Raw genomic sequence first — 70,460 nt, forward strand, 5'->3', positions numbered from 1 at the left:
CACCAGGCCTGCTTATAGCCCCACACTACCCTCCCTGGCTGGCCAGCCCCACCCGCTATATATAACACAAATTACAGCCTCAGCCTGCCAAGTAGGGTGGCCCGCCCTTGCACCCCAGCATCCCCCACCCCTCTCAAAAGACCCCATCAAAGAAGGCCACTGCGCCACATGGGCCATGGCTGCAGACCACCCACCAGAGCTTCTCCCCCCCCCAGTCTTGACTATCCACAGAAGGCTGCTCCAGGTCACTAGCTGCAAACAATTCCATGGTGGATCCTGGTGGACATGAGGCTGCCTTAGTTTCAGGGAGCAGGCAGAGCTCCCTCCTCAGGACCAGAGCTGCATATACCCCATGGGCCTCCATCTCCAGAACTCAGAACCCAGAATCCAGGCTTTGACCATGTCACCCTCTGCTGACATGCACAAATGGGAGAGCAGACATGTACTTACTAGAAATGAGTGCTGAGAAGAAAAGAGCAGGCAGAAAGGAATAAGGAAGGAGACTGGCCCTTCCCACCACAAACTGTAGGAAGCCCCTCCCCACTCCCTGTGATAGGCGTTATTCCCGCCAGCTCCTCTTCAGTCTCCTGGACCTGTTAGTGCTCCCTTCCCAATGCTAACAAATAGTAAAGGGGACCTCAGTGTCTTCTCAGCTCGAATCCTTAGCAAGAGCTAGACCCTCCATCACACCTCCACTGCCCAGCCGTCCTCAGCTGCTCAGGTCAAAAGCCTTGGTTACTCCTGCCATTAGGATCTCTAGACACCTACCAAGCAAGCAGTGTTGGGGCCTCCAGGATAGTCGGAGTGTGTGACGGGGAAAGAGGGGCCCCAACCTGAAGCAGGGAGACTGCAGTGGGTAGGAAAGATGGCAGGGACCTAATCACAGCATCTGGCTCTCAGATGACTTTCTCCAAGGTCCCTTGTCATGTGGGCCCCTCCAGTCTGGAGACAGGAAATGATGGGTGATATTACTGATCCCAGGCCTATACCTCCACAGCCAAATACCTGTACATCAGTGCCCTGGCCTTTACCGTCCTTGTCGCTGTCTTTATGGGTATTATTTCAACCCTTGTTTCTGCAAGTTCTGTTAATCTCAGAGACCTCTTTCAAAATATTTATTTTTATTCTTTTTAATTATATATATATGAGCATTGGGTATGTGAATATGAGGGCAGGTGCCCGTGAAGGCCAGTAGTGTCAAATTTCCAGAGCTGGTCGTTGTGAGCAGCCCCATGTGGGTACTAGGAATCGACCTCACAGACATATTTACAGAACATTGGATTTTGCCTTCTAGTCCTGCTATGTCCTCCCGGTGAGATTAGCTGGATAAGGGACAGGAAAACCTAGGCAGACCCCATGCTGGGCAGACAAAAACAACGTGTGACTACTCAGAAAAAACAAGACCATCCCAAGCAGACCAAAGGACCACTACCTAGCCTTTTCTTCATCATAATAACATCTTCCTATCATCAGAATTGTCAAATCTGCTCCCATCAGCATAAGGACAAAAGACAAGAGGATTCTAGTAGAGAAGAAATCCTGACCTCCCAGGAGTTCCCCTCCACTCAACCCCACCTTACCTTGTGAATAAATAATCATCGACTTCCCCCCTAAAAGTTTAACCATAGGCCAGGAATGTTAATCTCAGCACTGAGAGGCAGAGCAGGTGGATTTCTGTGAGTTCCTGGCCAGCCTAGTCTACATAGTTCTAGGCCAGCCAGAGCCTCTATCTTAAGAAAAAAAAATTTTTTTAAGAGCCATAATTAATTTCATCCAAAGCAGGCAATGGTGACTCATTCCTTTAATCTCAGCACTTGGGAAGCAGAGGTAGGCAGATCTCTGTAAGTTCAAGGCCAGACTGGTCTACAGAGTTCCAGGACAGCTAGAGCTTCACACAGAAACTCTTGTCTCAAGGGGGAAAAAAAAAGAAACTATCCAAAATCCCAGTGGTGAAACCATCCGGAAACACTCTCCCGACCTTTGCGTATGTCCACTGGGTCTCCTCTCTGAGTTCTGACAGTGCCAAGGATCCAGAAACACTGAGCTCTCAGCAATCTGTCTTTGAGAACCCCCCCCCCTCTCCAGTCTTCAATCACCAGCAACATCCGCTCCATAGCTGCTGCATACATACCCTGAGGCCTAGACCTGGACTTCATCACAGATGTTACACTCACACATCTGTCCAGCGGAGCTTCATAAAATGCAGCTGGCTGTGAGTGTGCTATGATACCTCTTCTGTTATCCCCAGGCCGGTCCTGAGCAGAGCCCACCCTCACCCTGTAAAGGGAGCAGGACCCACCCTTTCCACTCCTCTCTGAGGGGAGGAGGGAGGGTTCATCCTTAGGATTCAGGTTTCTGACCTGCTCTGGGCAGACAGACCACAGTGAAATTTCCTGGAGCACTGGGCTAATTTAAGACACTATATCTAAAATCACTTGACTCTGGACAACCTTGACTCTTGGGGAACGAGAACAGTACTGGTCCTGAGAGATGGGTGGGTCCTGGCACCTGTAGAAACAGCTGACGAAGTCCTGGTCCTTGCCCATCCACCTCTAGTTCCATCTTCGTGATGGTTTCTGCCCACTCTTCTACGGGACTGGTTGGATAGATATCCAGTAACAGGTTGGCAGGGTGGAGTCCTCCACTTTGGTTCCACTGCAGAAGCCAAATATCAGACTTGTGACCCCTTGGTGATAGATAGGACAGACCTGAGATCTCATGAACAAATCCCTGAACCTGAGCAGTTGCTCTCCATCATGGTGGAGGAAGTGCACTGGGCCCAGGAATGTTCCTAGCCCTTTGGGGACCCAGGGTATTGGTACGATTTGTTTTCCCAAGTGGCTGTGCAATAAGCACATGGTTCTCAGGTTCTATTTGACTCCTTTCCACAGACGGTAACCCTCAGTCACAGCCTGTCCTAAGTCTTCTGGTTGAACCACCACCCAACTCCCATGGCCCCTTTCTGCCATGTATCCATGGGAAGGAAAGACGTCCCTCACCCTGGAAGACTCTCACCAGCTTTGAGTCTAGAATTCCAACCTAACATTTTATGAAGACTTCTCTCCTTTTCCAACTGTATTTTTTTAGTTTTAGTTTTTCATGACAGGGTTTCTTTCTATAGCCTTGGCTGTCCTGGAACTGGCTCTGTAGACCAGGCTGGCCTCAAACTCACAGAGATCTGCCTGCCTCTGCCTCCTGAGTGCTGGGATTGCAGGTGTGTGCCAACACTGCCCAGCTACTGGGTCTCTTTTAAGGACTAAAATCACAAGTAGTTGCAAAGCGGTTTACAGAAGAGAGACAGTGGGGGCAATAAGTAAATGCAGAAAAATCTCAAAAAACTTCATGTGGTCACCATGTGATTTCGGGGTTAGTCAGGGAGGGTCAGGGTAGTCTCAAAAACAAGTCAAGGTCATGGGTTGGGGAAGGTTAGTCTCCAGGAAACAGACTTAAAAACAGCAACTGGCTCTTAAAGCAAATATACTTATTTTTAACAATGCAGCATAATGGCTCCTGCCTTCAAAACGGAGTCAGGCGTGTTTTTCAGGATGTTTGTCTTTTTGTCAAGGAAAAGTGGGTGTGGGTTCTTCTTTATATTTTGTGTCTTCTTTTATTTATTTTTCTTTTGATTTATTTATTTATTTATTGTTTTGTTTTTGTTTTGTTTTGTTTTTGAGACAGCGTATGTAGCTTTGGAGCCTTTCCTGAAACTCACTCTGTAGCCCAGGCTGGCTTCAAACTCACAAGAGATCTGCCTGGCTCTGCCTCCCCAGTGCTGGGATTAAATGAATGCACCACTACCACCCGGCTATTCATTTAATTTACATATAGATAGGGTCTCACTGTGTAGCCCTGGCCTTAAACTCATGGAGATTCACTTACTTCTGCCTCCTGAGTGCTGGTGTTATGCCCAGATCTAGGGGTTCCCCAAAAGACCATTACGGAGACCGAATCCCATATGTAAAAGCAAAGAATCTTTATTTTCAAGCTCAGAGCTTGGGCTCTCATTCTGATGCAGCAATGAGGGCAGAGAGCTCAGAGCCTAGGCAGGGTAGGGTTTTTATCATAGCAAAGGTTGGGTTTAGGGATGTCTAGAGTTCAGGACCCTAATGGCTGACATTTGTCTAGGGATATAGGGAATGTTTGGAACGTCAGGTATTTCTTTTTCCAGGGTTCAAATGTTACCTACCAGAAGCTGTGTCTGGGCCTCAGGTATTTCCCTTAAATGCTTCATCAGTTTCCCTCTGTGTCTCCAATAATATATTTACATTTCTAATTAACTACTCTGCTAACTGTTACAGGACCACCATCAGCTGTAGAGCCAGAGGCCCAAGGACCATCAAATATACCCACAAGAAACAGTAACACTCTAGAGGTATTCACACCCTCAGACTCAAAGGGTCTGGACTCTGCAGAAACAAACTTTAATATAACAGCTTATTACTGTTCAATGCCCTCAGCAATCAATCCCCTGTGTCTCCTGGATGCTGAAGTGACCCTGCAGTGATGGAAGAAAGCAGGGGCCTTAAAGTTTGAAGAGAGGAAGACCCTCTCCCTCTCTCTCTCTCTCTCTCTCTCTCTCTCTCTCTCTCTCTCTCTCTCTCTCTCTCTCGCTATATGACTCCATACCTTTAACACTAACCAATAAAATTCTGATAGCAGAGTACTAAGCACTATAGTACCATAGCTACCAGCTCAGGATTTTAAATTCCCTTTAGTTGCTTCTTAATATGTCTAAAATTTGTGTCCTTTGTAAACTTAAAAATTCTTCTGAGCTCCAGGGAGTCAGCTTGGACCCACCAGGACAGGTCAGATCCACTTCAGCTGTCAGGTCCAAGCTGTCAGATCTAAGCAGTGCTGGACAATTCCACAGGGCTCAAAACAACAGCAAAGACAATCAGCTACTCAAGAAAAGCCCCTCCCCACACTCTAAATAAATGAACTGATTCCCACCAAGTCAGCTGGAAGCAGTTTTGAGAGACACAGAGCCCCCATTCCCGTACACTTGCCACCCCAGCCCCTTACTTTTTATAATAACAAAAAGGGTGAAATGTTATTATTCCTAGCCACTTCTGGACTCACAGGACTGTGCATGCACTGTCAGCAGTCAGGCAAAATGCTTAGTCACTCCAGGGCCTTAAGACCTACATAATCCTATGTGAACTGTGCACAGCATGTTCACATAATCTATGCACATGGGTGGCATAGCTACATAAACCCATTTATGCATGCTTGAGGTGACCTATAAAAGCACGTTCTACCTGCTCCCCGCTCTCTCCCTCTCACCAGAGATAGTGTGCACCTCTCTCTCTCTCTCTCTCCCCCCCCTCCCCACCTTTCTTTTCCATAGGCCTACCCACCTTCACCCTTTCCTTTCCCTAATAAAAACTATCATAGTGGGTTCCATTGTACCCCGTGTTTTCTCTTGCCCAGTAAATAATGCCAACAAATAAATAACAGCAGGCCTCCCTGGGTGGGGTCAGCTTATGGCTTTTCCTGGGTCAAGTGTTGCCTGACAGAAACTGTGTTTGGGCCTCTAAGCCTGTCATGGCAGTTGTGTGGTCAAGCTGTTTTGGCTCCCCTGACACACTGGGTTTAAAGTCATGCACTCCATTCCCAGCTAGCTTATTTTTTTTATTTTATTTATTTTTTAAGATTTGTTGATTTTTATTTTCTGTGTATGAGTATTTTGCCTGAGGCCAGAGGAAAGTGGTTGGTTAAGCAGCAGTGCTCATGGCTGGCCACCGACAGCAATGGAGGAGAGTGCTGGATGTATCAGTGATGGAAGAGTCACAAGTCATGGTTACCTTTCTAGAGCTTTATTGGGAGAGAAAGGGAGGGAGAGAGGGAGGGAAGGAGAGAGGGAGAGAGAGAGAGAGAGAGAGAGAGAGACCCTGTGCAGAGGGGAGAGAATACAGGAGAGAGTGCAAAAAGAGAGAACACATAGAGAGCGCGCCCGCTTTTTAGGCTGGGACGCCTAAAAAGGCTGGTGACGGTAATTAAGGGCATAATCCTTACAAGAGTGCCAGATTTCCTGGAACCAGAGTTACAGATGACTCTGACCTGGTATGTGGGTGCTGGGGATTAAACCTGGTCCTTCTCAAGAGCAGCAAGGGCTCTTAATCTGTGAGCCATCTCTCCAGCCCCTAGCCTGTTTATTTTAATGCTCATCAGATGTGTGGCCTTTCAGGGCAGCCTGGCTGTCAGTAGTTGTCTACTCTAAACTAGATGGTGTATATGGTTTAACTTAGTGGAGTTTGGAGATTTTGGGAGAGAATAGTTAAATAGCAAGCATTAGCTAGTGTGTTTTTGTAGCTGGGCCTAAGATGGCTTGAGGCACCTTTGGAAATGAACCATCAGATTCATTAGTTAGTCCTCTCTAGCTTTCAAGAAGATTGAGGAGTTTAGTAGCCTGGAGGTAAAGCTTAATTTTGAGGCAGGTGGTGGTGGCAAACGCCTTTAATCCCAGAATTTAGGAGGCAGAGATAGGAGCCTTGTTGGTGCTGGAAATTGAACCCAGGTCCTCTGGAAGAGTAGCCAGTGCTCTTAAACGCCGACTCTTTTCTCCAGCCCCATAAAATCTTGAATTTATAGAAGTTTATAGATTTATTTATTTAAAGTTGGCCCTTGCTCTTTTTTTTTTTTTTTAAGACTTGTTTTTATTCTATTTATTTATGTTTGTGTATTGAAGGCAACAGGCAAAAGCACCTTGACCTGAGTACTGCCATTTTGACTTCAGACTCCATTTTACCTGCAGGGTGAAATAAAGTTCAGGTTCCCAAGCCATAGGGGAGCTGAAACTTTCCACTTGCTAACCAACCCTAAACCCTAAACCATAGAAATAGTAGTTATGTATCTTTAGTTCTCTAGAAACATTATGGCTGTTTCTAACCACAGAAGTAAGAAACCTTGGACTGAAGGTTTGCATTGGTATACCGGTTGACAATGATGGAACATTCAAGGAAGCCCCTACTTTCTAAATCCTGATTGATGAAAATTCTAACTGTAACTTGGCAACAAATGTTTATGAATTTTATGTCCCTGCTCAGGGCTGTCCAGAGAAACAAGGCTCCTGAGTCCCTGTCCTGCAGCCCTGGTCCATCAGTGACCTGCTTTTGTGGTGAATTATTAAAATCTTTGGGAAGCCATAAGTGTTGTCTCTATCCTTCCTCATGGCACATAATGGTTAGGTTTAACAGTATATCTGTGTGAACATATGTACATATATGTGTAGGGGTGTGTGCAATGGGCATCTTCCTCCATAGCTCTGCCTGTTCCTTGGAAAAAGGGTTTCTCTTGATTGTTGAGCTTATGTATCAGCTAGGTTGGAAACCAGAAAGCCACAGCAATCCTCTTGCCTCAATGCTGAGGTTACAAGCATTTGTAGGGAAAGCCCAGCTTGTTTAATGGGTGCTGGGATCCCAACTGGGACCTCATGGCTGCACAAGAAGACTCATTGTTATTTATTTACCAGGTGTGAGAAAGCACAAGGTACAATGGAACCCACCATAAAAGTTTGTATTAAGGAAGGGAAAGGGTGGAGGTGGGTAGGCCTATGGAAAAGAAAGGTGTGGGGAGAGAAAGAGAGAGAGAGAGGGGTGCACACTACCTCTGGTGAGAGGGAGAAAGAGGGGAACAGGTAGAGCGTGCTTTTATAGGTCACCTCAAGCATGCATAAATGGGTTTATGTAGCTATGCCACCCATGTGCATAGATTATGTGACCATGCTGTGCACAGTTCACATAGGATTATGTAGGTCTTAAGGCCCTGGAGTGACTAAGCATTTTGCCTGACTGGTGACAGCGCATGCACAAGTCTTATGAGTCCAGAAGTAGCTAGGAATAATAACATTTCACACTTTTTGTTATTATAAAAAAAAATAAGGGGTTGGGGTGGTAGGTGAGTGGGAAAGGGGGTACCATGTCTCTTGGAACTGCTTCCAGCTGACTTGGTGGGGGTCAGGGAGGTGCTTTTCTTGAGTAGCTGATTGTCTTTGCTGTTGGTTTTTTGTTTTGTTTTGTTTTTGTTTGTTTTGTTTTTAAGATTTAGCTATTTATGTATACAATGTTCATTATGGATGGTTGTGAGCCACCATGAGGTTGCTGGGAATTGAACTCAGGACCTTTGGAAGAGCAGTCAGTACTCTTAACCACTGAGCCATCTCTCCAGCCCTTTGCTGTTGTTTTGAGCCCTGTGGAATCGTCCAGCACTGCTTGGATCTGACAACTTGGACCTGACAGCTGAAGTGGATCTGACCTGTTCAGGTGTGCACAAGATGACTTCCTGGAGGATGGCCTTGGCCAGCATTTGGTATTCCTGTTTACTGGCTTTCTCATCTCTTCGATGGTACACCTTGATGGCAGCCCTTAAATTCTTGTCTATGGGGTCAGGGGCCCTCTCTCCAGATGCTTAAGTTTGGCCCCAATGTTGAGGAAGCTCTGCAAAAAGAAATGAGTCATAAGGAGCTGTCTGCCCTCTAGGCTCTAGGTCTAGATTAGTATACTGTAAGAGGGCCTTTGTAAGTCGCTCTAGAAATTGAGATGTCTGTTATCTGTCCTGAACTATGTCTTGAAGCTTTTCATAGTTTACTGGTTTGAGGGCAGCATTATGAAGACCTGCTAGGAGGCAGGTTGTAAACTGATCCCCAGCTTGGGAGCCACCTGGGGTATTATAATCCCACCATGGATTCTGATCGATCAATCGATCGGGCACCGCCTCATCTCTGGGAGGATGTGCTGCATTAGTCTGATGGACCACATCTGCATGCATCCTCACTTGTTCTCAGACTGGCCTGCACTCCTCAGGAAGTAGGTTGTTAGTGAGGATTGTGTATATATCATGAAAGATGAGACTATAGGATTGAGTGATATATGGAATTGTTTAATAAAAGAGGTGAAGTTGGACATATAAGAACTCAGAATCTTTTCTATCTGAGAGAGTTCTGCCAGTGAGAAAGGGACATGAACCTTAACCAGTCCATCCACCCTGGCTACCTCTTGCAAAGGGAGGATGGCCGCCCGGTTGGTTTGACTAGGGTGGGGTTCCTTAGCATCTCTAGAATGCGTCACAAGAGGAGTAAAGGTGGGAGCCAGAACCAGGCAGTTGGAGTGGCTCAGTACTGGAGAGGAGGAAGGGGCTGGGGGAGCCAAAGGAACAGTCCCTGGAGGAGAAGGAGCTCGAGGTCGGAAAGGCGGGGGTTCATTAGCAGAGTCTACAGTGGTAATGAGAGGTTCCTCTGGTTCTGCTTGTATAGCTAGGAGTGTGTGGGCAGGTGAACAGCAATCTAGGAGAGAGAGTTTGGAGCGGAGAGAGAAGAAAGCTTGGATAGAACGAGTAACTCTTTCCATTTGCCCGTTTGCTGACAGAAGTTAGATAACTCCTGTAAAATATCTGGGTCCAAAGAGTCATTGAGTGGCCAATTTTTATTGTTATCTAAGTGATATTTAGGCCATTTTTTTAGTTCAGAGGCAGATAAGCTTAGAAGTCTTTAAGTAGGGCATTAAGCTGAGAGGTTTGAGCATTTCTAAAAGGCATCCCAGAGGAGATGTGGGGCTTATGGGATTGGAGGCCTTATTTCCCATGGCTGCAGCAGAGAGAAAAAAATTAAAAAATAAACAAGATCCAATGGCTATAATATCTCAGGCGTACCAGAGATTAAGCAAGTGTCCATAATGGCACAAGTCGCTCAGTGTTCTGTCAAGAGCTGGGGCAGTAGCCCAAGACCGAGGGTCTGGGAGACAAAACAAAACGAGATCTGATGGCTATATCTCAGGCAGGGAACTGTTTACGCTGTCTAGTTAAGGGAAAACTCACCAGTCGAAGTAGCCAGTGTTGTGGGAAGTGATCCGTCAGCCGGGCAGATGGAAAGTGGTTCAGGAGCCAGGAGGGGCTGTCACAGCACCAATGTTGTTTATTTGTCTGTGTTATTTACCAGGTTCGAGAAAACGGAAGGTACAACCTATTATAAGAGTTTTTATTAAGGAAGGGAAAGAGTGTGAAAGGACCAAGCAGACGTCATAACAGGCTGCTCAGTCTTCTCTCAGAGATCAGGCCTCAATTTCAGTTTCCTGAGACTTGAGCAACCAGTTTCTGGGAGGGCCTTGAACAAAAAGACATAGTCCTTGCAGTAGCCCCCTTCTGCATGTACTCTGACTGTCCAAGTTTCGGTCAATTGTTTACTGTCTGGGACCCCTCACCAACTTAGAGCTATGTGCATGAGTCATGGACAGAGCCTGGCCACTGAGTCAGCCCCCATAGTAAGTATGTGAAAGGCCAGCCAGTCTCAATGGCAGCTCAAGGACAAAGCCTGGGACTTGTCCAGGCCTGCCCCAAAATGGTAACTGTAACCCCCAACTAACATTAGCCAATTAAAAGATACTAACTTGATTGCCACTCACATAAACCAACCCTGAATCTGTTCCTATGAAGTCTGTAGACCCCCAAACCCCCTTGATTTAAAAACCCTGCCCCATTGCTACTCGGGGTCTCTCCTGCTCTGCTTCTGTGTCTGATGGATGGAGAGTCCCAAGTTAACTTGTAGTAAAAAGATTCTTTGCTTTTGCACTGGAGTTGGTCTCTTGGTAGTCTTGGGGGACTCTGGGTAAAACAGGTGGAGATGGGTAGGCCTACGAAAAGAAAGGTGTATGGTGGGGAAAGGGGGAAAGAGGTGCTTTCTACTTCTGAAGAAAGGGAGAGAGAGTGGAGAGCAGGTAGAGCCTGCTTTTATAGGTCACCTCATGCATGTGTATATGGGCTTACATAGCTACGCCACGCATGCACATAGATTATGTGCAGATTATGTGACTCCAGGGTGGCTAGGTATAACAACACTCATAACTACCAAGCTGTTTCTCCAGTCTTGATGTCCTTTTGGAAAAGAAATGCTCAGTTCTCCATTGGTTTGCTGTTTCTGAGGGCTGTCTGGCCTTTTACTTAGAATGCTCCTTGGAAAATAGGATTTTATCCCAATAGGTGAGTGAGTACATTTAGTAATTCCCTACAGTTTAACAGTATTTGGAGCACTTTATAAGACCTGAAAACTGCTCAGATTGGCTAACGATGTTCATTTGAATGCATGTCTATGGCAGGTCATTAAGAATACCAGGTTCCCTATCTAAACAAGTTCATCTTGAGACATCTAGGCAGTGTCTGGTAACTATTGGGTTCTGGAATTGTACAAATAACAGGGAGCAGAATACTTAAGTCTAAAACCAGAAGCAACGTTTATTCAATCCACCACGGGAAAGAAATTCTAATTAGTTAATGCTACAGAGAATAATTTGACTCTGTAGCCCCAAGAAAGGGCAACAAGTTTATTTTTATAGTTAGAGGTTGTTATACATAAGGCAGAAAGTACATTTTGAGATATAAGGCATCTTGGTGCCATAGTGTCTTGGGAATGAGGACTTGATCAAGCTGAAGCTAAAAGATTTATGGTATATCAGGAATGTTGACTGAGCCTGAACTAGAGGATTTACGATATTCTAGGTGTCTCCTTGTCTCAACACTTAGCACTCTCCAGGGACCTGGGGTCACAGGGGAATCCGGATTTATGACTTTTGATTACAAGGTGTTAGTTCAAAATGTTTACATCTTGTGGGTTAGTTTGAAGTTGCTTTTTCCCTGCCTGGGAGAACACAGGGCAAATGGTCAAAGCAGCTACCAGTCCTCAGAAGTATAAGCTATAAAGCCGGGTGGTAGTGGCACATGCCTTTAATCCCAGCACTCAGGAGGCAGAGCTAGGTGGACCTCTGTGAGTTCAAAGCCAGCCTGGGCTACAGAGTGAGTTCCAGGAAAGGCACCAAAGCTACACAGAGAAACCCTGTCTCGGGGAAAAAAAGAAGCATAAGCTATAAGTACATAATTTTCTCATTTTCTTGGGCTCTTCAATAACTTTTATGTAATACTATCATTTTTTTTATACTTCCTATCTAGGTGTTTAAAAGGCAAGTAGGGGCTGGGAGTAGTGACACACACCTTTAATCCCAACACTCAGGAGGCAAATCTCTGAGTTCGAGGTCGGCCAGGTCCAGGACAGCCAGGACTGCACAGAGCAGCAATTCTCACCCTTCCCAATGCTACCATCCTCATGTTGTAGTGACTCCCAACCATAAAATTATTTTGTTGCTACTTCATACTATAATTTGGCTACTGTGATGAATTGTAATACTGACATGCAGATGGTCTGAGAAGACCCCTGTGAAAGGGTAGTTTGGCCCCTAAGGGGGTCACAACCCACAAGCTGAGAATTACTGACATAGAGAGACCCTGTTTCAAAAAAATAATAAAGTCAGGCGGGCAGTGGTGGCGCACGCCTTTAATCCCAGCACTCGGGAGGCAGAGCCAGGCGGATCTCTGTGAGTTCGAGGCCAGTCTGGGCTACCAAGTGAGTTCCAGGAAAGGTTCAAAGCCACACAGAGAAACCCTGTCTTGAAAAACCAAAACAAACAAACAAACAAACAAACAAATAATAAAGTCAAGTAGGTGGCCAAAAATCACCTTTCTCTCTCTTGTAGGCGGTTGAGACTCTGTGGAGTTACCGCTAGGACCCTCCATTTTTCCTCTCCAAATGCTCCCTCTCTAGTGATGGGCCAGGGTCTTGCTCGCTGTGAATTTCCTTCAATATATAGGAGGCCCTTCCCCCTCAGGTGACTCTGCAGCATGGGCAAGGGTTATAATATAATCCCCAGGGGTTCCCGTGGCCTTTCCAGTGGAGAGACAGATTACTCAAGAGTTCTAGGGCCCCTTTACAGGGGTCCCATTATCCCTTTGGTCCTCATTGGCTTTGACCTATATGTTTTTTGTTGGATGAACACTCAGAAGGAAAGTTGTACCAGTCATAAGGAGGAAGTAATAAATTTAATTTAATTTAAAATTTTAGTTTTAACTTTTGTGCAAGCTTAAATAGAAACACAGTTTTGTTGTGTTGTTTTTTAAGTAAGTTCTGGTGTGGTTATTACTCAGTTCCACAAGTACTTCAACTTCTGACAGGGTTGCTCTGTGTAGCCCTGGCTGTCTTGGAACTCCCTCTGTAGATGAGGCTGGCCTTGAACTCAGAGAGCTGCCTGCCTCTGTCATTGTACTGGGATTAAAGGTGTGCACCACCATCGCGCATTAGAAATCAAAATCCTAAAGAACCGCATCATTTTAAACTGAGAAGATTTTTAGTTTTAACCAGTGCACTGAGTTTTAGCCTTGGTAACAGTAAATTAAAAAAAAATCTGATTGTTTTACTTAGGACAAACTCTTATTTTATCATATAAAAATTCATCTTATCACGAGACAGCAGCATAATAGGCAAATTTACAATTTACTAAAAGAATCGAACCTAAGTCACACCCATAGCACTCATTTTGTGATGGGCACCCAACTCACTACCTACTAACCATTTGTCTCTGACTCAAGTTTCTGCAAAATAGGTTCCCAGCAACCCTGATTCTGTGATTCCCACCCGGAAATGTGCAGCCGTGACCATCTACTTTGTTAAGATATGACTAACTGCTGGTTTGGCTTCTGTAATCAGCTCATGCAGATCTTCAAGGTCCATGTTAGGGTCACCTGACTGCCGAATCTTGGCAGAGCAGACTGGCTCTTTGGCTCCTGTAGCTTGCTAATGCAGATCTTCAAGGACTTCTTGCGGTCCTCACCTTTACAAGCTCTTCCTTCACTAGCTCCAGGCAGTGCATCTCTGATTTGGTTAGAGACTGCAACCCTGCTAGCAGCTTTAATCAATTTGGATAATTAAAGTCTGAATTGAGTCTGAGGGTCTTTCTTTTCCCTGTGGTCTCGAACTCTATAACAATGTAATAATTACCTGTCCACCTGTTGTGGAACTGTAAAGTTATTGTCTGTCATTGGTTCTAAGCAGGCTTTACAGCTGCTTAGATTTTACATTTTTCCCTCTTTGGTCCCCCAAGAGTCTAACAGTTACACTCCATCAAGAGGGAGTCAAGATGATAAAGTTTACAATTACCTTGGATAGTGAACTTAGAACTTAGTGATAAAGGCAGAAGGGAAGACCCAGTGTGCCCGAAAATCTTACATGTTAACTCTGTAATTACAACATGTTAATTCTGTAACTACAACTTAGAATACAGAAGACATCTGCTCCCCTGAAGAACTGGGATACAATGAACAGCTGCTTTACCTAGGTGGCAGAAGGGTAAGAAAAGAGAAAGAGATGATGTTCAATAGTACAACATGGACAGGAGACTTGCACCTGGGTCCAGTGATGGCAGGCAGGAGCATGACATTCCGGAGAGGTGAGATGGGGGAAGGGGTGTGTACCTGGGGGACACAAAGGTCTGCATTCGCCACCTCAGGAAGGGAAGAAGGCATGTCCTCTGAGAAAAGGGGGATGCTTTTACTTGTTCCTTGAATTAGCTAATAGGAACGTCGCAAGCAAATATGTGTGAGAGAGTGGGTGTCTGTGGACAAGGAGGGAGAGCAGCTGGGAAGAGTTCTGCAGGTGGGGAGGAGGGAGACCGGGAAGAGGGAAAAGTCAAAGATGGGGAAGAAGGAGCAAGGTTTCCAGGTAGGAGGGGCTGGTATCATGTTAGGGACCAAGATGTCAGGAACCAAACATGAACCATAGAAAGTACTAGCTAAACCAAAGAACAACTCATAAGCCCCTTCCCAGAGCAGTAACCAGAGGCCTCCCAAGATAAGAGAACATCCCACAGTCAGGGGCCATTACAACCGAACGTAAAGAGCATTCCAGGGTCAGGCAGCCTAGCAACAGAATATACTGCCCCTGACCAGTGACCTTAGCCGATATCTCGCAGGTGCACTATCTGCCTCACACGTCTTGCACCCCTTCCATGTTCTACATGGCCCTGTTCCCTTTCCCTCCTTCCTGCCCCTTCCCCCCTATGCTATATAAGCCATGTGGAGAACAATAAAGATTGGCGGCTTGATCAGAACACTGTCTTGCTGCTGTCTCTTTGTGTCGCCCTGTCCTTTCATTCTCTCCCACAGGTGGGTGGCCCCGTTGACACCCCGCTGGCCGGGGCATCTGGCGCCCAACGTGCGGCTCGACCCTTGCCTCGTCGGGAGTTGAACGTCCTTCTCCAGGAAAGTCCAGACGTCTGGTGGAGATTTAAATCGATCACCCGTCGAGACCACCCTACTCGGCGTCCTGGTGTTCCGGGGGAAAGCGGGAAGGACGAAGTGAGTCTGAGCTATAGACTTCACCATGGGACAGGGAACTTCTCAGGACTTGTTCATAAAGGGCATTAAAGATGCCCTCCAGACACAAGGGATAAGGGTTCGTAATAAAAAGACCTCATAAAATTCTTTAGTCACTTTAGAGGATTGTTGTAACTGTTTTCCCCAAGAAGGGACGATTAATGAAAAATGCTAAAAAAGAGAGAGAGTGAAAAGGCAGCCAGCAGCTCTGGCAGGGTGTGAGTTGTGCACTGTGTGGGATGTTTGTTTGTTTATGTGTGTATATATGTATATATGTATGTGCTGTGTACTGTTTGTGTGTGTCTGTATTCGCGCGCGGTAAAAGGCGGAGGGGGAAAGGGAGCTGGGAGGACAGAGGAATGAGAGCTCGCGGCGCCTCTCCACGGCTCCTTCGCCTGGGCGGAAAGAGCCGAGCCAGCCTGAGTACTCCGGAAAGAGCCGAGCCAGCCCGAGCACTCCGTTAAAACGGCGCGATGGCAGCGGTGGCAGCCAGGTCCGCAGTGTCTGGTCGGTGGTGAAGTGACCTTGCTGCTTCTTTCCCCACAGCTCCTTTTACCCTTGCATTGCTTGAAAACCAGAGCGAGGCTTGGTTTCTGAGGCTTGGTTTCCTTTGTGCAGGAGTTGGCTCCGCCCACGCCATCGGTCTGGCTATTAGTGCAGCACGGCTGCAGTGCCCCAGCTCGGCGTCACCACTCGGCCACTACCAACCACCCCATGTCCTAGATGTGGCCATGGTTTTCATTGGGCGAGGGAATGTAAATCTAAAACCAATGTTCATGGTCGCCCGCTCCCTCCCCACCCACTCCCTCTCCGCCTGTCGGGAAACTTTCCCTCTGCTCCAGGTAGTCCTCCATGGGGCTTCGCAGGCCACTCCCAAACTGTCTGCTCCCTCCAACGGGCAACTCCAGACAGTGCAGGACTGGACCTCTGTGCCGCCACCAACACAATACTAGATCCATTACAGGGCCCCCAGGTCATCCCTACTGGGATTTGGGGCCCCCTGGCCCCAGACACTCATGCCCTTATCTTTGGCCGTGCCTCGGACACCTTAAAAGGTGTCCAGATCTACCCCGGAATTATTGATAATGACTATACAGGAGAGATTAAGATTTTGGCCTCAACACTCCAGGGTCTTGTTGCCCTCTCCCGTGGCACCTGCCTTGCCCGCCTGGTTACTTTCCCTGAGCTTTCCTCTGACAACCCCATTCAGTCCACCCAGCCCCGAGGAGCTGCTCAGATTGGCTCATCAGAGGCTTATTGGGTTCAGCCTATTTCTCACTCTCAACCCACACTTACCCTTAAACTAGATGGTTAAAAATATGTCCAAGCTTTCCTTTGTCTCCCCCCCCGGGACCCCCTGAGCCATGCTCTCTTTGTCCTTAACTTCCTCATCCTGGATGGTGAAGGTCGATCAGCGGCTGACCATCATTGACACCCCTCAGCAGACGCCAGTCACCCTTTGGCCATGTGGCGAGACCCCCTTACATGCGTTTGGAATGGTCCAGATCCTGTACTTATCTGGGGCCATGACTCTGCTTGCATCCTTGATCAGGCACATGATGCCCCATGCTGTCTCCCTGAGCACCTGGTCCAATCTGCAAATTCACCTTAACATTCCCAGGGGACAGGCTGCTCCGCCTGAGGACTCTCCTTCTTCTCTTTCAGATGCTAAAGCTACCATCAAAGACTGAGACCTCAAAGAGATGGAGATCACCCACGAAGCTGCCCATTGTGAGTCAGCTGGCTGCCTGGGGTCTCATACTCCTCCTCTGAGCCACAGCCTTTCTGGCCCATCACAAAATACCAATCGCCACCAGCCTCTAAACCATACCTGGCAGGTGTTGATGGAGCGACAGGATGTCATCTGGCAAACCTCCCTAGTCACCCCTGGCCCTTGGTGGCCAGACCTGTTTCCAGACCTCTGTAAGCTCGCATCAGGCTCTACGGCCCCTTGGGGTCTACAAAACGACTCCCCGCCTCCCCACACACCACCTAACCGCCCCCTATAGGCCCATGCCCCGCCTGGATGTAGCAACGCCTTCCGTCGCTCCCGCCTCACTAGGCCCACCCTCTATGTCTGCCCTGGTTACCATTGTCCCCGCTCAAGTCATTACACCTGTGGTGGTCTCCCTGAGCGCCATTGCAAGGCCTGGGGCTGTGAAACCACCGGTGATACATATTGGGGCCCTTCCTTGTCCTGGGACTTTATAACTGTTAGGGCCAATTACTCCCGCCCTAAGAATCCCTGGACTATTAGACCTGAGTGCGTTAATTCATGGTGTCATCCTCTTAGGATCCGATTTACTGACCCCGGAAAGAAGGCTACCAATTGGGAGCGGGGCTATGAATGGGGCCTCTTACTCTACCAAGATGGCCATAATTCAGGTGTCATCTTCTTCATCAAACTTTTAAAACAGCCTGTTAATTCCCCTAATGCTGTTGCCATAGGTCCCAACTCTTTTCTTGGCAACAATGATTTTCCTACAACCAATATATCTCAGACATCCATGGGTTTTTCTCCCACGTTCCCACCTCCCCCACCAACTACCAAAGATATGATTACTACCCTTATCGCAAAAACCTACCAGGTACTTAATACCTCCAAGCCTGATTTGGTTGACTCCTGCTGGCTTTGCTATCATTCTGCCCCACCATTTTATGAAGGAGTGGCTGTTGATTTAGATTTCTCCCTAACCACTGACCCACATGATTGTCGCTGGCAACAGCCACCCCACATCTCGCCTTATACTCTCCCAAGTTATGGGCTCAGGCCGCTGCCTTGTCACCCAAGGCGCTATCATTCCCCCTGTTTATCAACCACTTTGCAATGTCACAGACAACCTAAGTACTTCCCTTAAGTCTGGATATCTTCTCCCTGCCAATGATACTTGGTGGGCCTGTACTGATGGCCTAACACCATGCATTTCTCTTCATTTAAATAATCCCTCTGCCCCTTATTTTGCATATTGGTTCAGCTTATCCCTAGGCTAACCTATTATTCTCCAGATCAATTCTCCAGAAGATGGGAAGAGACGACTCTGGCAGAGACAGCTGCCCTCGCACCCCCCCATCGCTTGAAAAGGGAGCCTGTAACTGCAGTCACTTTAGCCATGCTCCTGGGGGTGGGGACTGCAGGGGCTGGTACGGGCATAGCCTCCCTGGTCTTATCTAATCAACATTATTCAGAGCTTAGAATTTCCATAGATGAAGATATAGCACAGCTTGAGCGAGGCATTTCCGCCCTTTAATCCTCCCTCACCTCCCTTTCAGAGGTGGTCCTTCAAAACCGCCAACGGCTTGACCTCCTCTTTTTACAGCAAGGAGGCCTCTGTGCCGCTCTTAAGGAAGAGTGTTGCTTCTATACTGATCACACAGGAGTAGCAAGAGATAGCATGGCTAAGGTCCGTGAAGGCTTAGAGAAGCACAAAAAAGAAAGGGACCAAGAGTTAGGCTGGTTCCAAAATTGGTTCTCTGCATCTCCCTGGCTAAGCACCCTCCTGCTGTCCCTCCTGGGACCCTTGGTTGGCCTCATTCTTGTCTTGACATTCGGCCCTTGGGCTTTGTCTCCACTAACTCAATTTGTGCGCAGTCAGCTGGCTGAACTTCAGGCAAAACAAATTCAGGTTCATTACCATCACCTTGACCTCCGTGAACGAGGTCTCAATGAACCAGATACAGACTCCATATCAGCACAGACCCCTCTGCCCAGGGGAGGATGCACCTGTGCCTGGGAGCTGGAGCCCACTGCTTAGGGGATTGAAGGTGCAGCTGGGACTGCAGAAGGCAGGGAGACTAAAGTGCTCCACCATCCTGGGTGCCTTGGATGGCATGCTCCATTGCAAGGCGGTTGTGCAGACCCTATACTCTTCCCTCCCGGATTAAAACCCGCCCCTGTAAAAAACTGCATTGTTCCAGCTTCCTTCGGGACATGTGGGGACGCCTACATGAACCTATTGATTAACAAAAGAACTCAAACTCAACAGGGATGGAGCCTCTGTCACCCCTCCCCCATCATGGCAAAAGATTTGGGCCTCCTTTCTTTGTTTTGCTATATGTATAGAAAGGGGAGATGTTAGGGACCAAGATGTCAGGAACCAAACATGAACCATAGAAAGTACTAGCTAAACCAAAGAACAACTCATAAGCCCCTTCCCAGAGCAGTAACCAGAGGCCTCCCAAGATAAGAGAACATCCCACAGTCGGGTGCCATGACAACCGAAGATAAAGAGCATTCCAGGGTCAGGCAGCCTAGCAACAGAATATACTGCCCCTAACCAGTGACCTTAGCCGACGTCTCGCAGGTGCACTATCTGCCTCACACGTCTTGCACCCCTTCCATGTTCTACACGCCCCTTTTCCCTTTCCCTCCTTCCTGCCCCTTCCCCCCTTATGCTATATAAGCCATGTGGAGAACAATAAAGATTGGCGGCTTGATCAGAATACTGTCTTGCTGCTGTCTCTTGTGTCGCCCTGTCCTTTCATTCGCTCCCACAGGTGGGTGTCCCCGTTGACACCCCGCTGGCCGGGGCAGTATCAGACAAGGTGGAACATATCCAAAGGAAGAGTCATCATGGATGTCATATTGGGCTGAATTTGAGAAGGATGGGTGAGTACCAGAGAGGCTAGTAAGGCATAAATGGCATCCTTATCAAAGATGAGGGTCTGAAGATCAAATTTAGATCAGTTATTGAGAATGCATCCCAGAGGTGAGCTGAAATGGAGAGTGGGATCCAGGTAAGAGGCTTTCAGTGGTAAAATATGGTCCTAACACATCGACTTGGCTGAGATGTGCTTTAAACTAGGGTGTCTTCTGAAAATAAGTACTCTCTCAGCTCACAGAGGTAAAACAATTTTATTCCAGAGCCATAGTAGTCCTGTTGGGCATCATCCCTCAAAGGGATAGTCATAAATCCAAAGTACCACTCTCAGTTGTGAGGGAGAAAGTAAACAGCTGGTTACCCATAGTTCTCTCACATCAGGGAGTCTGATGGGGATGAGGGAACATGGCAGGCATAACTATCTGTCACATGCTCGGTTTCCTTTCCCTCTGGAGAGCAGCAGCAGCAAATGCCAGAGAATGGAAGGTGATGGGGAGGCAAGAAGGAAGCTGACAGGAGTCCCCAGTGTCAGTAGAGTCACCCGGACAAACTGTCACTGCCCCACCCTATGTCTTTTCACCAACTGTTATAAATGTATCCCTGTTGCTTCTTGGGGCTAGCCTCTGGGAGTTTATCTGCCGGGTTTTGTCATTTTTGCAGTGTGTTTTCTTTAAAAAATTACTTATTTTTTAGAGCTGGGTTACAGTGGCACACACCTTTAATCCCAGTACTTGGGAACAGAGCCAGGCGGATCTCTGTGAGTTTGAGGTCAGCCTGGTCTACAGAGCGAGATCCAGGACAGGCACCAAAACTACACAGAGAAACCCTGTCTTGGAAAAAAAATTATTTATTTTTAAAATTTTTGTTCTTTAATCTTTGCATATTATCGCATTTTATGAAAATGGGTCTATTATCTGCACATATGTCTGTAAACCACACACATGCCTGGAGCCTACAGAGGCCAGAAGGGGTGTCAGATCTCATTGAACTGAAATTATGAACAGTTACCATGTGGGTACTTGAAACAAGGTTTCCCTGGAAGAACAGCCAGTGCTCTTAACCCCTGAGCCATCTCTCCAGCCCTGATTTTCTGTTTTTAATTATGTGTAATGTGTGTTTGTGTGTGGTGTGTGCACCTGAGTGCAAAACCTAGGGGAGTCAGAAAAGGGCATCGGATTCTCTGAAACTGGACTTACAGAGAATTGTTGTGAGCTTCCTAAGGGGTGCTGGGAACCAAACTCAAGTCCACCGCAAGAAGAGACAGGAATCTTAACTGCCGAGCCTTTTCTCCAGTCCCAGCACCTTTTCTTTATTGAGTCTTTATCTAGATTCCAGTCTGTGTGTGGCGGTTTGAAAGAAGATGGCCTCCAAAGGGAATGGCACTACTGGAAGATGTAGCCTTGTTGGAAGAAGTGTGTCATTGTGGGGGTGGGCTTTTGAGTTCTCCTATGCTCAATCTACTCCCAATGTCACTGACCACTTCCTGTTGCCTACAAGATGTAGGACTCTCAGCTACTTCTCCAGAACCATCTCTACCTGCATACCACCATGTATGATATGATTATGATAATGGACTGAACCTCTGAACTGTAAGCGAGCCACCCCAATTAAATGTTCTCCTTTGTAAGAGTTGCCGTAGTCACGGTGTCTCTTCACAGCAATACACGCCTAACTAAGACACTGCCTTTGGCTCCCCATTCTTGGTATGTGATCAAACACAAACAAAGGTGGTAGCATTGCCTGGGAAGGGCCAATCAGCATAAGGCAGCTGCTGGAGAGCTGCCCACAGCTTTGCCTCCTTGTACCCCTCCCTCCTCCGGCCTGACCTGAAGGCTCTGTGGTCTTCCACAATGGATTTCACCACCGAAAGATTTGAAGCTCTTCTCTTAGACCTCTGCTGGCCTACATTACAGGTTTTATGTAGCTGGGTTTCCCCAGAAAGTAGTATTAAATGCTAGTCACCCCTTACATCTGAAATGCCAATTGTAAGTAAAAATTAAGTGCTAATGGCTTTGCAAAGTTTAAATTAGGTTGCTGCAGGCTCCAGGGTCTTCAGAGGTAGAAATGAACGGAGAGGTAGAAGGCAGTTCCCAGACAAGGTTTTTATTAGGGGCTTTTACTTCAGAGGGAAAAGGGAAACAGCATGGAGGTTGGGGGCATGAGGGAGAGGGGTGACTCTGTTGCTTCCTACCTTCTACATTAAGGAGGTAAGGCGATGCCACTTAGCATGAAGTGAGGACTTGAGGAGGTGGTGTGGTCTTGATGATGCCAATGTATTCAAGAAGGTTCATATATGCTGTGATGACTAACGTTACTTATCAACCTGACTACATCTAGAATTAACCAATATGCAAGCAGGAGGGACTTTTTTTGGGAGGGGTACTATTTGAGATCATAAGACCCACCCTAAATCTAGGCCACACCTTCTGTGGCAGCCCACATAAAAGGACATAGAAGAAGGAAGCTTTTGTTTTTTGCCTTCTCACGCTCATTCTCACTGGCAAGTTCATCTCTCCTGCTCCTGGGGCATCCCTTTGCTGGTATTAGAACCTACGTCTTCAGGATTCCGACGTAGCTCTCTAGGACTTCCCTGGGACTCTAGCACCAAATTGAGGCAACTGACACATTTGGTCTGTGGACAACTACTGGATCTTTGGCCTTTCCATCAGGACACAGTCACTGTTGGACTACGTGGACCACAGCCTGTAAGTCATTCTAACACATACACCCCACCCCTGTCTTTTTTGTTTTTGTTTTTTTGAGCTGAGGATCGAACCCAGGGCCTTGTGCTTGTTAGGCAAGTGCTCTACCACTGAGCTAAATCCCCAACCCAGGCCCCCCCCCCCTTTTTAACCACATGCAGCTGCTTTGGCCAGGATGTGGGTACAGTTATCTGAATTCCAGTCCTAGAGGCCATTGTTTTTCTTCCAACTTCAGCTTCTGGAATGAGTGCCCAAAGGCAAAAGCAGATTAGCTAAAAATATGGAATCGTGAGCTCTCGGCCCTGTTAGTACAGAAGGTCAACGTTAGAATCTCTGGCAATTTGTACCTCATTGCCTATTTCAACATTCGGGAGTTAGATTAAAACTAACCAACCAAACATACAAAAAGTCATCATTCAGTCAGGCAGCAGTGGCCCACGCCTGTAATCCCAGCCTTCTGGAGGCAGAGGCAGGTGGATCTCTGTGAGTTTGAGGCCAGCCTGGTCTACAGAGCAAGTTCCAGGACAGCCAGGTCTGTTGCAGAAACCCTGTCTTGAGAAACAAAACAAAAAGCCATCCCTCAAAGCACGCTACAGGGTGGCCATGCTGCTCCCTCCTACTTACTGTAACCCACACACTTGGGATTACTGATGTCAATTTCTTCTCCCCAGTGGAGGGTGGGCATCTTCCCTCCAGCCTCTGGGGATTTCTTCCAAGGGCTTGAAAAGGCCTAGGAGTGGCCCTCCCTGCATACAGCCCTGGTGGTAAGTTGAAACCATTATTTGTTCTTACTCCCAGGCCCTAGAAAACACACCAACTTACAAAAATAAGGAAGCAGTTTTCCAAGAAATAGACCCTTGGGGAAAAGGCAGGGCCTCTGTGCAGCAGCTTCCAGACTTCTCAGTGTGAGCCACATTTCCCATTCCTTCTTTATTCACAGCTCTTACTGCCTCAAAAGCCAAGAGATGCCTAAGGAGCACCCAGAGATGGTTGCGCTGAGGGTACCCCACGTCTCAGCCACCACTATCAACATGCCTGGTGAGATCTCCAAGTCCGATCATGTGATCTGGTCCATGTTCAATGCACTCTTCCTGAACTTCTGCTGCCTGGGTTTTATTGCCTATGCCTACTCTGTGAAGGTATGGTATTTGAACCTCAAGCTTGTCTTGTTCCAATGGTACCTGGGGTATTGGGGTGCGGGGATCTTGTGTCAATGTATGAGTTTATATGCATCATCTTTGTGTGTGTGTGTGTGTGTGTGTGTGTGTGTGTGTGTGTGTGTGCGCGCGCGCGCGCGTGTGTGTTGGGGAATACCCAGGTAGTCACAGGGAGGTGCCTGGGGATCCCTGGGTCAGGGTATCTCCATACTATCCTATAGCCTAGAAGAATTTTCCTTACTTGCTGGTCCCTGGAATGTCCCTTCACCCTGGAGAGTAAGACTCCAGGCTGGGTAGAAAGTGCACAGGGACTCACAGGAGACAGTGGGGCGAATGGTTAGTGCTAGATCTCTCTCGATAGTCTTGAGTGTGTGAAAGTAGAAGAAGGTCCCTGGCCGGAAGTAAAGGGGAATGCTGGGAAGATAATGGGAGAACTGAGTCAGAACACTTGTCTCTCAGTTGACTGGCTCCAGGGCCACTGACCATCTGGTTTCCTCCAGTCAAGGGACAGGAAGATGGTGGGTGATGTGACTGGGGCCAAGAACTATGCCAACACTGCCAAGTGCCTCAACATCTGTGCCACGGTCTTCAGCATCATTATGATCATTTTCTTCATCGTTATTTACTTCCACATATTAGCCACCTTGCAGAATTCTGGCAGACGATAATAGGTTCCAGAGTCCTCTAGTCCTGCCTTGTGTTCCACTGTCTACAATTGCCCCACGCCCAGTCTTAGCCCTGACCTTTACCTACCCCCCTATGCAATCGTTACACTTACACGTCTGTCCACAGTGGATTCAATAAAGTGCATGTGCTGGCAAATGTGCTGTGACTCTCTGTCCCTGAACTAATCTTGAACTGAGCTCACCGTGCATCTTCCCAGTCTGATGCCAGCAAGGCACACTCAACTTGACAGGTTTCTGGCCACCTGCAATGGGCAGTAACAGAGACCAGAGTTCTCAGTGGGTTGGGGGTGGGAGGTATGAGCTTTGCTGACTTCTGACTCCTGTCCCCCAAATGCCCAGAAATGATCCAGAGCAATGATCCAGGGAGTGTCCAATCTACTGAGGTGTCACCGGCTGAGGTTCCTATGCACTTTCTGTCCAGACAAGCTGCATCTCAGTTCTATGAGCACCTCTGAGTTGAGGCTCTGGGCTCCTGGAATGAGCTCAGACATAATACACTGGGTTCTGTGAAGGAAGTTCACCTTTTGCCCTTCTCTTACCTTCTGGCTCTCAGCAGCAACACGTGTGTTTATTTCAGACTCTAGGGTGAGAAGTTCAGGATGAGGCCACACAATGCCCTTGTTACTTGCTTTGGTGAGTCCAACAAGCAGCAAACCCAAAGGAAGTCCTGCAAGCTTCTGGGGAGTCTGGACATCCTAGCTCCCTGTAACCTTGGCTGTGCAGCAGCATCCTTGTGCAGAGGGGCCACTCACCCTCTCCTAGTAGATCTTGCCACAGACCAGACCCGGTTGTGGTGGCGGCCACATCCATGCTTGCACCTCTAAGTTAGCATGTCTCTTGGGGTCCCCAGAGCAATGCTGACAGTTCATCTCAGTGGTCCCTTCTCAGGAGTACTTGCTTTCGGTTCCCAAGGTCAGTCCTTCAGAGGCCACCCAGCCTTTCCTCGTGTCTGTAGAACTTGCTCCCATGCCCTGCAATTCTTTTCCTCTTAAACCGCCATAGTGGATTCGAATGTACCCAGAATTCCTAGGGTCTGGGGATCCCCTTGGCGCCAGTCTGGGAAGTGCTGCAATGGAGCAGGCCAGCTGTTAACAGGAAGGAGTGGGGATACTTGGTGCAGAGTGACAGAGGCCCTTACTTGTTCAGGACCCAAACTTGTCTTGACTCGGGACTGTGTAGAGAGGAGTGCCCCAGCAGAGGAGTCTAATCACCCGTGAGGGATCTAGTTATTCAGCATTCCTGAGGCCCAGCAGAGTGAGAAGAAAAGCAGAAGCCAGGCTTCAGAAGTGTGCTAAGCATTTAGGAGCTCTGTTTCCTAGGCCAGCCATCCCCCAGGACTTTTTATGTCCCAGAAACTTCCTGGAAGGCAGATGATTTCCTGGCAGCTGTGAAACAACCATTATTAAAGTAAAGCCTGCATGAGATGGCAAGATGGGGAACTTCAAGTCTATCCATGGAACAAGAGAGAGAGCTGTCATCAAAACTGAGGTAAGGGGCTAGAGAGATGACTCTGTGGTTAAGAGCATTTGTTGCTCTTCCAAAATACCTGAGTTCAGTTCCTAGCCCTACATGGCAGCTCACAGCTGCCCAGACCCTGCCCGCTGAGGCTGCCCTGCTGCTCTCCATCCTGCCTTGGCTCTGGCTACAGGACCAAGAGAGAATCAACCAATGTGAAGTAAACAGAGGGTGGAAAGGACTTTTTGGGTAAGGCTCACCTTACTCACCCTCAGCAGGAGTAGAAAGGAAGCTGGCTTTTCCCACCCCTGCCAACTTAAAGCATGACAATGTTAGGGTCAGCGTACAAAACAGAGAGCTTCACTCCGATATCGGGTCACAAATGAAGCTTTATTTTTTTAGGCACGAGCTCGTGGGACACCAGCGGGAGGAGTAGCTGGTGACCCCGAGTTTAAGGCTCACAGGCCTTTTATGAGTCAGTTCTACCAGGGCAGGGGAGTGGGGTCACCCAGAGTGTAGACACCTCGACGCCAGATGTCTCCACGGTCTTTTCTCAGAGTCTGGGTAGGTAAACGAATTCCAAGCTTATCTAGCAAGGGGTTATTTGGCAAGCATTCTTTTTAAGCAATTTATCTTGCAAACACAACCCCAGGGGTTATTTGGCAAGCATCCTGTTAGCACAGCATGGTGGGCTAACTTTTCTGATATGGGGCGTGGGGGCAGAGTGCAGTATTTCCCGCTGAATCTGCAATTAGCAGAGCTAGTGGGCGGGGGGGGGGGGGGGGGGGGGGCTTGTTTCCCTTACAATGGCCTTTCATTCCTCCCTTTCTCTTGTGCCGGCCTTTAATCCTAAAGGACACTGCCAGATACCGGCTGGTACCATTGCCTCAGGACCATCATCTTAACCCCATTTACCTGGGATCGTACGAAACCCGAGATTCGATTGAGGATACATGGTCCAATCATGAGGATAAGAATTAATACAACAAGTGGTCCTGTGAGGGCTGACAATAATGTAGTTAGCCATGGGGATTGATTATACCATCCCTCAAGCCAGCTTTGAGAGCCTCGTAAGTTCTTTTCTCTGGCATCTAATCTTTCTCTAAGTTTGGTCATCGATTCCCTTACCACACCTGTATGATCCGTGTAGAAGCAACAGTTTTCCTTCAGGGCAGCGCACAGACCACCTTCCTTTAAGAACAGTAAGTCCAGTCCTCGTCTATTTTGCAGGACCACTTCCGATAGCGAAGTTACAGACCTTTCTAAGGCAGTAACGGAGGTCTCGATTGTTCTCAGGTCTTGTTGGACTGCCGCTTCTAGGATCCCCAACTGCCTAGGGCCTTCAATTAATGCTGCTGCTCTGGTTCCTACCCTGGCTAGCGCTCCTGCTCCTAGCAACACGGCTAGGGTGACACTGACAGGTTCTCTGGGGAACCGAGTCCTGCCCGCAAAATGCTCCTCGAACTCTTCAGCTGGGTAATAGACTAGCCTTGGATAGACTCGGACAAGGACGCAAAAGTCTCGGGACTGGTTGAAATTAGCAACCGAGACACATGGGGTGAGTCCTGTGTTGCATGCCCAGTAAAGACCAGGGGCTGGGACAAGGAAAAGAGACTCATCTGTGGAGGTGATGCTTTCTGTTTGGGCGCAGAGATTTCTCTCCAAAGCAGTGGGGTGTCCCAGACAAGTTCCCAAGCCAGTCTCTTCAGGTAAAGTTAACATGTGTTTTGTCCCCCAATTACAGCTAGTCGAGGTATTGTAAGTGAATTTTGCACCTATAGCCATTCCCTCATAGTAAGGGGGGCTAGCTTGAAGACAGAGCCAACAGAACTTAGTGAGATTGGGGTAGGTCGAATTTAAAGCCTGGTTTCCTCCTCTTATTAAGTCCACGAGTCTCTCTCCTGACCCCGGGGGTGAGAGATTCACCGGAGGGTCTGGGATATCCTGTGGTGAGGGGTGGACCTCTGGTTGGAGGGTCTGGGACGTAGGGGTGTGAGGTCGGACTGTTTGTTGATAGACTTTAGGTGGGAATCCCTTTTGGTCCATAAGGACTGTGTTTGGGCCGAGGGCTGTGCGCGTTAGCATACTATCCTTATTTAACCTTATCTTAAAGAGGAGCCCGAAATCATCTCCATGGGCATAGAATCTCAGACCCCAGGTTCGGCCCCTATACCAGTCGGCTAAGGATGTGGACTTTTTCCCTTCAGCGGTGAAAGTTATGTTTAGCACATTGCATAAAGGGGTGCTCTGGCATCCAGTGACATGTCTACCCTGCGATTCAAGGTTCCCAGGGGGGCAGGGATTGTGGGGGCCAAAAGGGCTGCTAGCTAGTTCAGGATGAGTGACATTTCGGCTTACCCGGATCCAATCCCAACTAGAGCTAGGTTTCCAGTATGTGGTTCCAGTGGTTTCGCACCCCCAAGCCTTACAGTATAGGGATTCTGGTCCCCCGCACCTATGAATCCACCCTCTTTTTCTACCATCTCGGGGGCATACATAGAAAGGTAAATAGTTAAGGAGACACCTCCTCAGGGGGGTGGCACATCCCTGAATCCTTCCCCTGGTCAGCAAATCATTAAACATTCCCCCTCTAACTGTTAGGGGAAGGACGCTACCAGGTTCCTGTTCCGGTAGGTCCCAGGTATCTAGTCCGGCTGCCAATTGGTAAATGTCAGGTTGGAGAGTTGGCCACCAAGCTCCCAACAGGTGGCTTGAGCTAGACACTGTCCATACCACATTTCCCGTCCCAGATATCACTTGCCAAGTTTGTGGTTGTGGCCAGTGGGGGTTTGTCTGGCCGGCTTCTGCGCCTAATGCAGAGCTTGAGGGGATGCTCAGTCCGCTCCACAGTCCAGTCCAGATCAGCCTCCAGGTCAGGGACAGGGGCAGGTTTGAGATGGGAGCCATGAATCCAGGCAGCAATCCCGTCCACCTTGACTGCCGTCGGGGTGGTCAGCAGGACTTGGTATGGTCCCTTCCACCGGGGTTCCAAAGTCTGCTGCTGGTGTCTGTGGACGTATACGAAGTCCCCCACGTGGAACTGATGGGCAGTGCTGTCCCCACCGGGTTGGTACGCCGCGGACAGCTGCTTCCACAGTGTATGCTGGACAGATGCTAAGGCTTGCAGCCTGTCAGACAGAGGGGAAGGCATGATTTCTCCTTGCTGGATGGTTAGGTTCTTAACTGGGGGTGCACACCCAAAGAGCAGTTCAAAGGGGGTAAGACCCATGAAGGCAGGGGTATTTCTAGCTCTAAAGAGGGCATACGGTAGGAGCATTGTCCAATCTCTAGAGCCAGTCTCCATGGTCAATTTGGTTAAGGTCTCCTTAATGGTTCTGTTGGTTCTTTCTACCTGTCCAGAACTTTGGGGTCTGTATGCACAATGCAGCTTCCAGTCCATCCCCAGTATTTTTGTCAGTCCCTGCCTTACCTGGGCCACGAACGCTGGGCCATTATCTGACCCAATTACCTGAGGCAGTCCAAATCTTGGGAAGATTTCTTCCAGGATTTTCTTAGCGACTATTGCTGCAGTCTCTTTTTTGGTGGGGTAGGCTTCTACCCATCCTGTAAAGGTATCTACAAACATTAGCAGGTACTTTAGGCCACACTTAGCTGGCTTTACCTCGGTGAAGTCTACTTCCCAATGCTGGCCAGGGCGGGTTCCTCGTAGTCTTTTTCCGGGGGCCAGTTTCCCAGGATATGCATTTACCTGCTGGCAGGCCCGGCAAGCAGCTACCACCTTCTCTGCCATTTGTTTCTTCTCAGATGGGGAGAGAGTCTTATCTTCTGCAGTCAGCTGGATCAATTTTTTGCTGCCCAGATGGGTTAATTTGTGGATCCTTTCCAGAGTGTCTTTCAGAAGTTCCGGGGGTGGAGCCTCTTCAGGAGCTGAATCCTCCGGAGTTGAGGCGTGAATGGTCAGGCTCCTTGGATCCCGGAGGACAGCCTCCTTTGTCTCTTGATCGGCCTTTCTGTTTCCCGCGGCCACTGGGGAGTCCCCTTTTTGGTGCCCAGGGCAGTGTACGATAGCCAGCTCTCGGGGCAACATTACAGCCTCTAATAGGGCCTCATTTTTTTTTCTTTTTAATTTTTTTTCCGGCTGAAGTTAACAGTCCCCTCTCCCTGTATATGGCCCCATGCACATGTGCGGTTGCAAATGCATACCGGCTGTCTGTGTAGATGGTAGCCGGTTTACCGGCTGCCATGGTAAGTGCTTGGGTGAGCGCAATCAATTCGGCTTTTTGAGCTGAGGTTCCCTCTGGGAGGCTGCTAGACCAGATGACCTTATTTTTGTCCACTACTGCCGCTCCCGCTCTCCGCTGGCCCTCATTTAGGAAACTGCTGCCATCTGTATACCATATCAGGTCAGGGTTGGCCAGCGGTTGGTCTGTTAAATCTGTCCGGACCTCGGTTTCTTCTGCCAGAATGGCACCACAGTCGTGAACCGGCACCCCCTCCTCTCCTTGTTCAGCAATTGGGAGGAGGGTGGCCGGGTTTAGGACAGCTGGGGGCCCAAAGGTGATGCAGTCCCAGTCCAGAAGAGTCGTCTGATAATATGTGGCCCGAGCATTGCTAAGCCATCGGTCAGGCGGCTGGCGGACAATGCTCTCCAATGCATGGGGAGCTATAACAGTCAGATGCTGTCCCAAAGTTAATTTGTCCACGTCCCGCACCAGCATGGCTGCCGCGGCCACCGCACTTAAACAGATTGGCCATCCCCTGGCCACAGGATCTAGCCGCTTGGATAGGTAAGCGGTTGGTCTTTTCCACGGACCGAGGGCTTGTACTAGGACGCCGACCGCCACCCCACCCTTTTCATGCAAGTACAAAGTGAATGGCTTCCTCACATCCGGGAGAGCAAGTGCCGGAGCGGATAAGAGTGCCCTCTTTAACTTTTCGAATGCAGCCTGGTGTTCTTCCTGCCAGACAAAGGGGGTCTTTTCTTTTAACAAGGGAGAGAAGGGCTCTGTGATGGCAGCAAACCCTGGAATCCAAAGCCGGCAGAACCCAGCTGCGCCCAGGAATTCATGTAACTGCCAGTGGTCCATTGGAGCAGGTATGCTGGCCACAGTTCACTTACGAGCGTCGGTGAGCCACCTCCTTCCTCCCTCCAAGGAGTAACCGAGGAAGATGACTTTGTTTTGGCAGATCTGTGCCTTCTTGGCAGACGCCCTATACCCCAGGCTGGCCAGGGTATCCAGAAGTTTCTCAGTCCCTTGTTTGCAGGCGTCCCGAGTCTCAGCTGCCAGGAGTAGATCATCTACATACTGGAGGAGGGTGACCTCAGGGGTGTTTTCTCGATACTCCCGAAGGTCTCGGTGTAGGGCCTCATCGAAGATAGTTGGAGAGTTCTTAAATCCTTGCGGAAGTCTGGTCCATGTCAGTTGCCCTGTCCCCCCTCCTTCAGGGTCTGACCATTCAAAGGCAAAGAGCTTTTGAGAATCGGGGTGGAGGGGGAGGCAAAAAAAGGCATCCTTTAAATCCAGTACAGTATACCAGTTGCGCTCTGGAGGTAAGGTACTCAAGAGGTTGTAAGGGTTGGGCACTGTAGGGTGAATGTCTATTACCCGGGAGTTTACTTCTCTCAGGTCCTGGACTGGTCTGTAGTCATCTGTTCCTGGCTTCCTTACCGGCAGGAGCGGAGTATTCCACTCTGATTGACATGGTTTCAGTATGCCCAGTTCCAGAAACCTCTTGATGTGGGGTTTTATGCCTTCTCGGGCTTCTCGACTAAGCGGGTATTGTCTTACTCGCATGGGTACCACGGTGGGTTTGAGGGTGACCACCACCGGGGGTTGCTCCTTAGCCAGTCCGAGGCCCCCTATCTCTGCCCACGCGTTAGGGAACCTATGAATCCACTCCTCGTTGTATGGTGAAACAGTGGCTACAGAGGCTTTTGCTACCGCTCCATACAACCGGTATTCCTCAGCAGCTGGGAGTTCTAGCGTGAGGAGATGGAGGTCCCCTACTTTCGAGTGGGCAAATTTTAATTCTGGGCCCCGAGAGGTAAAGGAGATCTGAGCTCCCAGTTTTGTAAAGAGGTCTCTACCTAATAGGGGTGCCAGACAGTCAGGTAAGACCAGAAAAGAATGTTGCACAGTACCTTTTCCCAAGTTAACTGTTCTCTGGGTGGTCCAGGGTCTCTCTCTGCTTCCATTTGCTCCTTGGACCAGTGACTTTCGGGTAGACAGAGGGCCTAGTGGATGCTTGATGGCTGAATAGACTGCCCCCGTGTCCTCCTCAAAGTCCACTGGGGTCCCCTCCACTTCAAACGTTACCCAGAGTTCGGGGAGGGGGTCCAAACCCTGACTCCCTCAGTCCCCAAGGGCGAGGACCTGCCGGCCCCGCCCTTTCTGCTTCTTCGGGCATTCTCTGATCCAATGACCTTCCTCTTTGCAGTAGGCGCATTGATTTGGTTCCCAAAGGAGGACGGCCTCCCCGACCTCCTCCTCCTCACCCCCGCGGCCCCGGCCGTCTCTTACCGAGGCTGCAAGAATCCGTGTTAGATCCCGATTTTGGCGTTTTCACTGCTCTTTTTCTTTTTCCTCTCTTTGTTTTTCTAACCGAGCCTCTTTTTCTTCCGCCGTCTCCCGCTTATAATAGACTTTTTCTGTCTCTTTAACCAGGTCCCTCAGGCTCAGCCCTTGTAACCCATCTAATCTTTGCAACTTCCGCCGTATATCTGTGGCAGACTGCCCTATAAAGGCCATGCTCACTGCTCCCCTCAATTCCTCTGACTGTGGGTCAAAGGGTGTATACCTTCTATATGCTTCCATGAGTCTCTCAAGAAAGGCAAAGGGGGTCTCTTCAGGCCCTTGAAGAACCTCGCCTACCTTAGCCAAATTAGTGGGCCTTCTGGCCACTGCACGGAGACCCGCCATTAGAGTCTGGCGATAGAGGGACAGATGCTCCCTACCTTCCGGAGTGTTCGGATTCCACGTTGGGCGCCGCAGGGGAAAGTGCTCATCAATGAGATTGGGGAGCTGAGTTGGCCGCCCGTCCAGTCCAGGGACCAACTTCCTAGCTTCCAGGAGGATGCGTTCCCTTTCTTCTGTGGTGAAAAGGACCCCCAGAAGTTGCTGGCAATCATCCCACGTAGGCTGGTGGGAAAACATGACGGACTCTAGGAGTCCAGTAAGGTGGGAGGGGTCTTCAGAAAAGGGTGGGTTATTATTCTTCCAGTTATACAAATCTGAGGAAGAAAATGGCCAGTATTGGAGGGCAGGCATGTCTCCTCCAGCCCCATCATCAATAGTTCCCCCAACAGGGCGTAGGGGCAGTGTGACTGGGGCCTCATCATGAGGGCGTGCCCTTCTCTGGCGGGTGCCCTGTGCAGCCCACGAAGGGGAGACAGGGGCAGGTCCGGATCCTGCCCCCACTGGTGGCGGCGGTGGCGGCGATCTGTAAGGTGGTGGGGGGGTCTAGGTCAAGAGAAATGAGATCAGCCTGAGACTCTGGCAGGGGTGCAGGTGTCAAGATCAATGCGGGAGGGGAAGATTTAGGCGAATCAGAGGTTTTGGTTAGAAGGAGAGAGGTATGATCAGTAGGTGGTGCAGATGGGCCGACCTGAAATGACCGGACCCACTTAGGCGGGTCCACAACTAAATCTTCCCAGACCCAGATATAGGCTTGTTGGTCCGGATGCCCATGTGAACCTGGAATGAAGATTTTTTGTTTGACTGCTCTGATTATATTAAGATCAAAAGTACCATCTACCGGCCACCCGACTCTGAAGGTGAGCCATTCAGACGAACAGAAAGTCTGCCATTTCCCTTTCCTCACCCGAACCGCCAGGTTCAACACGTGGTCCGTCACTGCCGACCAATGAGAGAGGGTTAGGGACAAAGGGGTGGAGGCAGACTTGGCGGCCGACTGTCCCATTCCAAACAAGTAGATACCGACACAGAAGGACACAAAGATAGAGACACAACACACAAACAAGACAAGCCGGCAAAATGGTAGGGAAAATGAAGCCAAAAGATTGTCTATTGGCCCGGGCCATCTGAAAAATCTCCTAGACAAAAGGGAATCAGACGGGGCCCCTGTCTCAGGGTCCCCACACTCTGGAGCGTCCTCCAGAGCTGCAGCCTGTGGGTTCAGGACACGTCTGTCCCCCACCGTCCAAGGGTCCTCACAGGCCGCTTGAACAGCTGCTTCTCTGCCGACTCACCACCGTTCTTACCAATCTCGGTGGGACCTCCAGATGTTAGGGTCGGTGTACAAAACAGAGAGCTTCACTCCGATATCGGGTCACAAATGAAGCTTTATTTTTTTAGGCACGAGGCTCGTGGGACACCAGCGCGAGGAGTAGCTGGTGACCCCGAGTTTAAGGCTCACAGGCCTTTTATGAGGCAGTTCTACCAGGGCAGGGGAGTGGGGTCCCTCAGAGTGCAGACACCTCAACGCCAGATGTCTTCACAGTCTTTTCTCAAAGTCTGGGTAGGTAAACGAATTCCAAGCTTATCTAGCAAGGGGTTATTTGGCAAGCATTCTTCTTAAGCAATTCATCTTGCAAACGCAACCCCAGGGGTTATTTGGCAAGCATTCTTCCCAAGCAATTTATCTTGCAAACACAACCCCAGGGGTTAATTGGCAAGCATCCTGTTAGCACAGCATGGTGGGCTAACTTTTCTGATATGGGGCATGGGGGCAGAGTGCAGTATTTCCCACTGAATCTGCAATTAGCAGAGCTAGTGGGAGGGGCCTTGTTTCCCTTACAATGGCCTTTCAAACCTATATCCCATATCTACAGCAGCATTCACAGTGACAGGCAACAGACAGGAATGAATTAAAAGTCTATCAGCTGACAAATGGAACAAATGCAGAGAATATCATTAGGCCACAAAAAGAAAGCCTTGATATATGCTGTCATGGGTGAGCCTTGGAAACAGAAATAGGTGAGAGGTTCCCAGGGAATAGAAGGGAAAGAGAATGGGGTATGGGGGAAGGTGTCTAGGTTATTGTTTTGATTTTGTTTTTTTGTTCTTGTGTGTGTGTGTGTGTGTGTGTGTGTGTGTGTGTGTGTGTGTGTGTTGAAAATATTTCTAGGGGAAAAGTCAGAGATGGAAGTTTCTAAGGCTCAGCTCTGGTTCCTAGTGAGTCCTGTGCATGTCTTCTTTTTCACGTCTCTGACTGTGGTGTTTTGAATGAGAACGGCCCCCATAGGTTCGTATGTTTAGATGTTTGGTCCCTAGTTAGTGGAACTATTTGGGAAGGATTCAGAAGTGTGGCCTTGTTGGAGAGATGTGTCACTGGGGATGGGCTTTGAGGTTTCAAAAGCCCATGCTAGGCCCTGTGTCTGTTTGTCTGTCTGTCTGTCTCTCTCTCTCTGCTGACTGTGGATCAGGATGTAAACCTCTCAGTTACTGCTCCAGCACCATGTCTGTCTACTTTCTGCCATGATGGTCATGGAATAACCCTCTGAAACTGTAAGCAAGGCCCCAATTAAATGCTTTCTTTTATAAGAGTTGCCTTGAGCCGGATGGTGGTGGAGCATGCCTTTAATCCCAGGACTCGGGGGAGGCAGAGCCAGGAGGATCTTTGTGAGTTCAAGGCCAGCCTGGTCTACCAAGTGAGTTCCAGGAAAGGTTCAAAGCTACACAGAGAAACCCTGTCTCGGGGGGAGGGGGGGGTTGCCTTGGCCATGGTATCTCTTCACAGCAATAGGACAATAACTAACATACTGATCTTTCCCAAATGCAATCCAAACTAGCCGAATTTAGCCAGGATCTCTCCCACCTTCATTAAGGAATTCAAAAGTCTCTCTGTAGCATTTGACCTAACCTAGAAAGGTATCCATATCATTCTAACCATTAGGAAAAGTTCTGCATCTGGATTTTAGCATCATCCCTGAACTGATGAGGCTTGCACTCAGAATTCAGTTATAGCCAGGCTAGCTTCTGTTGCTGGGCTTGATGGAGAACTTTGCAAGTCATATTGGTACACTCAGAGGAGACAGTGGGGTAAGGACCCACTGGAACCATATAATTATCTTTTTATTAGAGATAATACCTCTAACAGTGAGGTAATCACATAAAAGGGATTTAAAAAAACCATTAACTATGACAAGTCATAGAAGATAAAATAGATGGTTTCTGAGGACCTTGGTCTTTTTTGAGCTGAAACCATGGACAAGTATGTTAATCTGGATATTGAGAGTCAGAAAAGCCAAGCCGTCCTGGTTGTCCAGATATTGGACAAAAACTAGACCAAGAGTCCCCAGTTCCATTCTGCACTTTAAGCTCTCAACTCAGGGCCTTCCATTGGGTCTCAGTACACAGAATCAATAAGTACCAGGCTCTCAGCAAATGTCAGAACTACCTATAAAACTTTACCAAACTTTTAATCCTCCTGCCTCTGCCAGATCGCAACACCACTGTATGTATAAGACACAAGCTGTGGGGGTAAGCTACTTCCCGGGAAGTAGCTCGGACTCTGTGACCTGAGTCTCACTGTAGTGTACCCTCACAGCTTGTGTCTTGCCACCATGGAACAGCTCCCACTTGTGGGCCGTGTGGCCTCAGGCTGGGAAGGGGTGGCATCTGACAGGTCTGACCTAGCACTGCAGGGAAAGTGTACTGTTTTATACATATCAGCTCCAAAAGCAGAACTCATTGTCCTGACTAGGGCTCTCCAGCTGGGGGCAGGAGTGACTTAAGATCTACACAGAGTCAGCCTGTGCTTTCCACATGACCTATGTCCTGGAAGCAATCTGGAGAGGACAGGCTGATTAAAGATGCCTTGAGATGCTGGCCCTAATATTCATCATCTTGACTCCAACATACGTGACTATCGTACACTGCAAGACCCATTTTAAAAACAAAACCAAGAGCCGGGCTGTGGTGGTACAAACCTTTAATCCTAGCATTCAAGAGGCAGAGACAGGTAAGTCTGTAAGTTCAAGGCCAGCCCTGTCTACAGAGAAAGTTCCAGAACAGCCAGGACTACACTGAGAAATCCTGTCTCAAAAAACAAAACAAAACAGAACACCAGGAATATTCTGTCAGTTTTCTTGATTGAACAGGTTGAACAGGCAGCTAGGCTAATGTTCAAGGCTACTTCCTTCCAAACCCACTCCCATGTCCAAAAAATACTCCTCGGGAAACGCAATACACTTTAGATTGTTAGGGCTTTTCAATCAGCCCAGAGGGGTCCTTTCCAAGCCCCCCAAAACAGCTGTTGTCCCTTGTCTCCTCCCAATATCCAGAGAGGCTGAGCTTAGGAAAGAGACAAATCACAGTCTACAACTTAAGCCAAGGGCAAGAACAGAGCAGAATTAAAGTAGCAAGAAAGAGTTGTTGTTTTTGTTTTGTTTTGTTTTTCAAGACAGGGTTTCCCTGTGTATCTTTTTGCCTTTCCTGGAACTCACTCTGTAGCCCAGGCTGGCCTCAAACTCACAGAGATCCGACTGGCTCTGCCTTCCGGGTGCTGGGATTAAAGGCATGTGCCACCACTGCCCGGCAAGAAAGAATTTTAGAAGCTAAGAGTTTAAACCTTCTTGGAAAACCCTCCCAGGAGCTGTCCTAGCCAGGTCTGTACTCTATTTTGTTAAAGTCACTCTAGTATTTTGACATTTACTCTGGTTTTCTCTACATCTCTGTGCTGGCTAGTTTTAAAGATCAACTTGAAACAAGCTAGGATTATCTGGGGAAAAAGTGTCTTAAGAAAATATTTTCATCCAGGTGGTGGTGCACGCCTTTAATCCCAGCACTTGGGAGGCAGAGCTAGGCAGATCTCTGTAAATTCAAAGCCAGCCTGGTCTACAGAGTGAGATCCAGGACAGGCACCAAAACTACACAGAGAACCCCTGTCTCAAAAAACCAAAAACCAAAAAAAAAAAAAAAAAAAAAAAACTTGCATAGTAATGGCTTGTGGGCAAGTCTGTAAGGCAAACTCTTGCTATGGAAGGGCTTAGTTCACCAAGGGCAATGCCATCCCAGAGAAGGTGGTCCTGGATGGTGTAAGGAACCAGGCCAAGCAAGCCATGGGGAGCAAGCCAGTGAGCAGCTCTCAAAGCACTCCTCCATTGCCTATGGATTGGTTCCTGCCTCCAGGTTCCTGTCTGAATTTCCTGCCCTGACTTCCCTGGATGATGGACTACAAACTGTAAAATGAAATAACCCCACCCGGGCAGTGGTGGTGCATTCATTTAATCCCAGCACTCGGGTGGCAGAGCCAGTCGGATCTTTGTGAGTTCAAGGCCAGCCTGGGCAACCGAGTGAGTTCCAGGAAAGGCGAAAAGCAACACAGAGAAACCCTGTCTCGAAAAAGAAAAAACAAAAAAAAAGAAAAAGAAAAAGAAAAAGAAATAGCCCCTTTCCTCACCTCATTGCTTTTGTTTGTGGTTTTTACTGCAGCAGTAGAGACTCTAACTAAGACAATCTTTAACATATAGAATCATGATTATTTGGAAAAAAAAATCCCAATTATCTCAAGGTGATACTGTGAAGGTATTCAACCCAGAAAAGGTAAAGAACACATTTTTCCAGAGAAATGCGAGGTACAGGAACATAAGCAACATAACTGTGAGCAGGCCCCTGGCACAATGCCACCACCCACATTTCCTGTGAGAAAGTTGAATGCTGTTGAGTCTCCAGTATGTATGAACTGTAAGATCTCTTAAAGGTTATTGTGAGAAACAATGATCATCATTTCAAAACAAGAATAATGAAGCTGAGTGTGGTGGTGCATTCCTTTAATCACAGCACTTGGAAGGCAGAGGCAAGCAGATCTCTGTGAGTTCAAGGTCAACCTGGCCTACCTAGTGCATTCCAGGACAATCAGAGCTAGAGTGAGACCCTGTATTTGTTTGTTGGTTTGTTTGTTTTTCGACACAGGGTTTCTCTGTGTAGATGTGGCTGTCCTGGAACTCACTCTTTAGATAAAGCTGTCCTTGAACTCAGATCTGCCTGCCTCTGCCTCCTGAATGCTGGGATTAAAGGCCTGGACCACCACCTCCTGGCTTGCAAGCTTGATTTTTATTAGGTGCACCCAAGGGCTGGCCAGTGACTGCCTCCTAAATTATATTAAAGAGAGCAGCCCCGAATCCATTTATTGGGTCTCTCTTTCTTTTTTTTTTTTTTTTTTTTTTTTTTTTTGGTTTTTCAAGACATGGTTTCTCTGTAGCTTTGGAGCCTGTCCTGGACTAGCTCTGTAGACCAGGCTGGCCTGGAACTCACAGAGATCTACCTGCCTCTGCCTCCCAAGTGCTGGGATTACAGGTGTGTGCCAACACCGCCCAGCTACTGGGTCTCTTTTAAGGACTAAAATCACAAGTAGTTGCAAAGCAGGTTTACAGAAGAGAGACAGTGGAGGCAATAAGTAAATGCAGAAAAATCTCAAAAAACTTCATGTGGTCACCATGTGATTGCGGGGTTAGTCAGGGAGGGTCAGGGTAGTCTCAAAAACAAGTCAAGGTCATGGGTTGGGGAAGGTTAGTCTCCAGGAAACAGACTTAAAAACAGCAACTGGATCTTAAAGCAAATATACTTATTTTTAACAATGCAGCATAATGGCTCCTGCCTTCAAAACAGAGTCAGGCGTGTTTTTCAGGATGTTTGTCTTTTTGTCAAGGAAAAGTGTGTGTGGGTTCTTCTTTATATTTTGTGTCTTCTTTTATTTATTTATTCTTTTGATTTATTTTATTTATTTATTGTTTTGTTTTTGTTTTATTTTGTTTTTGAGACAGCGTATGTAGCTTTGGAGCCTTTCCTGAAACTCACTCTGTAGCCCAGGCTGGCTTCAAACTCACAAGAGATCTGCCTGGCTCTGCCTCCCCAGTGCTGGGATTAAATGAATGCACCACTACCACCCGGCTATTCATTTAATTTACATATAGATAGGGTCTCACTGTGTAGCCCTGGCCTTAAACTCATGGAGATTCACTTACTTCTGCCTCCTGAGTGCTGGTGTTATGCCCAGATCTAGGGGTTCCCCAAAAGACCATTACGGAGACCGAATCCCATATGTAAAAGCAAAGAATCTTTATTTTCAAGCTCAGAGCTTGGGCTCTCAGTCTGATGCAGCAATGAGGGCAGAGAGCTCAGAGCCCAGGCAGGGTAGGGTTTTTATCATAGCAAAGGTTGGCGTGAGGGGATGTCTAGAGTTCAGGACCCTATTGGCTGACATTTGTCTAGGGATATAGGGAATGTTTGGAACGTCAGGTATTTCTTTTTCCAGGGTTCAAATGTTACCTACCAGAAGCTGTGTCTGGGCCTCAGGTATTTCCCCTTAAATGCTTCATCACTTTCCCTCTGTGTCTCCAATAATACATTTACATTTCTAATTAACTACTCTGCTAACTGTTACAGGACCACCATCAGCTGTAGAGCCAGAGGCCCAAGGACCATCAAATATACCCACAAGAAACAGTAACACTCTAGAGGTATTCACACCCTCAGACTCAAAGGGTCTGGACTCTGCAGAAACAAACTTTAATATAACTGCTTATTACTGTTCAATGCCCTCAGCAATCAATCACCTGTGTCTCCTGGATGCTGAAGAGATCCTGCAGTGATGGAAGAAAGCAGGGGCCTTAAAGTGTGTCTCCTTGAAGAGAGGAAGACCCTCCCTCCCTCTCTCTCTCTCTCTCTCTCCCTCTCTCTCTCTCCCTCTCTCGCTCGCTCGCTCGCTATATGACTCCATAACTTTAACACTAACCAATAAAATTCTGATAGCAGAGTACTAAGCACTATAGTACCATAGCTACCAGCTCAGGATTTTAAATTCCCTTTAGTTGCTTCTTAATATGTCTAAAATTTGTGTCCTTTGTAAACTTAAAAATTCTTCTGAGCTCCAGGGAGTCAGCTTGGACCCACCAGGACAGGTCAGATCCACCTCAGCTGTCAGGTCCAAGCTGTCAGATCCAAGCAGTGCTGGACAATTCCACAGGGCTCAAAACAACAGTAAAGACAATCAGCTACTCAAGAGAAGCCCCTCCCCACACTCTAAATAAATGAACTGATTCCCACCAAGTCAGCTGGAAGCAGTTTTGAGAGACACAGAGCCCCCATTCCCGTACACTTGCCACCCCAGCCCCTTACTTTTTATAATAACAAAAAGGGTGAAATGTTATTATTCCTAGCCACTTCTGGACTCACAGGACTGTGCATGCGCTGTCAGCAGTCAGGCAAAATGCTTAGTCACTCCAGGGCCTTCCGACCTACATAATCCTATGTGAACTGTGCACAGCATGGTCACATAATCTATGCACATGGGTGGCGTAGCTACATAAACCCATTTATGCATGCTTGAGGTGACCTATAAAAGCACGTTCTACCTGCTCCCCACTCTCTCCCTCTCACCAGAGATAGTGTGCACCTCTCTCTCTCTCTCTCTCCCCCCCTCCCCACCTTTCTTTTCCATAGGCCTACCCACCTCCACCCTTTCCTTTCCCTAATAAAAACTATCATAGTGGGTTCCATTGTACCTCGTGTTTTCTCACGCCCAGTAAATAATGCCAACAAGTAAATAACAGCAGGCCTCCCTGGTTGGGGTCAGCTTATGGTTTTTCCTGGGTCAGGTGTTGCCTGACAGAAACTGTGTTTGGGCCTCTAAGCCTGTCATGGCAGTTGTTTGGCCAAGCTGTTTTGGCTCCCCTGACACACTGGGTTTAAAGTCATGCACTCCATTCCCAGCTAGCTTGTTTATTTTATTTTATTTATTTTTTAAGATTTGTTGATTTTTATTTTCTGTGTATGAGTATTTTGCCTGAGGCCAGAGGAAAGTGGTTGGTTAAGCAGCGGTGCTCATGGCTGGCCACCGACAGCAATGGAGGAAAGTGCTGGATGTATCAGTGATGGAAGAGTCACAAGCCATGGTTACCTTTCTAGAGCTTTATTGGGAGAGAAAGGGGGAGGGAGAGAGGGAGGGAAGGAGAGAGGAGAGAGAGAGAAAGAGAAAGAGAGAGAGAGAGACCCAGTGCAGAGGGGAGAGAATACAGGAGAGAGTGCAAAAAGAGAGAACACATAGAGAGCATTCCAGCTTTTTAGGCTGGGATGCCTAAAAAGGCTGGTGACGTAATTAAGGATATAATCCTTACAAGAGTGCCAGATTTCCTGGAACCAGAGTTACAGATGACTCTGAGCTGTTATGTGGGTGCTGGAGATTAAACCTGGTCCTTCTCAAGAGCAGCAAGGACTCTTAATCTGTGAGCCATCTCTCCAGCCCCTAGCCTGTTTATTTTAATGCTTATCAGATACGTGGTCTTTCAGGGCAGCCTGGCTGTCAGTAGTTGTCTACTCTAAACTAGATGGTGTATATGGTTTAACTTAGTGGAGTTTGGAGATTTTGGGAGAGAATAGTTAAATAGCAAGCATTAGCTAGTGTTTTTTTGTAGCTGGGCCTAAGATGGCTTGAGGCACCTTTGGAAATGAACCATCAGATTCATTAGTTAGTCCTCTCTAGCTTTCAAGAAGATTGAGGAGTTTAGTAGCCTGGAGGTAAAGCTTAATTTTGAGGCAGGTGGTGGTGGCAAACTCCTTTAATCCCAGAATTTAGGAGTCAAAGATAGGAGCCATGTTGGTGCTGGAAATTGAACCCAGGTCCTCTGGAAGAGTAGCCAGTGCTCTCAACAGCCAACCCATTTCTCCAGCCCCATAAAATCTTGAATTTATAGAAGTTTACAGATTTATTTATTTAAAGTTGGCCCTTGATCTTTTTTTTTTAAGACTTGTTTTTATTCTACTTATTTATGTTTGTGTATTGAAGGCAACAGGCAAAAGCACCTTGACCTGAGTACTGCCATTTTGACTTCAGACTCCATTTTACCTGCAGGGTGAAATAAAGTTCAGGTTCCCAAGCCCTAGGGGAGCTGAAACTTTCCACTTGCTGACCAACCCTAAACCCTAAACCATAGAAATAGTAGTTATGTATCTTTAGTTCTCTAGAAACATTATGGCTGTTTCTAACCACAGAAGTAAGAAACAAATCTGATGGGTTGGACTGAAGGTTTGCATTGGTATACTGGTTGTCAATGATGGAACATTCAAGGAAGCCCCTACTTTCTAAATCCTGATTGATGAAAATTCTAACTGTAACTTGGCAACAAATGTTTATGAATTTTATGTCCCTGCTCAGGGCTGTCCAGAGAAACAAGGCTCCTGAGTCCCTGTCCTGCAGCCCTGGTCCATCAGTGACCCACATTTGTGGTGAATTATTAAAATCTTTGGGAACCCATAAGTGTTGTCTCTATCCTTCCTCGTGACACATATGGTTAGGTTTAACAGTATATCTGTGTGAACATATGTACATATGTGTGTATGGGTGTGTGCAATGGGCATCTTCCTCCATAGCTCTGCCTGTTCCTTGGAAAAAGGGTGTCTCTTGATTGTTGAGCTTATGTCTCAGCTAGGTTGGAAACCAGAAAGCCACAGCAATCCTCTTGCCTCAATCCCCTCCCCACAGTGCTGAGGTTACAAGCATTTGTAGGGAAAGCCCAGCTTGTTTAATGGGTGCTGGGATCCCAACTGGGACCTCATGGCTGCACAAGAAGACTCATTGTTATTTATTTACCAGGTGTGAGAAAGCACAAGGTACAATGGAACCCACCATAAAAGTTTGTATTAAGGAAGGGAAAGGGTGGAGGTGGGTAGGCCTATGGAAAAGAAAGGTGTGGGGAGAGAAAGAGAGAGAGAGAGGGTGCACACTACCTCTGGTGAGAGGGAGAAAGAGGGGAGCAGGTAGAGCGTGCTTTTATAGGTCACCTCAAGCATGCATAAATGGGTTTATGTAGCTACACCACACATGTGCATAGTTTACATGACCATGCCGTGCCCAGATTATGTAGGATTATGTAGGTCATAAGGCCCTGGAGTGACTAAGCATTTTGCCTGACTGCTGACAGCACATGCACAAGTCTTATGAGTCCAGAAGTAGCTAGGAATAATAACATTTCACACTTTTTGTTATTATAAAAAAAAAATAAGGGGTTGGGGTGGTGGGTGAGTGGGAAAGGGGGTACCATGTCTCTTGGAACTGCTTCCAGCTGACTTGGTGGGGGGCAGGGAGGTGCTTTTCTTGAGTAGCTGATTGTCTTTGCTGTTGGTTTTTTTTGTTTTGTTTTGTTTTTGTTTTTGTTTTTGTTTTAAGATTTAGCTATTTATGTATACAGTGTTCTGCCTCCATGTATGCCTGAAGGCCAGAAGAGGGCACCAGAACTCAGTATGGATGGTTGTGAGCCACCATGTGGTTGCTGGGAATTGAACTCAGGACCTTTGGAAGAGCAGTCAGTACTCTTAACCACTGAGCCATCTCTCCAGCCCTTTGCTGTTGTTTTGAGCCCTGTGGAATCGTCCAGCACTGCTTGGATCTGACAACTTGGACCTGACAGCTGAAGTGGATCTGACCTGTTCAGGTGTGCACAAGATGACTTCCTGGAGGATGGCCTTGGCCAGCATTTGGTATTCCTGTTTACTGGCTTTCTCATCTCTTCGATGGTACACCTTGATGGCAGCCCTTAAGTTCCTGTCCATGGGGTCAGGGGCCCTCTCTCCAGATGCTTAAGTTTGGCCCCAATGTTGAGGAAGCTCTGCAAAAAGAAATGAGTCATAAGGAGCTGTCTGCCCTCTAGGCTCTAGGTCTAGATTAGTATACTGTAAGAGGGCCTTTGTAAGTCGCTCTAGAAATTGAGATGTCTGTTGTCTGTCCTGAACTATGTCTTGAAGCTTTTCATAGTTTACTGGTTTGAGGGCAGCATTATGAAGACCTGCTAGGAGGCAGGTTGTAAACTGATCCCCAGCTAGGGAGCCACCTGGGGTATTATAATCCCACCATGGATTCTGATCAATCAATCGATCGGGCACCGCCTCATGTCTGGGAGGATGTGCTGCATTAATCTGATGGACCACATCTGCATGCATCCTCGCTTGTTCTCAGACTCGCCTGCACTCCTCAGGAAGTAGGTTGTTAGTGAAGATTGTATATATATCATGAAAGATGAGACTATAGGATTGAGTGATATATGGAATTGTTTAATAAAAGAGGTGAAGTTGGACATATAAGAACTCAGAATCTTTTCTATCTGAGAGAGTTCTGCCAGTGAGAAAGGGACATGAACCTTAACCAGTCCATCCACCCTGGCTACCTCTTGCAAAGGGAGGATAGCCGCCCGGTTGGTTTGACTAGGGTGGGGTTCCTTAGCAGCTCTAGAATCCATCACAAGAGGAGTAAAAGTTGGAGCCAGAACCAGGCAGTTGGAATGGCTCAGTACTGGAGAGAAGGAAGGGGCTGGGGGAGCCAAAGGAACAGTCCCTGGAGGAGAAGGAGCTCGAGGTCGGAAAGGCGGGGGGTTCATTAGCAGAGTGTACAGTGGTAGTGAGAGGTTCCTCTGGTTCTGCTTGTATAGCTAGGAGTGTGTGGGCAGGTGAACAGCAATCTAGGAGAGAGAGTTTGGAGCGGAGAGAGAAGAAAGCTTGGATAGAACGAGTAACTCTTTCCATTTGCCCGTTTGCTGACAGAAGTTAGATAACTCCTGTAAAATATCGGGGTCCAAAAAGTCATTAAGTGGCCAATTTTTATTGTTATCTAAGTGATATTTAGGCCATTTTTTTTAGTTCAGAGGCAGATAAGCTTAGAAGTCTTTAAGTAGGGCATTAAGCTGAGAGGTTTGAGCATTTCTAAAAGGCATCCCAGAGGAGATGTGGGGCTTATGGGATTGGAGGTCTTATTTCCCATGGCTGCAGCAGAGAGAAAAAAATTAAAAAATAAACAAGATCCAATGGCTATAATATCTCAGGCGTACCAGAGATTAAGCAAGTGTCCATAATGGCACAAGTCGCTCAGTGTTCTGTCAAGAGCTGGGGCAGTAGCCCAAGACCGAGGGTCTGGGAGACAAAACAAAACGAGATCTGATGGCTATATCTCAGGCAGGGAACTGTTTACGCTGTCTAGTTAACGGAAAACTCACCAGTCGAAGTAGCCAGTGTTGTGGGAAGTGATCCGTCGGCCGGGCAGATGGAAAGTGGACAGTTGCAGATGGACCAACCTTGGTTCAGGAGCCAGGAGGGGCTGTCACAGCACCAATGTTGTTTATTTGTCTGTGTTATTTACCAGGTTCGAGAAAACGCAAGGTACAATGGAACCCATTGTAAGAGTTTTTATTAAGGAAGGGAAAGGGTGTGAAAGGACCAAGCAGACGTCATAACAGGCTGCTCAGTCTTCTCTCAGAGATCAGGCCTCAATTTCAGTTTCCTGAGACTTGAGCAACCAGTTTCTGGGAGGGCCTTGAACAAAAAGACATAGTCCTTGCAGTAGCTCCCTTCTGCATGTACTCTGACTGCCCAAGTTTCGGTCAATTGTTTACTGTCTGGGACCCCTCACCAACTTAGAGCTATGTGCATGAGTCATGGACAGAGCCTGGCCACTGAGTCAGCCCCCATAGTAAGTATGTGAAAGGCCAGCCAGTGTCCATGGCAGCTCAAGGACAAAGCCTGGGACTTGTCCAGGCCTGCCCAAAAATGGTAACTGTAACCCCCAACTAACCTTAGCCAATTAAAAGTTACTAACATGATTGCCACTCACATAACCAACCCTGAATCTGTTCCTATGAAGTCTGTAGACCCCCAAACCCCCTTGATTTAAAAACCCTGCCCCATTGCTACTCGGGGTCTCTCCTGCTCTGCTTCTGTGTCTGATGGATGGAGAGTCCCAAGTTAACTTGTAGTAAAAAGATTCTTTGCTTTTGCACTGGAGTTGGTCTCTTGGTAGTCTTGGGGGACTCTGGGTAAAACAGGTGGAGGTGGGTAGGCCTACGAAAAGAAAGGTGTGGGGTGGGGGAAGAGGGAAAGAGGTGCTTTCTACTTCTGAAGAAAGGGAGAGAGAGTGGAGAGCAGGTAGAGCCTGCTTTTATAGGTCACCTCATGCATGCGAATATGGGCTTACGTAGCTATGCCACGCATGCACATAGATTATGTGCAGATTATGTGACTCCAGGGTGGCTAGGTATAATAACACTCATAACTACCAAGCTGTTTCTCCAGTTCTTGGTGTTCTTTTGGAAAAGAAATGCTAAGTTCTCCATTGGTTTGCTGTTTCTGGGGGCTGTCTGGCCTTTTACTTAGAATGCTCGTTGGAAAATAGGATTTTATCCCAATAGGTGAGTGAGTACATTTAGTAATTCCCTACAGTTTAACAGTATTTGGAGCACTTTATAAGACCTGAAAACTTCTCAGATTGGCTAACGATGTTCATTTGAATGCATGTCTATGCAGGTCATTAAGAATACCAGGTTCCCTATCTAAACAAGTTCATCTTGAGACATCTAGGCAGTGTCTGGTAACTATAGGGTTCTGGAATTGTACAAATAACAGGGAGCAGAATACTTAAGTCTAAAACCAGAAGCAACGTTTATTCAATCCACCACGGGAAAGAAATTCTAATTAGTTAATGCTACAGAGAATAATTTGACTCTGTAGCCCCAAGAAAGGGCAACAAGTTTATTTTTATAGTTAGAGGTTGTTATACATAAGGCAGAAAGTACATTTTGAGATATAAGGCATCTTGGTGCCATAGTGTCTTGGGAATGAGGACTTGATCAAGCTGAAGCTAAAAGATTTATGGTATATCAGGAATGTTGACTGAGCCTGAACTAGAGGATTTACGATATTCTGGGTGTCTCCTTGTCTCAACACTTAGCACTCTCCAGGGACCTGGGGTCACAGGGGAATCCGGATTTATGACTTTTGATTACAAGGTGTTAGTTCAAAATGTTTACATCTTATGGGTTAGTTTGAAGTTGCTTTTTCCCTGCCTGGGAGAACACAGGGCAAACGATCAAAGCAGCTACCAGTCCTCAGAAATATAAGCTATAAATAAAGCCGGGCGGTTGTGGCACACGCCTTTAATCCCAGCACTCAGGAGGCAGAGCTAGGTGGACTTCTGTGAGTTCAAAGCCAGCCTGGGCTACAGAGTGAGTTCCAGGAAAGGCACCAAAGCTACACAGAGAAACCCTGTCTCGGAAAAAAAGAAGCACAAGCTATAAGAACATAATTTTCTCATTTTCTTGGGCTCTTCAATAACTTTTATGTAATACTATCATTTTTTTTTATACTTCCTATATAGGTGTTTAAAAGGCAAATAGGGGCTGGGAGTAGTGACACACACCCTTAATCCCAACACTCAGGAGGCAAATCTCTGAGTTCGAGGTCGGCCAGGTCCAGGACAGCCAGGACTGCACAGAGCAGCAATTCTCACCCTTCCCAATGCTACCATCCTCATGTTGTAGTGACTCCCAACCATAAAATTATTTTGTTGCTACTTCATACTATAATTTGGCTACTGTGATGAATTGTAATATTGACATGCAGATGGTCTGAGAAGACCCCTGTGAAAGGGTAGTTTGGCCCCTAAGGGGGTCACAACCCGCAAGCTGAGAATTACTGACATAGAGAGACCCTGTCTCAAAAAAATAATAAAGTCAGGCGGGCAGTGGTGGCACACGCCTTTAATCCCAGCACTCGGGAGGCAGAGCCAGGCGGATCTCTGTGAGTTCGAGGCCAGCCTGGGCTACCAAGTGAGTTCCAGAAAAGGCGCAAAGCTACACAGAGAAACCCTGTCTCGAAAAACAAAAACAAACAAACAAATAATAAAGTCAAGTATGTGGCCAAAATCACCTTTCTCTCTCTTGTAGGCGGTTGAGACTCTGTGGAGTTACCGCTAGGCCCCTCCATTTTTCCTCTCCAAATGTGCCCTCTGTAGTGATGGGCCAGGGTCTTGCTGGCTGTGAATTTCCTCCAATACATAGGAGGCCCTTCCCCCTCAGGTGACTCTGCAGCAGGGGCAAGGGTTAAAATATAATCCCCAGGGGTTCCCGTGGCCTTTCCAGTGGAGAGACAGATTACTCAAGAGTTCTAGAGCCCCTTTACAGGGGTCCCATTATCCCTTTGGTCCTCATTGGCTTTGACCTATATGTTTTTTGTTGGATGAACACTCAGAAGGAAAGTAGTACCAGTCATAAGGAGGAAGTAATAAATTTAATTTAAAATTTTAGTTTTAACTTTTGTGTAAGCTTAAATAAAAACACAGTTTTGTTGTGTTGTTTTTTAAGTAAGTTCTGGTGTGGTTATTACTCAGTTCCACAAGTACTTCAACTTCTGACAGGGTTGCTCTGTGTAGCCCTGGCTGTCTTGGAACTCCCTCTGTAGCTGAGGCTGGCCTTGAACTCAGAGAGCTGCCTGCCTCTGTCATTGTACTGGGATTAAAGGTGTGCACCACCATAGCGCATTAGAAATCAAAATCCTAAAGAACCGCATCATTTTAAACTGAGAAGATTTTTAGTTTTAACCAGTGCACTGAGTTTTAGCCTTGGTAACAGTAAATAAAAAAAAAAAAAAATCTGATTATTTTACTTAGGACAAACTCTTATTTTATCATATAAAAATTCATCTTATCACGAGACAGCAGCATAATAAGCAAATTTACAATTTACTAAAAGAATCGAACCTAAGTCACACCCATAGCACTCATTTTGTGCTGGGCACCCAGCTCACTACCTACTAACCATTTGTCTCTGACTCAAGTTTCTGCAAAATAGGTTCCCAGCAACCCTGATTCTGTGATTCCCACCCGGAAATGTGCAGCCGTGACCATCTACTTTGTTAAGATATGACTAACTGCTGGTTTGGCTTCTGTAATCAGCTCATGCAGATCTTCAAGGTCCATGTTAGGGTCACCTGACTGCCGAATCTTGGCAGAGCAGACTTGCTCTTTGGCTCCTGTAGCTTGCTAATGCAGATCTTCAAGGACTTCTTGCGGTCCTCACCTTTACAAGCTCTTCCTTCACTAGCTCCAGGCAGTGCATCTCTGATTTGGTTAGAGACTGCAACCCTGCTAGCAGCTTTAATCAATTTGGATAATTAAAGTCTGAATTGAGTCTGAGGGTCTTTCTTTTCCCTGTGGTCTCAAACTCTATAACAATGTAATAATTACCTGTCCACCTGTTGTGAAACTGTAAAGTTATTGTCTGTCATTGGTTCTAAGCAGGCTTTACAGCTGCTTAGATTTTACATTTTTCCCTCTTTGGTCCCCCAAGAGTCTAACAGTTACACTCCATCAAGAGGGAGTCAAGATGATAAAGTTTACAATTACCTTGGATAGTGAACTTAGAACTTAGTGATAAAGGCAGAAGGGAAGACCCAGTGTGCCCGAAAATCTTACATGTTAACTCTGTAATTACAACATGTTAATTCTGTAACTACAACTTAGAATACAGAAGACATCTGCTCCCCTGAAGAACTGGGATACAATGAACAGCTGCTTTACCTAGGTGGCAGAAGGGTAAGAAAAGAGAAAGAGATGATGTTCAATAGTACAACATGGACAGGAGACTTGCACCTGGGTCCAGTGATGGCAGGCTGGAGCATGGCATTCCGGAGAGGTGAGATGGGGGAAGGGGTGTGTACCTGGGGGACACAAAGGTCTGCATTCGCCACCTCAGGAAGGGAAGAAGGCATGTCCTCTGAGAAATGGGGGGTGCTTTTACTTGTTCCTTGAATTAGCTAATAGGAACGTCGCAAGCAAATATGTGTGAGAGAGTGGGTGTCTGTGGACAAGGAGGGAGAGCAGCTGGGAAGAGTTCTGCAGGTGGGGAGGAGGGAGACCGGGAAGAGGGAAAAGTCAAAGATGGGGAAGAAGGAGCAAGGTTTCCAGGTAGAAGGAGGGGCTGGTATCAGACAAGGTGGAACATATCCAAAGGAAGAGTCATCATGGATGTCATATTGGGCTGAATTTGAGAAGGATGGGTGAGTACCAGAGAGGCTAGTAAGGCATAAATGGCATCCTTATCAAAGATGAGGGTCTGAAGATCAAATTTAGATCAGTTATTGAGAATGCATCCCAGAGGTGAGCTGAAATGGAGAGTGGGATCCAGGTAAGAGACTTTCAGTGGTAAAATATGGTCCTAACGCATTGACTTGGCTGAGGTGTGCCTTAAACTAGGGTGTCTTCTGAAAATAAGTACTCTCTCAGCTCACAGAGGTAAAACAATTTTATTCCAGAGCCATAGTAGTCCTGTTGGGCATCATCCCTCAAAGGGATAGTCATAAATCCAAAGTACCACTCTCAGTTGTGAGGGAGAAAGTAAACAGCTGGTTACCCATAGTTCTCTCACATCAGGGAGTCTGATGGGGATGAGGGAACATGGCAGGCATAACTATCTGTCACATGCTCGGTTTCCTTTCCCTCTGGAGAGCAGCAGCAGCAAATGCCAGAGAATGGAAGGTGATGGGGAGGCAAGAAGGAAGCTGACAGGAGTCCCCAGTGTCAGTAGAGTCACGCAGACAAACTGTCACTGCCCACCCTATGTCTTTTCACCAACCGTTATAAATGTATCCCTGTTGCTTCTTGGGGCTAGCCTCTGGGAGTTTATCTGCTGGGTTTTGTCATTTTTGCAGTGTGTTTTCTTTAAAAAATTACTTATTTTTTAGAGCTGGGTTACAGTGGCACACACCTTTAATCCCAGTACTTGGGAACAGAGCCAGGTGGATCTCTGTGAGTTTGAGGTCAGCCTGGTCTACAGAGCGAGATCCAGGACAGGCACCAAAACTACACAGAGAAACCCTGTCTTGGAAAAAAAATTATTTATTTTTAAAATTTTTGTTCTTTAATCTTTGCATATTATCGCATTTTATGAAAATGGGTCTATTATCTGCACATATGTCTGTAAACCACACACATGCCTGGTGCCTACAGAGGCCAGAAGGGGTGTCAGATCTCATTGAACTGAAATTATGAACAGTTACCATGTGGGTACTTGAAACAAGGTTCCCCTGGAAGAACAGCCAGTGCTCTTAACCCCTGAGCCATCTCTCCAGCCCTGATTTTATTTCTGTTTTTAATTATGTGTAATGTGTGTTTGTGTGTGGTGTGTGCACCTGAGTGCAAAACCTAGGGGAGTCAGAAAAGGGCATCGGATTCTCTGAAACTGGACTTACAGAGAATTGTTGTGAGCTTCCTAAGGGGCGCTGGGAACCAAACTCAAGTCCACCGCAAGAAGAGACAGGAATCTTAACTGCCGAGCCTTTTCTCCAGTCCCAGCACCTTTTCTTTATTGAGTCTTTATCTAGATTCCAGTCTGTGTGTGGCGGTTTGAAAGAAGATGGCCTCCAAAGGGAATGGCACTACTGGAAGATGTAGCCTTGTTGGAAGAAGTGTGTCATTGTGGGGGTGGGCTTTTGAGTTCTCCTATGCTCAATCTACTCCCAATGTCACTGACCACTTCCTGTTGCCTACAAGATGTAGGACTCTCAGCTACTTCTCCAGAACCATCTCTACCTGCATACCACCATGTATGATATGATTATGATAATGGACTGAACCTCTGAACTGTAAGCGAGCCACCCCAATTAAATGTTCTCCTTTGTAAGAGTTGCCGTAGTCACGGTGTCTCTTCACAGCAATACACGCCTAACTAAGACACTGCCTTTGGCTCCCCATTCTTGGTATGTGATCAAACACAAACAAAGGTGGTAGCATTGCCTGGGAAGGGCCAATCAGCATAAGGCAGCTGCTGGAGAGCTGCCCACAGCTTTGCCTCCTTGTACCCCTCCCTCCTCCGGCCTGACCTGAAGGCTCTGTGGTCTTCCACAATGGATTTCACCACCGAAAGATTTGAAGCTCTTCTCTTAGACCTCTGCTGGCCTACATTACAGGTTTTATGTAGCTGGGTTTCCCCAGAAAGTAGTATTAAATGCTAGTCACCCCTTGCATCTGAAATGCCAATTGTAAGTAAAAATTAAGTGCTAATGGCTTTGCAAAGTTTAAATTAGGTTGCTGCAGGCTCCAGGGTCTTCAGAGGTAGAAATGAACGGAGAGGTAGAAGGCAGTTCCCAGACAAGGTTTTTATTAGGGGCTTTTACTTCAGAGGGAAAAGGGAAACAGCATGGAGGTTGGGGGCATGAGGGAGAGGGGTGACTCTGTTGCTTCCTACCTTCTACATTAAGGAGGTAAGGCGATGCCACTTAGCATGAAGTGAGGACTTGAGGAGGTGGTGTGGTCTTGATGATGCCAATGTATTCAAGAAGGTTCATATATGCTGTGATGACTAACATTACTTATCAACCTGACTACATCTAGAATTAACCAATATCCAAGCAGGAGGGACTTTTTTTTGGGGGGGGGAGTGTTATTTGAGATCATAAGACCCACCCTAAATCTAGGCCACACCTTCTGTGGCAGCCCACATAAAAGGACATAGAAGAAGGAAGCTTTTGTTTTTTGCCTTCTCACGCTCATTCTCACTGGCAAGTTCATCTCTCCTGCTCCTGGGGCATCCCTTTGCTGGTATTAGAACCTACTTCTTCAGGATTCCGACGTAGCTCTCTAGGACTTCCCTGCGACTCTAGCACCAAACTGAGGCAGCTGACACATTTGGTCTGTGGACAACTACTGGATCTTTGGCCTTTCCATCAGGACACAGTCACTGTTGGACTACGTGGACCACAGCCTGTAAGTCATTCTAACACATACACCCCACCCCTGTCTTTTTTGTTTTTGTTTTTTTGAGCTGAGGATCGAACCCAGGGCCTTGTGCTTGTTAGGCAAGTGCTCTACCACTGAGCTAAATCCCCAACCCAGCCCCCCCACCTTTTAATCACATGCAGCTGCTTTGGCCAGGATGTGGGTACAGTTATCACTGGGGAATTCCAGTCCTAGAGGCCATTGTTTTTCTTCCAACTTCAGCTTCTGGAATGAGTGCCCAAAGGCAAAAGCAGATTAGCTAAAAATATGGAATCGTGAGCTCTCGGCCCTGTTAGTACAGAAGGTCAACGTTAGAATCTCTGGCAATTTGTACCTCATTGCCTATTTCAACATTCGGGAGTTAGATTAAAACTAACCAACCAAACATACAAAAAGTCATCATTCAGTCAGGCAGCAGTGGCCCACGCCTGTAATCCCAGCCTTCTGGAGGCAGAGGCAGGTGGATCTCTGTGAGTTTGAGGCCAGCCTGGTCTACAGAGCAAGTTCCAGGACAGCCAGGTCTGTTGCAGAAACCCTGTCTTGAGAAACAAAACAAAAAGCCATCCCTCAAAGCACGCTACAGGGTGGCCATGCTGCTCCCTCCTACTTACTGTAACCCACACACTTGGGATTACTGATGTCAATTTCTTCTCCCCAGTGGAGGGTGGGCATCTTCCCTCCAGCCTCTGGGGATTTCTTCCAAGGGCTTGAAAAGGCCTAGGAGTGGCCCTCCCTGCATACAGCCCTGGTGGTAAGTTGAAACCATTATTTGTTCTTACTCCCAGGCCCTAGAAAACACACCAACTTACAAAAATAAGGAAGCAGTTTTCCAAGAAATAGACCCTTGGGGAAAAGGCAGGGCCTCTGTGCAGCAGCTTCCAGACTTCTCAGTGTGAGCCACATTTCCCATTCCTTCTTTATTCACAGCTCTTACAGCCTCAAAAGCCAAGAGATGCCTAAGGAGCACCCAGAGGTGGTTGCGCTGGGGGTACCCCACGTCTCAACTTCTACGACAACCACCACTATCAACATGCCTGGTGAGATCTCCAAGCCCGATCATGTGATCTGGTCCATGTTCAATGCACTCTTCCTGAACTTCTGCTGCCTGGGTTTTATTGCCTATGCCTACTCTGTGAAGGTATGGTATTTGAACCTCAAGCTTGTCTTGTTCCGATGGTACCTGGGGTGTTGGGGTGCGGAGATCTTGTGTCAATGTATGAGTTTATATGCATTATCTTTGTGTGTGTGTGTGTGTTGGGGGATATCCAGGTAGTCACAGGGAGGTGCCTGGGGATCCCTGGGCCAGGGTATCTCCATACTATCCTATAGCCTAGAAGAATTTTCCTTACTTGCTGGTCCCTGGAATGTCCCTTCACCCTGGAGAGTAAGACTCCAGGCTGGGTAGAAAGTGCACAGGGACTCACAGGAGACAGTGGGGCGAATGGTTAGTGCTAGATCTCTCTCGATAGTCTTGAGTGTGTGAAAGTAGAAGAAGGTCCCTGGCCGGAAGTAAAGGGGAATGCTGGGAAGATAATGGGAGAACTGAGTCAGAACACTTGTCTCTCAGTTGACTGGCTCCAGGGCCACTGACCATCTGGTTTCCTCCAGTCTAGGGACAGGAAGATGGTGGGCGATGTGACTGGGGCCAAGACCTACGCCTCCACTGCCAAGTGCCTCAACATCTGTGCCATGGTCTTCAGCATCATTATGATCATTGTCTTCGTCGTTATTTACTTCCACGCATTAGCCACCTTGCAGAATTCTGGCAGACGATAATAGGTTCCAGAGTCCTCTAGTCCTGCCTTGTGTTCCACTGTCTACAATTGCCCCACGCCCAGTCTTAGCCCTGACCTTTACCCACCCACCCCCCTATGCAATTGTTACACTTACACGTCTGTCCACAGTGGATTCAATAAAGTGCATGTGCTGGCAACTGTGCTGTGACTCTCTGTCCCTGAACTAATCTTGAACTGAGCTCACTGTGCATCTTCCCAGTCTGATGCCAGCAAGGCGCCCTCAACTTGACAGGTTTCTGGCCACCTGCAATGGGCAGTAACAGAGACCAGAGTTCTCAGTGGGTTGGGGGTGGGAGGTATGAACTTTGCTCACTTCTGGCTCCTGTCCCCCAAATGCCCAGAAATGATCCAGAACAATGATCCAGGGAGTGTCCAATCCACTGAGGTGTCACCAGCTGAGGTTCCTATGCACTTTCTGTCCAGACAAGCTGCATCTCAGTTCTATGAGCACCTCTGAGTTGAGGCTCTGGGCTCCTGGAATGAGCTCAGACATAACACACTGGGTTCTGTGAAGGAAGTTCACCTCTTGCCCTTCTCTTACCTTCTGGCTCTCAGCAGCAACACGTGTGTTTATTTCAGACTCTAGGGTGAGAAGTTCAGGATGAGGCCACACAATGCCCTTGTTACTTGCTTTGGTGAGTCCAACAAGCAGCAAACCCAAAGGAAGTCCTGCAAGCTTCTGGGGAGTCTGGACATCCTAGCTCCCTGTAACCTTGGCTGTGCAGCAGCATCCTTGTTTCAGAGGGGCCACTCACCCTCTCCTAGTAGATCTTGCCACAGACCAGACCCGGTTGTGGTGGCGGCCACATCCATGCTTGCACCTCTAAGTTAGCAAGTCTCTCGGGGTCCCCAGAGCAATGCTGACAGTTCATCTCAGTGGTCCCTTCTCAGGAGTACTTGCTTTCAGTTTCCAAGGTCAGTCCTTCAGAGTCCACCCAGCCTTTCCTCGTGTCTGTAGAACTTGCTCCCATGCCCTGCAATTCTTTTCCTCTTAAACCGCCATAGTGGATTCGAATGTACCCAGAATTCCTAGGGTCTGGGGGTCCCCTTGGCGCCAGTCTGGGAAGTGCTGCAATGGAGCAGGCCAGCTGTTAACAGGAAGGAGTGGGGGATACTTGGTGCAGAGTGACAGAGGCCCTTACTTGTCCAGGACCCAAACTTGTCTTGACTCGGGACTGTGCAGAGTGGAGTGCCCCAGCAGAGGAGTCTAATCACCCGTGAGGGATCTAGTTATTCAGCATTCCTGAGGCCCAGCAGAGTGAGAAGAAAAGCAGAAGCCAGGCTTCAGAAGTGTGCTAAGCATTTAGGAGCTCTGTTTCCTAGGCCAGCCATCCCCCAGGACTTTTTATGTCCCAGAAACTTCCTGGAAGGCAGATGATTTCCTGGCAGCTGTGAAACAACCATTATTAAAGTAAAGCCTGCATGAGATGGCAAGATGGGGAACTTCAAGTCTATCCATGGAACAAGAGAGAGAGCTGTCATCAGAACTGAGGTAAGGGGCTAGAGAGATGACTCTGTGGTTAAGAGCATTTGTTGCTCTTCCAAAAGACCTGAGTTCAATTCCCAGCCCTACATGGCAGCTCACAGCTGCCCAGACCCTGCCCGCTGAGGCTGCCCTGCCGCTCTCCATCCTGCCTTGGCTCTGGCTAAAGGACCAAGAGAGAATCAACTAATGTGAAGTAAACAGAGGGTGGAAAGGACTTTTTGGGCAAGGCTCACCTTACTCACCCTCAGCAGGAGTAGAAAGGAAGCTGGCTTTTCCCACCCCTGCCGACTTAAAGCATGACCCCACCACCACCCTGCCCCACCTGTTCCCCACAGGGAGAGCATGCATGACTTCCCTTCTGAGGCTGCAGCCCCATTGTCTGTAAGATAGCTAAAACAAACTTAGACAACAAGGCCGAATCCACACAGTCAAGAAACGGGGAGGGCAGAACAAAATCCAAAGGCGTTTGCAATTTTATTCTCTGAATTCCCGACACACCCCACTGAAAGGTTTTCTAGCCTCAGAGCACAGAACAGACCGCGACCAAGAACTGACAAAACCACAGAGAAACTGCACACACTGACTGCAAGTCACACAAAGCTAGCTAGAGACAACCTGAAAAAAGGGCACTAAAAACAAAGAATATAGCAGACCAAAATAAAAAGGAAAAATCAGTTGCCTTTGACAAATATGACCTTGTTGCAACATATGAAAGTTATTATCTTCGGTTTCAAGTAAAATAAAATGCATACACTAAATGCATGATATAAGTACTTAGCAATATCATTGTCTTTCATTGAATGTTCTAGATCAAAGGGAGATTAACATTCAAAACAGACAACAGTAAGTAGATAGATCAAATCATATAAATAAATATCTATCAATCAGTAGATTTCCATATGCCTGATGTTACAGTAACAGTCTGAAACAAATGAAAATTTGAATTGCACTTGAACTGTTCATGGCCCCAAAAACAGAATAAAGACAGAGCAAAGTCACCCAACTAATGTAATTGGAATGTAAAAAACCAAAGCTGTGTGGTATAACCTGTCGGCTAGGCATTACTAGGGTAGAAGGCATGCACATATTTCCTTGTGTTGGTCAATCTTCTATTCCTAAATCAAAATACCTGAGACCATTAACTAATGAAGAAAATGGTTTATTTTGCTTCACGGTCTTGAACTTCCATCCAAGATTAGCAGTCCATTTGCTTTGGGATCTGACTGGGGTACGTCCATCCCAGGGAAGCACAGAGCAGAGCAAATGCCGGCAAAGGTCAGTACTCCACAGTCCTCTTCAGGCCACATCCCCAGTAACCTAAGCATTGTCCACTAGGACACATGTCCCTATCAACCACCCCCAAAAAAGGCAAAGAAATTAAAAACCTACAGTGAATCTAGCCCTGACAGTGAACTGACCCTCAGGGTCTCTGTGATATGAATTCACAACATGCCCCCACAGTTGGGCATGCCTAGTGGACCTAGACACTTCCACCTAGTTATTTCCAGTTCAAAATAGCCATTTCCAAGTCAAAACATCTCACGTGACTAGGACCCCGTGGCTTTGCATGGTTGCGTAAAGCGTGCGCAGCCATGTGATCTACACGCATGCCTGGAGTAGTCACATGAGTTCCTGTACGCACGCGCCGCCCACCCTTTATAAGCCTGCGCCATTTTGCACTGGCCTCTCTCCTTTCCCTCTTGACCACGTGTGTGTCTCCTGTTCACATCTGTCTCTTTCTCTCCTATCTTAATAAAAACTCTTCTGTAGATTTGTCGTGTTTTGGGACATTTCCTCGCAGGGTAAGAGCGCTGCAAATAACTAACATTCTGGTGCCGTGACAGAACGGGCGCTTCCGGGTGCCCTGCACCTGGAAACCCGGAAACTGGGGACTCTGCTCCATATGCCTGGCCTCACTAATTTGCATCCAACACCGCTCCTCTGATTGCACACCTCTCCTGCTGGCCTCCGCGGGTGGTGGCCAGCCACGAGCAGCGCCACTCTAACCAACAACTGGAATTTAACCAACACTCTGGGATCAGCATCAGCCTGAACTATATAATACATACGATGGTTAATCTTCATTGTCAACTTGACTGTTTACAATCACCCATGGAAACCTGGGTGTATCTGTGGAGTTTGTTGGTTTGATGGAGAAGGGAAGATCCTCCACAAGTGTGGGTGACACCATTCCACACGCTGGGGACATAGACTGAATAAAAATGAGAGAGATTGCTGAGCACCACTATTCTGCTTCCCGACTTTTGGTAAGATATGGGACCAGCTGCCTCACATTCTTGCTGCCATGCCTTCTCCACCGTGATGACTTGCACCCTGTGAGCCAAGTAAGCCCTTTCTTCCTTAGGTTGTGTTAGGTCCCAAGAAGTTCCTTTTCCCCAAGTTTAGCGTTTAGACAAAAGCCAGCTTGAGAAGATAGTTCCTACCTTATCTCTGGCAAAAGGGACATATGGCTCCTCGGTTAACCTGTGCCTGGTGCCTATTGGCATATCAAGGTCTATGCTAGTGTCTGGGCTCCCCCAGTCCCTATCCACAAGTACCTGTACAGTCATCCTGGCTGGCATGCCGGCCCCCACCCTAAACCTCCAGCCCCTGAGCTTCGTTTCCCTTCCCCAGCTTCGCTTTCCCATATAACCCAGACATTTCGGCCACATATTCTCCTGGTTCCTCTCTTAGCTCTGCTCCTGGACCTCTCTCTGTCCATTTGTCCTTCCTTCTTCCCTCTCTCTTCTCTTCCTCTCTCACTCTCCCCGCTTTCTCTCCTCTCAAGACCCTCAGTCTGGACTCTTCCCGATGCCTCGGGCTGTTCCTTCCCTCATGTCAACAATAAAACCCTTCTCCTCATCCACACCTAGGAGCGGTTATGTCCTCATCTTCATTCATTTGGGGATTTAAACAGGAATCAGAGAAGCTGGGGAAGGAATGTGCAGCTCAGCGCTGGAGAGGTTTAGGGTGGGGGGCAGGGCATGCCAGCCAGGGTGACTGTACAGGTACTTGTGGCTAGGGACTGGAGCATAGACCTTGATATGCTAATAGGCACCACTGGCATAGGTTAACAGAGGAGACACATGTCCCTTTGCCAAAGATAAGGAGAATGGTCCTTTCAGCTGGCTTTTGTCTAAATGTCAGACTTTGGGAAAAGGAATTGGGGGGGCGGGGCTAATAGGTTTGGTGTTTACCTCTTGCCTTTTTCTCCCTCTTCCTAACGTTTACCTGCTCATCTTTTTTCCTTTCTTTTATTTAACTTTGCTTCTACTTTACTTTTCATTTATATTTCATTGTGTAGCTCTGGCTGTTCTGGAACTCACTCTGTAGTCCAGGCTGGCCTCGAATTCATAGACATCTGCCTGCCTCTGCCTCCCAAGTTCAGGGATTAAAGGCATGCATCACCACCTCCGGCTTGTTTCTTCTTCTTCTTCTTCTTCTTCTTCTTCTTCTTCTTCTTCTTCTTCTTCTTCTTCTTCTTTTTTTAAAAGGGTCACAAACATTTTTTTAAATTTATTTATTTATTAAGTATACAGCATGTATGACTGCAGGCCAGGAGAGGGCACCAGATCTCATTACAGATGGTTGTGAGCCACCATGTGGGTGCTGGGAATTGAACTCAGGACCTCTGGAAGAACAGTCAGTGCTCTTAACCTCTGAGCCATCTCTCCAGCCCCTTGTTTCTTCTTCTTAAATTCCACTCTTCATTGAGTACTACCATAAGCCCCGAAAGTGGCTCATTAAGAAGATCGTGAAGTAAAACCAGAAGTTATTTACATCATGGAGCTTCACAGATGCAGAAATCACAACACAGAAACTCATGAAAGATGGAAAATCAAGACATGACTCTTCCAACATCACCATAACACTTCAATAATCAAATTAAAAGATAAAACACATTGAAAATGTCAAGAATTCAGGGCCTAGTCATAATGACCTCAAAGAGAAGCAACCTTGAAAAAGAAAGTCAAAAGCATGGGTAAAAAAATTACACCAACAAATGGAAAAAATTTGTTGTGGGGAGCGGGAACCATAGAAAGTTAGAAATGAAAAAAAAAAAAATGAGTCAAATAAAAACTATCACTAGTGAGTAGAAAGCATCAGCAGATTAGATCAAGTAGAAGAAGAAAGATCAGGTCAAGGTAACACACATTGAAGTATCAATGGAGGAGGGGAGCATGACCACAACTTTCAAGAACTTTGAAACATGATCAGAAGCAAACTCAAGAATCTACAGGGGAGAAGAGCTTTTGGAAAGTCTATTCAATAAAATTATAGCAGAAGTTTTCCCAATCCTTGGGAAAGAAACAGACATTCAAAAGCAAGAGGCATTTGGAATTCCAAAAAGGCACATCCAGTAAAAGAACCATTCTGTAACTCATTTTAATTGCAATCTTAAGACTACAGAGCAAGGGAACAAGCCTGGGAAGAACGGAATGCATATTTCAAGCCCTGAAAGTAAGTAGCTGTCTATCGAGTCTGCTGTATTGAGCAGTTGTCTTGTCACATCAAAAGGGAGGCTGCTTTCACCTGCAATATCAGGACTTGGGAGCCTGAGTAAGATTCATGCGATTCAGAGGCCAATTGAGCTATATAGTGAGTTCTAGGCCTAAAGAGACCCAATCTCAAAAACAAAACAAACAAACAAACAAAAACAATTCAACAGTAACAAAATAATAAATGGAGAACTTCACGGGAGAAGCACAACCCGAAACAATGCATGACCACTAAGCTAGTGCACAGAAAATAGCGAGAGTCACCCACACAGCTCACAAATATGAGGCTCAAGAAAGAAGAAGTTTCATGGGGAATATATGAACAAATGATATCAAAGAAAGAATCACCGGGCGGTGGTAGCGCACACCTTTAATCCCAGCACTTGGGAGATAGAGGCAGACGGATCTCTGTGAGTTTGAGGCCATCCTTAAGGGAAAGAGCCCCTTGTCCTGAGTCTGGCTTAAACAGCTTGTCAAGTGAGAGTCTACACAACTAAGAACAAAATGTCATGAAGATCGCCTACATAGAAACAATCCTTTCCTCTTTTTTCAATGGTTGGTTCTCTCCTTCCACCACGTGAGTCCTGGAATCAAATTCAGACTGTCAGGCTCAGAAGCAAACACCTTTACCCAGTATGCTATCTAGACAACTTTCCAGTGTTGGTTCTTTCTTTTCGCTGAGGGTTCAAGGCGAGCCTGGGATCAAACTAACATTCAGCTTGCATGAAAGCGCTTTTACCCAGTAGCCATTTTGCTGGCTCTTTGGCCTTTCCTGTCTCCCTCTTTTCTTTTCTTCCCCTCCTCCTCCTCCTTTTGGTCAGGCTTTATTCTGGGCTAACCTGGAACTTATTCTGTAGCTCAGGCTGGCCTCAAACTATAGTAATGTTCCTGTCACAGACTCCTGAGTACTAGGACTCCAGACATGAGCTACCATGCCCAGTTAAAAGCTCTTTTTAGTCACCCAATCTGTGCTTCTTTATACTTACTCATTCTGAAATCCTCCCTCCCCCCACCTCCAAGGTTTCTTTGTGTATCCCCAGCTGTCCTAGAACTTGCTCTGTAGACTAGGCTGGCTTTGAACTCAGAAATCTGCCTGCCTCTGTATCCAAGGTTGGGATTAAAGGCATGTGCCACCATGCCCTGCTCTGAATTTCTTTCCTACAAACTTTTCAAAGTCAACATCCTGGCATGACCTGAGTGAAGGCCTCTGGGAGAGCAGCTACAACTGATTGTATTGACATTATACAGCTTTCTACTGATAGTGCAAATGGGAAATGCATCAGTGTCCCACAAGCCTTGCTGTAGTTACACTAGGTTACTCCACAGAGATATGAAAGCTGCTTGTAACAACGCTGACTCGCCCCAAGGCCTGCAAATGCCGTGGGATGAGAAGCCACACATCTCTATCTTCAGATGTTTGCTGTCTTAAAGTTTTCATCAGCTCAGCTCTGCATATAAACACACTGATCATCAAGAAACAATGTAACTGGGAGATAGTGGCGCATACTTTTAATCCTAGTACCCTGGAGGCAGAGGCAGGCAAGTCTCTGTGAGTTGGAGGCCAGCCTGGTCTACAGAGTGAGTTCTAGGACAACCAGAGATACCAAGAGAAACCCTGTCTCAAAAAACCAAAACAGACACACAAAAAAAAGAGAGAGAGAAACATCGTAACACAGCTGGGTGTGTTGGCAAACGCACCTTTAATCCCAGCATCCAGAAACAGAGGCAGGCAGATCTCTGTGAGTTCGAGGCCAGTCTAGTCTACGCACTTGGTGAGTTCCAGGACAACCAAGGCTATATAGAAAGACCCTGTTTTTTTGTTTGTTTATTTGTTTGTTTTTTGTTTTTAAAGAAAGGAAAGAGAGAGAGAGGGAGAGAGAGAGAGAGGGAGGGAGGGAGGGAGGGAGGGAGGGAGGGAGGGAGGGAGGGAAGAAGGAAGAAAGGAAGGAAGGAAGGAAGAAAGAAGGAAGGAAGGAAGGAAGGAAGGAAAGAAAGAGGCTGATGTGACCTAGACCCACCTAGTCACTCATTCTACACTTCAGGTTAAAAACACCCACAAGTTAGCATGACCTGTTGTACCCAGAGTTCCCCAAAGACCATCAAGAGACTAAATACGATGCAAAAGCAAAGAGTCTTTACTGTTGAGAGTTAACCTGGGCCTCTCCATCCATCGGACGCTGCAGCGGAGCAGGAGGGACCCTGAGTAGCAGGGGGGCAGGGTATTCATAGGGAGTAAAGCAAGGGGGGGGGTGAAGCAAGGGGACTTGGGGTCTGCAGACCACTTAGGAACAGAATCAGGATTGATGCGCCTCCCATCCGGAGGTGCTGTCCTTGGTCAGTTTGCAGCTGCAAGAAAACTACTCTCTTACAGCGGTTGTTGTGGCTACTACATGTTTTCTTTATCATGAGTCCCGCCAGCTGTAACTTTCAATTGGCTTCTTTTACTGTTTGGGGGCATCTGGCGGGATTTTCCTGTAACTAGAGCTAGGCCCAAGGTAGGGGGCTCAAAGGTACATCGTGCTGTGCCAGGGGCCTACATCCTGTTGGGTCTTCTCCACAACCTGTCATGGTTGCAGAATAGTCAAGGCAGAGGGTCCTGGCAGGGACCTGGGTTCCTCAGACCACAAACACCCAGACCATAAACGGAAGGAAAGGAGGGCCTCGAGAGTCTAGCAGGAAGATCTTTGTCTGTGACCAGAAATGACTGAATGCTTACCCCACTGTCACCCTGTCTCAGCCTCTTACTGTTCCTTCCCTGTGTCTGTAACTTAACTCCCTACTCAAGAGGCTGATTTGCTGGGAAAGGTTTGCTCTTGGGTTCTTGGCCGAGGCAAAGGCGTCCTTCTTGACCCATGACTGTTCCGTGAATCCTGGGTCTCACCAGGCAGCAGCAGCAGCATTCATTGGAAGTGTTCCGACTCCATCACTGCAGAGAAGCTGGCCATAGTTCCCACCCCCAGCTCCAGAGCGCCACACAGACTTCCTTAGAGAGACAAGCATCTAGAAAACAGAACTAGTCTTGTCCCAAGGCACTGGCACCATATGCAGTGGAACAGAGAAAGCTGTGTCTGGGAACACTCTCATATAGGTCACGGTGAAGACACCTGGATAAAATGCACGGCATCATGGAAACAGGCTCTGATAGGTCAGTCAGCAGGAGAGAACTACAAACCAGAACTGGGAGAAGCCATGTGGGATGCAGAGAGGTCGGTCAACATGAACTTGAAGCTTCCCACAAAAGAGCCAGTTTTAGCAATGATTTATGGAGCAATTTGTGGGCTAGAGGACAGAGAAACAGAGGAGCAACCAGAAATCAGTGAGCCTAGCTCCATGGTTGGCTCTGGGCAGCACTTCCTCACCAACATCAGACCATCCTGTGATGACAAGGCTGTCCACAGAGATTTGCTTCCCTGAGTCCATGTGTATATGTAGAGATGAGTGAATTAATTAAACTAGTCTCTAACAAGCAAAAGAACAGTAGCAGGCCTGGGATGCTCAGTGCTAGCCAGAGTTGCTAGGGTGTACCATGAAAACCCTAGGGGATGTTACGGGAACCCTGGTGCTCCACTGGCTCTTATCCAGGAGGTCAGAGGTCAGTCGCTAAGGAGTTTGCTTCCCTTAGCTTTGCCGCAAACAGCACCTCTGACATAGTTACTACAGTAACTAGTAAGGTACCACGGGCTACCCGAGTTGTTTTTCAGGAAGCTAGAAACCACCTTCATCTATCTCAAGCCAGATGAAACCACTCATCCTTCATGGGGGCTTAGTGACCTTTGGATAGCAGAGAGCCAAAATATACCCTGGTAGCAAGTAGCCACCAACTCCTGAACATGCTCCTCGGAGGAGCCATGATGAGCTACCACACAGGTGCAGGCTCCCTCTCAGCCCGTTCCTCCCCTCACTTCACATATCCCTTCACCTCACGCTGCTCAACTTCCTTAGCCCCCTACAGAGAACTTGACACCTGCTCTCCTGTCTGTGTGCCTAGCAATGAGCTTTTTCTCTCCATCACATCTAGTCCTTTTTGTGATTGGCACTAAGTGGTGAAGAGTCACCACTGGGGTCTGCAACATACCTTCTGAGAATATTCACCATCATGTGTCTTCTGGGAAACCATGAGAACCAGAAACTTCCTGCAAGAGACTTGAATGTTGGCTTTAGCAGAGGAAAAGGCTTCAAAACAGGCATTATAAGCATGTTCCCATACTAAAGCGTGGTGATGAGAAGTGTGTGTGTGTGTGTGTGTGTGTGTGTGTGTGTGTGAGAGAGAGAGAGAGAGAGAGAGAGAGAGAGAGAGAGAGAGAGAGAGACGCCATGGTATCAAAGAGAGTATCAGTGAGCAAGTGGAAATGGAGGATAGAAACCAATGGAGATTCTGTGGTGAAAGTACGGATAGCTGGCCTATTACACTGCGTGTGGAGTTCTGTTTTCCACAGAGCACTTCACAGCTGTCAGCCCGTCACTTCTAATCATAGCCAGAAAAAGGAGAAGAAAGTCTATCTCAGCCAAACTACTTAGGTGGGGCAGGAAGCTGAGTACAGCGAGCAATGCCACCATAAAAACTGGAAAGAGAGAATTTGCACATGTGCAGAACCCAGGAGGCCTGAGGACAGCAGAGGAGAATCCTTACATCTTCCTACAGAGGGTGAAATGACCTTCTTAGAGTGCCTGCAGCTCCCTTTCCCCTCAGCCTCTTACTGTTCCTTCCCTGCAATCTAAAATTAAAAAGAAAGACATGGTCATAAAGAAATGCTACCAGCAAATGGCTGAGATGACATGGAGAAACTCCGAGATAGTCTGAGCTACTGGCACTGAGCCAGGCAGAGCCGGCAAGCTGGGAAGTCCTAAAACAGGAACAGAGACAGATGGGCTGGTGGCCTGCCTACAGATGCTGGCCCAGGCGGCCTCATCACTAAATACTACCAAACAGTTTTTCAAAGAAGCAATATCAAGTCAGCACAAGCTTGGTTTGAAAGGAAACAAGCAAACGTGGGTGAGCATTTCTGAACTCACCTTCTGGGGACAGTGTCACCTTGCTACTGACACCAGAGTAAAGTGGGAGCAAAGGTGGGGGGGAGCATCACATGTAAAGGAAACCACAGGCAGCATCGCACGAATTTTAGTGCAAAAATCCTACCAAATTGAATCCAGTAGCGTACTTGACCCATGACCCTGGGCTTCTCCCAGGAGTACATTTGCTTGGAGCCAGAATTGAGCTCTCTGTATCTTAGAGTCTTTTTCTCAAACCTAAGTTATTGCCTCCCTCCTTTAGGAGAGTGGCTGTGATTTTCTCAAAAACTATTTCTTTGCAGTGGTGCACGCCTTTAATCCCAGCACCAGGAAGCAGAGGCAGGAAGATCTCTGTGAGTTCAAAGCCAGGCTGGTCTACAAAACAAGTTCCAGGACAACTAGAGCTATTACACAGAGAAACCCTATCTTGAAAAAACAAACAACAAAGACGGGAAAAATAAAAAAAAAAAAAAAAAAAAAAACCTATTTCTTTTTCTAGACGAAAATGCAAATTAGTCCAGTACTCACATCAGTCACTGCCACACTTTCTCACAGTTGGGTATAAATTATTGAAATCAAGAGTGCTCACAGATTGACATGACGCCCTATGCTGTTCTCTGAGGTACGTTTTTTTTTGTTGTTGTTTTTTTTTTGCCTCTGTTGGAGACTGTAGGCAGCTAGTGCCCTGATATGACTGTCCTTTGAGAGAGACCTGGACAGTGGCTGGGATGCCAATGTGAGTGTCACCAAAGTGTATCGACGACACCGCAGGCATTTCTGTGAGATCGTATTGAACGCATCAATTGGTTAAGATTGGTTACTAGAGTTCTGACTCCAGAATCAATTCTGCCTGGACTTTTGCCTCCGTGTGTGACTCTCTGTCCTCCTGGCCTGGCCTGAGGAGTCTGCTCCCCTAAACATCATGGTTCACTCATCCACAAGACAGGAACCACATCTCTTCTTGCATTTCCACTGAATCTTTATTATTGATGTTGAACATGCTCTAGCTGTGGTCCAGATCTGAATCATTAGTTAAATCTAAGCACTAACAATTATGAATTCAACAAAGCACATTAAAACAAAGTTCATGGCTCTCTTTTAGGGTTCAAGAGACATGCAGGCTCAGACTACCCCTCTTAAGCAGAAGGATCTCTGATAACACCAGCCATGCAGTGGGAGTATAAGATGGATTCCCAGACCTGTGGTGGGAGAGCAAAGGGGTATCTCTCTCTCTCTCTCTCTCTCTCTCTCTCTCTCTCTCTCTCTCTTTCTTTCTTTCTTTTTCGAGACAGGATTTTTCTGTGTAGCTTTGTGCCTTTCCTGGAACTCACTCTGTAGACCAGGCTGGCCTCAAACTCACAGAGATCCACCTGTCTCTGCCTCCCGAGTGCTGGGATTAAAGGCATGCACCACCACCACCAGGCTTTGTTTTGTTTTTTGAGGCAGGGTTTCTCTGTGTATCTCTGGCTGTCCTAGAACTTGCATTGTAGACCAGGACAGCCTCAAACTCAGTGATCCACCTGTCTCTGCCTCCCAAGTGCTGGGATTAAAGGCATACACCACTACCACCCAGCTCAAGCTGTACCCAAGGTTTCTTGGGTCTTACACCAGGAGCGAGCCTCAATTAACATATGACCTATGCAACAGCAGTAAGGGAGTGGGACATAGGCTACATGACAGGGAGCATTCCGAGTAAGGCTTGGTTAGTGTAGGACCTGTGACACCTAAGTCTTGAACCCTGGGAGGCAGGGGGCTCTGGGTGTGTTCTTGACCCGCTCTCAGCCTTGCCTGGTTTTGGTAACCACATCACTCATGGCTGCTTACATGTTTGGGGTTATACATATGACTTGAATACCAAGGTGGCAGGAATGTCTGCTGTTGTCCGTCCTCATGGCTACGGGAGGCAGGTTGAGAAGAGCCTTTGTGGGATGACCTTTCCTTACACACACCCATGGTTGTAACTTAAAACTGTGCTTTGTTCTCTCCCTGGTCTCTAGGAAACTCAGCAACTTACAAATCCTCTTCTGAGAAACAGAAAGCACTGTAGAAAGGGTGGGTTGCTCTGTGCTGGCCTCCAGACCTTCAGCAGCACCCCACTTCCCACCCTGTCCTGGCTTACAACACTCGTGTTCCTCCAAAACCACCAGATGCATAGTGGCATGACGTGGCCATACTGCCGTGATCATCACCATCAACATGCCCAGTGAGGTCTCTGTGCCTGGCTGCCTGGTCAGGTCCCTGTTTGACACACTCCCCATGAACCCCTGCTGCTCAGATTTTATCACCTATGCCTATCCCCTGGCGGTAAATATGGTAGAGGTGGGAGAGCCAGAGTCTGAGAAGGTGTGTGTGAGCCTGAGGATTCACCTGCCCACATGGCACCTGCAGTGTGTAGGACCTTGTGTTTATGGATGTGTGACAGGCTGTGTGCCTGCCTACCATGTGTGCCAGGGAGTTGGGGGGTAAAGACTTGGAGACTTTCCTGGGTAGACACATGGTAAGGCTAGCTGAACATCCTTGGGATCAGATTGTCCCCACCCCAGCCTAGAGCTTTTCTCTTACCTCCAGTTTATGGAATGCCTTTTCACCCCCACAGACTGGACACAGGAGATCTGAAAAGTGCCCAGGGGACTCACAGGAAACAGTAACATAGGGGTAAGAGTGCCGAGACCTCCTGCACAGTGTAGATGTGAGAGGGGAAGATGCCCCTAACCTGATGGAGGGGACTGCAGTGAGCTTTGGACAATGGGGAACTGAATTGGAACACCCAGCTCTCGGCTCACTGGCTCCTGTGCCCCTCATCATCTGTTTCCTCCAGTCCGGGGACAGGAAATGGCTGGGACCAAGACAGGGGGGCAGAGTTCCTCCAATTTGAAGGGTTTCTGGCTCCATGTTGTGGGCAGTGGTTAACAGCATCCTTTCAAACATTCGGCCTCTCCAGGTAGTATAGAGCTGAGCCAATTACCAATACTTCCCCCATGGCACCCATGAAGGGTGCAGATCCTGACGCAGGGGGTCCTCAGTCCTAGGGACCAACCACTGGTCCTTGCCCTCGAAGAGAAAGAATTCTGCTGTGCTGACAAACTTTGTCCGGAATTCCACGGTGGCCCTAAATGAGGATCCGGGCTCCCTAATGGATGATGAGATGGAAGTTAGGTGTCCTCCGCCCTTTCTCTGCCCACTCACCTACCGCAGCCTTGCTCAGGTTTATTCCTGGTCCTGGGCGTCGGTCTACTCCTGGGCTTTGGGGAAGCTACAGGTGAAGGCGGACACTTAGTCAACATGGAAGAGGCTCGGCGCTCGGACGCCCCCTGATGGCGGTTGCTGATATGGAACGGGTCCTTCTCTAGATTCCGCGCTGAGCGCAGGGAGTGTTCCTCGTTTTTCGCCGGTCCACCGGCCAGCATTCAGTGCTGGGAACTCATCTCTCCTTTTCCGGGTAGCCACGGCGCCCAGGTTTCCAACTTCACTTGGGGAGCTCCAACTTTGCAAGTCTTCTGAAGGCCCCAAGTGGCTTTGTCTCCCAGGGTAGGTACAAGGATTCGAGTCCTGTGCTCTAAAGACAAAATACTTGAGTCTCAGAAGCGTATCCTAGTCCTGTGAGTAGTATCACTCCAGTCACGGCTTTGAGACAGGAGTGTGTCTTAGAGAGACCGAGGATCCCAGCAGGAAAGCTGTAGTTATTCTGTAAGTGGCTGGGCGGTGGTGGCGCACGCCTGTAATCCCAGCACTCGGGAGGCAGAGCCAGGCGGATCTCTTCTGTAAGTGAGTGGCTCAGCCAGACTGAATTCTAGGGAGAAATCAAGGCTGGTTCTGTTTGCACCAGCCAGGGGCAAAAGATTACACAAAACAAAAGCAATTGGTTTTCAACATGATGCAATCATTACATTGCAACACAAACTGTCATTGACATCTTGGGATTTCCCATTTACTTCCCACATGGCCGAAAGAAAGTGAGAGTGAGCTGCTAGCCATCAATTAAAACTCCCCCCTCAGGAGGCAGAGGCGGGTGGATCTCTGTGACTTTGAGGTCAGCTTGATCTACAGAGCTAGTTTCAGGACAGCCATGGCTACACAGAGAAACCCTGGCTCGAAAAACAAAAACACAGAACAAGGGAAAAAACTTCCCCACTCAGGGTTGTGCTGAGGACAGAGTGAAACAGGCCTTGGTAAGAGAATTGTCCCAGGTACACATAACACCACCCCAGGGTCCGATGGGTCAAAGTCTTCTTATGTCCTGCTCTGCTATAATTATAGCAAGCAGCAGCTGGCATCCCGCAGTCATGATTATTTGAACTTTGAAGGCCTGGAGTCAAAAGACATAATCATAAGAGGATGTGCAGTGAGCCATGGCCAAAGACACAAAGAAATATTAAAACAGAAGCAAGTACCTTACAGATGTGAGCAGCACGTGATCTTGTCCCGTGGTTTTGCCTCA

At 47.6% G+C, this 70,460-nt stretch overlaps 3 protein-coding genes across 4 annotated transcripts; 2 read left to right on the top strand and 1 right to left on the bottom strand.

Moving 5' to 3' along the window:
* Positions 1 to 22,291: 22,291 nt before the first annotated feature.
* Positions 22,292 to 24,413, top strand: LOC118595244 (interferon-induced transmembrane protein 1-like). Its single transcript, XM_036205627.1, has 3 exons — positions 22,292 to 22,486; positions 23,424 to 23,622; positions 24,141 to 24,413. The coding sequence occupies exons 2-3, from the start codon at positions 23,449 to 23,451 to the stop codon at positions 24,306 to 24,308; spliced, it is 342 nt and encodes a 113-aa protein (XP_036061520.1). The 5' UTR covers positions 22,292 to 22,486; positions 23,424 to 23,448; the 3' UTR covers positions 24,309 to 24,413.
* A 4,177-nt stretch (positions 24,414 to 28,590) lies between these two features.
* On the bottom strand, positions 28,591 to 33,662 carry LOC118577505 (the record flags this gene model as incomplete). Its single annotated transcript, XM_036177707.1, is given in 4 exon segments — positions 28,591 to 29,851; positions 29,853 to 32,995; positions 33,047 to 33,202; positions 33,348 to 33,662. Coding segments are annotated over 4 exon segments (4,875 nt in total), but the record flags the coding sequence as incomplete, so codon positions are not given.
* Positions 33,663 to 52,402: 18,740 nt separating this feature from the next.
* On the top strand, positions 52,403 to 55,149 carry LOC118570854 (interferon-induced transmembrane protein 1-like). 2 transcript variants are annotated; one of them, XM_036169534.1, is made up of 4 exons: positions 52,403 to 52,495; positions 53,062 to 53,219; positions 54,159 to 54,369; positions 54,840 to 55,149. In XM_036169534.1, the coding sequence occupies exons 3-4, from the start codon at positions 54,184 to 54,186 to the stop codon at positions 55,005 to 55,007; spliced, it is 354 nt and encodes a 117-aa protein (XP_036025427.1). In that variant the 5' UTR covers positions 52,403 to 52,495; positions 53,062 to 53,219; positions 54,159 to 54,183; the 3' UTR covers positions 55,008 to 55,149. The 2 variants fall into 2 exon arrangements, with proteins under 2 accessions (XP_036025427.1, XP_036025421.1); XM_036169528.1 differs by lacking the exon at positions 52,403 to 52,495 and having other exon boundaries at positions 53,006 to 53,219.
* Positions 55,150 to 70,460: the final 15,311 nt, after the last annotated feature.

Source organism: Onychomys torridus, chromosome 1, assembly GCF_903995425.1.
Source record: "Onychomys torridus chromosome 1, mOncTor1.1, whole genome shotgun sequence".
Taxonomy (NCBI): domain Eukaryota; kingdom Metazoa; phylum Chordata; class Mammalia; order Rodentia; family Cricetidae; genus Onychomys; species Onychomys torridus.

What these genes read in the sequence shown, in the direction of transcription:
- LOC118570854 (XM_036169534.1), top strand. Translation starts at nt 54,184, where the DNA reads ATGCCTAAGGAGCACCCAGAGGTGGTTGCGCTGGGGGTACCCCACGTC. An exon ending in CCTATGCCTACTCTGTGAAG is followed by an intron (nt 54,370 to 54,839) that starts GTATGGTATTTG and finishes GGTTTCCTCCAG; the next exon opens with TCTAGGGACAGGAAGATGGT.
- LOC118595244 (XM_036205627.1), top strand. Translation starts at nt 23,449, where the DNA reads ATGCCTAAGGAGCACCCAGAGATGGTTGCGCTGAGGGTACCCCACGTC. An exon ending in CCTATGCCTACTCTGTGAAG is followed by an intron (nt 23,623 to 24,140) that starts GTATGGTATTTG and finishes GGTTTCCTCCAG; the next exon opens with TCAAGGGACAGGAAGATGGT.